Genomic DNA, 72,089 nt, shown 5'->3' on the forward strand with positions numbered 1-72,089 from the left:
AACAAATCTCTACATAAATATGTCACATAAATATTTTCAATGCCTATTCTAAAGTATATCAATTATAAATTCAACACATCTCGATGTCTATGTTTTGTCCTGTGTGTTCACTAGCGATTTGTTCCTCCTTTCGTATTTTCTTCTTTCTATACCACTTTCAAATACTCTCATCTTTCAGTACTATAAATAATATGCACTCCTGGCATTAAATGCACACATGTGTTTTGTCCATATTTATAACTGTGAAGAAAATACGGATAATGTGTAAAATGTAAAATTTGTATTACATATATGTGTTTATGAGTATTATATTCTTCCAGTAATAAAATTTACATCTTTCATCACAGAAAACGTGGAAATGAAAAAGTTAAAACATCCAAGGCCAGATTTCCAAACATTTATTTTCTTGGTTCATAAATATTCTCACAATTAGATGCCCCAGATGCACAAATATAAAAAAGGATTTAATGAAAGTAAATGATACTATGAAGGAAAGTCACGAAAAGGCAATAAATGCAATACTTAGCAAATATTGCTATGATATTAGTCATGGGCTGTGGAAAAGGTTTCCCTAAATTCCAAGGGCCAAAGCAGGGATAGAACTCCTCATCTGTCTTTAATATGCTGTCCATTTTGGAAGATAATCAAGTCATCCCAGAAATCCAAAGCAGTATTTTCTACCATTTCATTATGGTTTGGTGAAGAACTCTTCTCTAGGTTGCCAAAATTCAGGGCAGATAAGCATCCTAAGCCTCCTGCGGATAAGATCAGAATTTCTGGGAGAAAAATGTGAACTCCTTTAACCAGCATAGAAGAGTCAAATTCTAAATCAAACTTTCACACACTCAGCATCCTATGATATTTTTATATTCGCCTCATTTACCTCAACAGTTCTGACTTTTTATACTTTCTTATCAATATTTATGAGAAGGCCAGCATCAATGATTCACCCGTATCTTTTAATGATGCCTCTCCTTGGCACTCTGTTTACTTAATAAATTCCCCTGAGTCAACAGGAAAGACACAGATAAAATAAGTCCAGTTGCCTTTGCATGATATACATGGAGAAGAACATTCCTTACTTTCTACTTTTCAAAGCAACATTTGCAGGAAAATATAACAGTCTCTGAAGCCTAAGGAAAATATTACTTAGATTTTATAGATGTATAATTGTAGAATTGCAAAATAGTCATTTAAAACTTTTGCATAAATACAAAGAAAGCATTTTAATAAATGTGTTTAGTATTATATGAAAAGGGGCAAATGGAGGGGTGCTTCATTAGTCCAGCCAGGTGTCACTGAGTTTCTACATGGAGACTGGGTGAGACACAAGAAGCGGGAATCACTTTATAAAACACATTCCAAATATTTTACATCAGGAATGAAGGTTGTTGTGGGTCAAATGTTACTAGTCTAACAAAGAGAACTATAATCCTTGAGCGACATGAAAATGTTAAATCACCACACCTGTTTTGAGAGTACGATAGAAACCAAGTAAATTGCTAACTCAATTTACATGCTCTGAAATGATGTAGATATTTAAGCAAATCAGATGATAAAATTTGACACTAAATCATCAAGAAGAACCAGGAAGTAAGTAAATTTGTTATTCTACAATATAGTATGTATTATTCAATTTTCCTCAAATGTTTAAAAATCTTATTTGTGTATGTTTGTGAATTTACAACTCGTTCAATATTAAAAATTAAATAATTGTTTACTACCAAGACTATTAATAGAGTCCAAAGCAGGAACACAGGAAGAAGTCTTGGATCGATCATTTATTATTTTCTGAATTTAAATAGTATTCTGCTATGGAAATAGGATTATAAAAAAGACGTTTCCTATTGGAAAGAATATGTGCTTCCCAGTACGTGTTATTTTGACCATTTACTTGTTCGTTTGCTACAGTAGTATCATAAAAAAATGAATTGTGTATTGTATGAATTAGATTGTTTCTAAGCAATTATTCATTTCAGTAACAGAGGTTACTTTTCTTATCTTTCTGACCTTTTTATCAGAAAAACAAAAAAAATAATGTGGGAGAGTGATATCATCAATCAATCTCTTAAGACTAATTTAAGAGAGAATGCCAACAAAACATTCCCATGGATCAATGTGTTTGCTCTAAAGTGAGATGATTACCCTGTTTTCTAGTTGTTTAACTTTGTGAAAGTTTCCTAGACTATGTGGGCCTCAAAATATAAAAAGTGGGGGGAGGCCTCAATAACCTCTACAAGTTTTCAAACTCTGTATTTAGATTATCCATGATCCAGATTGATTATTATAATATTGAGGAAAGGAAAAAGTCATTTACAATATTTTCATATTTTTTATAAAAGGAGCCAAATATTTTAAAGAATAACTAGATGCTTAATTTAAAAAGAAACATTAGAAGAAATAGTTTCTGTTTAAATGTTAGCACAAGGTTTTTTATCCATGGCCTGTGATCATGTATTTTCAAAGAAAAGAGATCAATATTTAACTTCAGATAATATTCATTACTTGAATGTAAGGTTGAAAAGAAATTGGAGAGAGTTGCTGAAGGGAACATGTGTTTTTGCATTTCATGGATTATTCATTATCATGGATATTTTAAAAATTTTATACTATAATCTCAATCTTGTTTTAACATTTTTAGGTTCTATAGGGGGGACATACATTTTCTGTTATAAAGTGGGGGAAAGGATCAGCAATGAAAAACCACACGATACCCACAGAATTCATTCTTCTAGGGCTGTCAGATGACCCTGAGCTTCAGATTGTGATTTTTCTCTTTTTGCTTATCACATATATGTTAAATGTCACTGGAAATCTGACCATCATCACTCTCACCTTGGTGGACTCCCATCTACAGACCCCTATGTATTTCTTCCTCAGGAACTTCTCTCTATTAGAAATATCCTTTACAACTGTTTGTATTCCCAGATTTCTAATCACAATTATCACCAGAGACAAAACTATTTCATACAATAACTGTACAGCTCAGTTGTTTTTCTTCATCTTCATGGGTATAACTGAGTTTTATCTTCTAACTGCCATGTCCTACGATCGCTATGTAGCCATCTGCAAACCCCTGCATTACACAACCATCATGAACAAGAGAGTCTGCATATTGCTTGTTTTTTGTGCTTGGCTGGCAGGATTCTTAAACATCTTCCCACCAGTTATTCTTTTCCTCCAGTTAGATTACTGCAGCTCAAACGTCATTGATCACTTTGCTTGTGACTATTTCCCCCTGTTGCAATTATCCTGCTCAGACACATGGCTCCTAGAAGTGGTTGGTTTTTACTCTGCAATAGTGATTCTGCTTTTCACTCTGGCATTAATAATTCTATCCTACATGTTCATCATTAGGACAATTCTGAGACTGCCTTCCACCAGTCAGAGAAAAAAGGCATTTTCTACCTGCTCCTCTCACATGATTGTCATTTCCATCTCTTATGGGAGCTGCATATTCATGTACGCCAACCCTTCAGCCAAAGAAAATGCATCATTGACCAAAGGAGTAGCTATTCTGAATACTTCCATGTCGCTCCTATGATGAATCCATTCATATACACACTGCGGAACCAGCAAGTGAAGCAAGCCTTTAAGGACACTGTCAAAAAGGTTATGTTTTTCTCTGGTAAATGAAAATACTAACAGCGTTAAAAGAATAAAGATTTTTGTCAGTGCTTTCTATTATTTCTATTCTCTCAAAACTCTTTCCTTCACTAAAGTTATATATTTACCCTTTTTTTCCATTTCCATACTAAAATTTCCCCTACATTGAATTCAATAAATTTGATAAAGCTGAGTATTGCTTCAGAATTTTCTGGAAATTCAGATGTTTTATTCAAGTGTATTTGGATGAAGTAAAAAATGCAGGTTCATGGTTATAATTTTCATGAACTTAGGAAGTGGTTTATTTTTGAGGAGACGTAGGGCATTTAATTTAATGGAAACGGCATCAGGAAAGATGTGGATTGCTGAACTTTTCATTCTTACCAGCTAGTAGAAATGAATGTTATTAGGAAATTTTGGTTCTATTTGAATCAAATAACCACAATCACCAGGGGATTGGAAATAAAATATAACTATCTACTCAAATGTTATAAAAGGTTAGAAACTCATATATATTCAAATTCTTTATACTATTAATAATAATAATGATAATAATGGGTAGGAGGAGAAGGATGAGGAAGAGTGGTAGAAGATGAAATAATTTTTTTTCACCAATTAGTATATTCCAGACCATTCTAATTATTTCCTTTGCATTGAGTCCTTCTATCCAGCCAACAACTTTATGAGGTACCTACAATTGTTATTCTTTTTTAGTAACGGGTGTTTATCTTTTTTTTTTTCTTTTTGAGGAAGATTAGCCCTGAGCTAACATCTGCTGCCAATCCTCCTCTTTTTACTGAGGAAGAGTGGCCCTGAGCTAACATCCATGCCCATCTTCCTCTACTTTATATGTGGGACGCCTACCACAGCATGGCTTGCCAAGTGGTGCCGTGTCCGCACCCGGATCTGAACCAGCGAACTCCCAGCCGCCCAAACAGAATGTGCAAACTTAACTGCTGCGCCACCAGGCTGGCCCCAGGGGTGTTTATCTTTAGGTAGATTAAATACCTCGAAAAATTTAAAAACAGAGAGCAGACAATGCAAAATACATCAAGTAAGTGCATGAAAATATGATAAACTGGTGAGGATTCAATTTTCTGAAAACCTGAGTTTTAACCTGAGTCTAGAACTGACGTTAGGATTTTGGGGAGTAGAAAAGCGCGTCTATTGATAGTATTATTCACACTCTACTTTGTTTTAGATGAGTAATGTGCAATATTTATTTTACAAAATCTCTTAGAAAGTGAGCATTATTATTCCTAATTTATAGGTGAATGAACAGAATGAAATCGATTTTGAGAGTTCGATTTCACAGAGATTTAAGGTTTCAGAACTGGGATTAAATCATTCTTCTTTAACTTTAAAATCAGACTAGTAGGGTTACTTTCATTTTTACACTGACTTTCATTTGTAATAATTTATGAGCAGAAGTTCATCTTAAATATTAGAATTGTTAAAGTTCTCTCTAATGTGTAATTAACTCATTCAGGCTTTACATATGACAGGTGTTGGGGACATAGTGATGAAAAAGGATGATTCTTTCCTAATTTATCTTAAAATCTAATGAGGAGAAAAAATACCACATAAGTAAAATTTTAATTTGATGAATGCAGCAATTTGGGTCTAAGAAAACAATAGGCCAGATAACGTTATCATTGATGAGAAAAAAGGTCCGTTTTCCTGCCTTTTCTCCTAACAGAATTATAGCAACTTCACAATAATTGATAAATGTTGGTTAATTTTAATGATAAAGTCCCAACCCTGTCTGCTTTGGCTGTCATCTTAGTTTTAACTTTTATTTTCTTTCTTGGTTTTTATCTTGTGTATTAACAAAAAGTCACATTATTTCGTGAGTAAAAACGGGTTACCGGGAATAGGATTATGATGGTTTCTGAAACTCTCTCCCAGAGGGCTCCCTCTGGCCCCAACCTCTACCATGAATCACAGGTTGATTTTCTACTCATTTGACCTGTGCACCACTATGTACCTATTATTGTCTCAGGTGTATACGAAAGATGTTGCATCAATGACCACACCCTCAATTTCTAGGAGGTGTCCAACTCTTTCAAGTATTTATCATGTCACATCCAGGAAACACTCAAATGTCTCAAATTAAGTCCATGCCCAAAACAAAAAGAAAAAACAATCACAATGACATAGATTGAATATTCTAAGGTGATATCTTGTAAATAATAAAGTGATTATGAATACAATATTTTCCTTAATTAAATATCTATACATAGATATTAAAAACTTCCTATAAGCACAATAATAATATAATTTCTTCCTAATTGTTATATGATTGTAAACATTCATTCAGACATTATTTCTGAAAATATTTTTTAAACGACTAGGTTGCAGGCATGTCCTAGCCATTTGGTTGGTACATACACCATCTCCATCCTACAGAATTTCAGGCAGCAGATAAAAATGTAAACATTTACATGATAGAATTAATCTTTTATAAAAGCATACACCAAGTGCTACATCAATATAAATTATGGGATTGCTCACAACATTTGCAGTAATCCAGTAAGATTCTCAGTAAAATAATAAATATATTTAAATGAATATTGTGGGCAAATAGAATCAAAATTGAAAATAAAACAGTTGTGAAAGTGAGAGAAGTGTATGGTGAATCATGTGGACACAGAAAGCAATGAGTAACAATAACTTTCTTTTTATACTTTTGATGAAAGTGATAATTTTATTGATTTAACTTATTATACAAAGAAAAGTAAGAGAATAAAACCAATACTCATTTCCTCGTGTGAATATTGTTTTAAACTATGTTAAATTTTACCTATCTCTCTAAGATTTTGACAGTTCACTTACGTAGATATGATTTTCTCCTTTTAAAGAATGAGACAAATTCATAAGAAACAAATAACTTACTTGTGGCAGATAAACATCAGAACAGTGATTCAAATAAGTTTTCTGCTCCTAAAATAAGCCATTGTACCAATTCCTGGGGAGGGGAGAAGTCTTGCAAAATGAAAATATACAGAGCAATCTCAGAATTTCAGAATGAAATTCTATTTAGATAAGATATTCTTTCGCAAAAATACTAAAAGAACACATTCAAAATACCAGCCTTGGTTTATGACGATTTCTCCATAAAATAATGTGATAGAAAATGAAACAGAAGACAATTATTTCTTTGGAATTAAACTTAAATCTACTGGACAATACAGAAAATCACTTTAGCCAAAGAAACTCAGAATCCCCAACTCTTTTATCGACGATTGATGGGGCTGAGGGCGGGCGCCCCAAGGTGTGCCACTCTGGTATGCGGACTATTTCGAGCTGAAGACAACGAAGCCTCAAAAGACTCAGAAAGAGCATCTGACCTTCCCCCAAACTGTCTAAAGAAATTTAAAATAAAGGCTGTCTCCAGGACAGGCCATCACCATAGATAACTATCTAGTACACTTGGGGGGACCCTTGCGAAGTCCACTCTTATCTAAGTCCTGCTTATCAAACTTTTGCATTCCATCTCTGTGTAGATTGTCTTTCTCCCCTCTGAAGTCCCAGATCATTATGTCCTCCTTGTCTGTAGCTGAAGGTGCTTAAACGGGTGGACTCAGCCAGATGGCCGAGTTACTCAGTTTACCCTGGGTTTCTCCCATGTATACATGCTATTAAATTTTGTTTGATTTTCTCTTGCTAACCTGCCTCTTTGATTATTTGACCAGCCATAAGAACCTTAAGGAAAAGCGGTGGGGGGAATTCTCCCACTTCCCCGACAGTTTTGGCGTCGTCAGCAGGATCCCCACTGGCTGGCAAGTTTGCCTCCTTTGGCTGGAAGACTTGCTTCCTCCCGGGGGCCACTGCGGAGGAGGAGATCCCGGGTCGCCTGACGAAAGCCGGCAAAAGGTAAGATTTCTTACCAAGTCAGCCTCCCGGAATCTCTATCTGCGGGGTCCGGTGGAAGCAAGCGGTGAGAATTTTTTTCTCTTTCTACATTTAGGTTGGCAGGAGAAAATATTTGGGAAACTAGTTTCTTGTGTGACTCTGGTAATTTGATAGAGTACTCTTGGCTTTATTGATCCCTTTTTCCTCCCAGAGATAGCCACTGTGTTTTTTTCTTTTGTCTCTGTCTTTTGTGTTGTGTGTCATAAGAAGGAAATACCATAGGATAGGACACAGGCATAGGCCCTATAAGCCTGTTGTCCGGGCCGGCCCCACAGGCTGGTGAGTTTGCGGTCTCACCAGACCGGCGTCTAACTAGACAAACTTTGCTGTGGGTTAATGTGCGCATGAAGTGAAAGCTATTGCCAAGGGCATCTTGGAAGCCAAGAACGCTGCAACGTTGGTGGGCGCGGGTCGAGCAGTTAAGAGCCACTAGGGTGCTCGCCACCTCAAAAAAAAAAAGTCTCCCGTGAAAGGATAGGTTGGTCACGGAATGGGGTAGATGACTCAGGCCCCCCGCCAACTTCAAGAAAATGTTCGTGCAACAACCAGGTACTCTGTAAAGCACACACAATCCCCAACCCTGCGGCGCCTCCCTCCTAGGTGTTATTCTGGTTCCAAGAGACCCAAGGTTTAGCTAAAGCTGTCATTGTGCGCTTAAGAAAAAAAACGGATGAGGTTTTTCCTTCTGTCTTGTTTCATGTCCTGAGAATTTGGCTTCTTGAGTGAGAATATTCTCCTTGGTCTCCACCATATGGAAGGTGCACTTACCGGGGTGCACCTTGGTGGCCAGTCAAATAGACTGGGGTTCCGAGCTGTCTCTTTGTCCGGCTGTGCCAAGTTCTCAGGGGAGTTTGTCATAAAGGGCCCAGTCCATAAGGGCCTTTTGTCGTCTCAACCTTCGTTGCTTGATAGTGCTGGAAAAATCCAATTCCAGTAGTGCGTGCCCGGTGTCACAGATTAGCGGGTCTGTGACTGGAGGCGTCCCACACTTTCGTGGGAGACCGGAGACACCGTTTTCACTACACCATCCTTACCGCCTGTGCAACGAAGGTCTTTCCTTTCTCTGACTAGTTCTGGGAGTGAACTGTGAATCGTGGGGGCTACGTCATCTGCGCTCTCCCCAGGGACACCTCTTGCGTCCATGGTAAAGATTTATTCTGAGCCTGGAAAGTTACCTCCGGGTCTTTCCTTAAAAAGGCTTATTGGGTTGAGTCACTATTGGAATACATATACAAATGGAGATCCTACTCGTCATTGGCCAGACGACGGATCTTTCGAATTGGAAAAACTTCTATATTTAAAAACTGTTTTAGAGAGGTCTCATAACAAGCAGCTGCCTTATTGGTATTTATGGGAAGATCAAATTGAAAAGAAAACCCAAAAAAGTATAATGGCTAGCCTTAAGGAATCTCTTAATAAGTTGAAAGAACAGAAGTCAGACTTAGAGCAAAAATTGCAAAGCAAACTTAATGAAAATTCTCCTTCTCCTCCCTCCTACGCTCCCCTATATCCCCAGCTCCCTGTCCCTGATTCCCCAGGTTCAAACCCTCCCCCTCAGGACTTAGCTTCCCAGCCGGCTCCCCTGGATCTAGAATGCCAGCCTCTCCAAAGGGCATTCAATTGTTTGTTTTAACTTCTCTCTCTTTAGAAGATTTACAGGGGTCACTCAGGCCTGACCTCCAAGCGAGAGGCATACAGGTCGCTTGTGTAAATGCTGAAAGCCAGGAAGTGAATTTAGTAGAGGCGGCCAGGAAAAGCAGAAAGGTTCGCTTTGCTGTCCCTTACAACTCCTCCTACTTTCCAGGGCTCTGTAATCAGGCTCTGCCAGCTTCAGGGGTTTCTATGCAGTGTCCATTGCGGATGTATCCTGGACCTCCGCTGCAGAGAATTCATGTCCCCTGGACAGCAGCTGATTTATTGAGTTATAAAACTCTGCTGCCTCCATTGTCAGAAGATCCTACTCAGTTTAGAGAGGAATTAGAAAGATTAGTGGCTATTCGTAACCCCACCCACAGAGCCCTTGACTGGCTGCTAAAGGGCATTCTTCCAGCCCATGATTACACTGTAGGCCAGACGACCCCCTGGAGAAAACCCCCCTCACAGGGGAAATAGATGGCCAGACCCTCTCCCAGGCCCTCCTGCAAATGAACAGGAAGTGGCGCAACTAGAGGCTGGTATTCAAGGTTTAATAGGAGCGATTTTAGAGGCATTTCCTCCCAAAGTTAATTGGTCAGAAGTTGAATTATGCCCTCAGAATGAAGGGGAGCATCCAAAAGCCTTTGTGGAACGTTTTATAGAAACTTTTCGAAGGCACACTGCGTTAAACCCGGAAGCCCCAGAACATAGGAATCTCCTAATTTCTGCTTTAGTTGGAAACTTTCTTCCCGATATAAAAAAACAAATTCCAAATAGTGTGGTTGGTTGGTCAGGGCAACCATTAAGCATAATAATGGAGGCTGCTACACAATTCTTTGAAAATAGTCCGCAGGAAAGCAAAAGAAAAAGAGAACTAAAGACAACTCTTCTTGCTTTACAAGTTGAATGTTTTGAGAAGCAAAAAGGCAACTCTGAAAGTAAACTAGAGCCCACTCAGAGGCGTCCCTATTGGCCCCCAGACAATTGCAGGTATTGCAAGAAACCAGGGCATTGCAAAAGAGAATGTCCTGCTCTTAAGAGAAGGAAAAGTTTAAAAAATGTCCCCACTTGGCCCCAAAACCCCCAGAAGTCTCGTTTTTCTCCTCCTGAGGGGCATTTCTCCCTAAAATGATGGGGTCAGCCGATCCTCAGTCGCACCCCTGAACCTACCATTAAACTTAAAATAGAGGATAGGGAACTGGATCTTTCAGTTGATACTGGTGCCGCTTTCTCTACTATCCGTACGAAGGATTTATCTGCACCTGTCACCTCTGAGTCTATTCAAGCTGTGGGAGTCTCTGGGCAGCCTCTTTCACTGCCCATATCTCAGCCAATTCCAGTACCTTTAGGTCCCCTTAACACTCATCATGCCTTTCTGGTCTCTGACTGTTCACCAGCAAACCTCTTTGGCAGAGATTTGTTATGTAAATTTAATGCCACTATAAATTGTAATGAAAAAGGTGTTTTAATCTCCCTGCCCTCTGACAAAACTCCAAGTCTCCTACTTTCCTCGCTAGAAACTCGTCGTGATTTAAAATCCTCTGAAGAGGATGAGTCTTTAAAAGATGTCCCAATTAGTCTTTGGGCTACACATGCAAATGAAGTAGGATTGTTGCTTAGTGCAGAACCTGTGCACATTATTTGGAAGAAGAATAAACCATTTCCATCAGTAGCCCAATACCCGCTCTCTAGAGGTGCAGAGCAGGGAATTGAACCCATAATAGACTCTCTTTTGCAACAAGGTGCCCTAGTTTTTACTTCCTCACCCTGTAACACTCCAGAAGTTCTTTTGCCATTACTCCTCAGATATTAGTGGCTTCCTTGAGTTGCATCCTTCAAGTCTAAGCAACAGCTCCTCTTCTCCCTCATTCACTGTATGTAATCTCCAGAAGCCCAAGTCCATTTGCACAGCCTTGGGCAAATTAGCTAAACTCTCAATAAGTCAGTTTCCTAATCTGGAAATTAGGGAGAATAATAGAAATTTCCTCAGAGGATGGTTGTGAGTATTTTATTTTTAAGATAAAGCTTAAAAAGTGCTTACAAAAATGCCTGGTGTCTTCCAAGTGCTTAATAAATTATAGCTATCACTATTATCTTAAACAAGGCCAGCTTTAATTTAGCGACATACAGTCATCCAATACAATTTACTCAAAAATAATTCAGGTTTATGCATCACAACAGTGTCAGTCAGACAACCGTCCTTGTATAGCACATTATATGGTACTATCTCAACTGTAGATTAGAAATCACAATTACAATAATTTTTACTTAATTTATTGATGTGAATAATTTACACTTCTCTTTTGGATATCACTACTCTAAAAATTTTTTATTATGAACTTACTCATTTTGCATCTTTAAAATTCCTTCATATAAATCTACCTTTATGCAGAGACTACAAAGACCACATTTTCAGTTGTCCTTGAACCTAGGATTCTAAATGTGATTTCAGTTCTGCCAATCAGATATATCTATAAAAGATACGAGCTTTAAACTTAGCTATAGTTAAGCATCTATATTGCTGGTGTAGCTCATTGCAGATGCAGATTACCCTGAATCTTGTAGTGATAGTACCAGATTCCTGAGGAGCAGGTCTCATGGAGATTCAATTTTGTGTAGTGGCTTTGAGATTATTCCAGGAAGCTTATGCTAAAATCTGCTTTTAGCTCTCTTGATAATTCCTTAAGCCATTCATTACACTATATTAAATAAATTTATGTTTAACTAGCTTGGGTGAATTCTGTTCTCTGCAATTGCAATTGCCATCTAGAGAGCATATCTAGGTAGCAGGCTCTCAAAGCAGTGAGAATCTGGGACCAATTAATTCACCTGGTTTGGTCTGAAGTCAGCGGTGATTTCAATAGACAATGAATCACTTGCAGTCTACATTCACACATTACCAAGGCAGAGCTCACCTAGAATTAAATGCCTACTAAAAACAAGGTTGAATAAACTTGAATAATGAATACAAGGCTTATACAGTTGGCTGGCTGCTTCCAAATGCATTAGAGAACTTAAAGAAAGAAAATAGACCTTTATGATCTTTCAGTTATCTCATAACTGAAGAGATTACGTAGCCAATATTAAATCTTGTTCTCACAGTTTCCTTAATTTGAAAATTGATTTAATTCACAACCTCTCCAAATGTCTCATGTGAATGCTAGGCTATTGATTGGGAAAGGATGGGGACTGAGGATCAGAATGAAGGCATCTCTGTGGATTCAGATAACCAAGTACCTGAATTTGAAAGTATCACCTAGACTGCCTTGCCAACAGAGAGCTCCATCTCCTTCTGCTTCATGAGGCTGGCCATGCATTGGTCAGAAACTCTACAGTTATCTCACAAGAAGGAGCTAGTTTCAAATTTCTCTTTATGTGGTGATTCACAACTCCTAGTCTATTTTCAGACCTATAATGTGTATCAGAGTCTGGCCATATCCAGGAGATGGCAAGCGTGCCCAAACTAAGAAGGCAAAGCCTTACATATTAAAAGTTTTGCAAGTTTTTTGTTAATTAAATATATATATATTGTCAATGATGATGATGAAACAAAGCAAACAAAACAAAAAGCAAGAAAAACAAAGAAATATAAAGATTATCTTTGGTTTCTGAAATGCTGGGACTCAAAATTCTTCCCAATGCAAACAAATCCAGCTCCTAAGTCTCATTGGTTGGGCTGAATAGACAAATGGGAAATAAGTGGGCCAGTTTGGGGAGATTCAGTGAGCAGGGACACTGCTCAAAACGTTACAAAGCCTGCGTCTCCCTGGCAGGGGAAAGGTGAAGTCACAGGAAAGAACCAAACAGAAATAGGAATGTGATGGAGCTCTTGTCCTTCAATTCTCCTCCCATAGGCACTGGGGAAGAGAGACGGCACCCAGAGGCTTCCTCCTGTGGCTGCAGAAGGCCAAAGATTCAGGCATGGAGGGACACGGATGTTTCCAGCAAAGTTGGGAACCAGCAGAAGAAAGCGGAAAGCTTCAGGGCGGCTCATTGTGGATTTAAACTATGGTACAACCATCAAAGTCATAGAGCGCCTGTCTTTTCCAAAGCTGGAAAAATATTGATGTTTTGTTTCCTTTTTTAAAATTTTTTTTTATTTTTTTATTGAGATGTAATCAACATATAGCATTGTATTAGTTTCAGATTTGAAACATAATCATTAGATATTTGTGTATATTACAAAATGAATGTCACAATAACTCTAGTTAATGTCCATTACCATATAGTTACACAATTGTTTTTCATGTCATGAGAACTTATAAGATCTACTCTCTTAGCAACTTTCAAATATACAATACAGTATCATTAACTATAGTCACCATGCTGTACATGATGCTAGTTTATTTTAACACACTTGCTAATTTATTTTAACGCAAATATGGGAACTTAAGTTCAGATGGATTCTCATGGCACATGTCCAGGGAAGAAGAAACATAATTTTACGTTGTGCTAAATTTGTTGAAATGAGTGTATCTATCAGAAATTCTGGATATGCCATGCTACCTTGAGTAGAGGGAGAAATTCCACTGGATTTTCAGGTGGTTTATAAATAGATGATTCAAAGTTAACCTATAACAAAAGAAACTGAAGTGCCATAAACTCCTAAATACAGAGCTTTAAATCAATAGATTGGTGAGATCAAGAGTTTTAAAATCAGAGGCAGGCCTGGTTGCATAGTGGTTAAGTTCACGCACTCCATTTGGTCGGTGTGGGCTTTGTAGGTTTGGATCCAGGTGTAGATCTACGCACTGCTCATCAAGCTGTGCTGTGACAGTGTCCCACATACAAAATAGAGGAAGATTGGTGCAAATGTTAGCTCAGGGACAATCTTCTTCAAGCAAAAAGAGGAAGATTGGCAACAGATGTTAGCCCAGGGCCACTTTTCCTCAGCAAAAAAAAAAAAAAAAAGAGAGAGAGAGAGAGAGAAAGAGAGAGAGTTTTAAATCAATAGATTGGAATATATTCAGCATGTTCAAGCTACTCATTAATCTGAAAACTCTCTTCCCCGAGACATCCACCGCTGAAACATGTACAACTTCTTTGCAAGGTCATCTTTTTTTTTTTTTTTAAGATTGGCCCCTGAGCTAACAACTGTTGCCAATCTTCTTTTTATTTATTTATTTTTTCTGCTTTATCTCCCCAAATCTCCCCGGTACATAGTTATATACCTTAGTTGAAAGTCTTTCTAGTTGTGGCATGTGGGATGCCGCCTCAACGTGGCCTGATGAGCGGTGCCATGTCTGTGCCCAGGATCCAAACTGGTGAAATCCTGGACCGCCGCAGCAGAGCATGCAAACTTAACCACTCGGCCATGGGGCCAGCCCCTATCTTCTTCTTTTTTAACCAAGGAAAAGAAGTGGGGAGGATGATTAAAGTGGGAGATGCTGCTATTGAAGCATCCCTTAAGCATCCATGCTAATGTGTCCCTTAAGTCTTGGAATGGCGAAACCAAGTTATTGTACAATTTCCAGGAGCATGTCTAGAGTGGTAATAAAAATGATAATCCACAGAGATTTACCTCTGTTGTGGGAGACTAATCATGAAAGTCTAGAACACAAATGAATGGACAGTCTACTGAGGTAATTCTTATTTAATAATAATAATATCTTATTAATAGAAGTCTGACTTAAATTATCATGATGAATCACAAACTTTCACCCAATTCAGATTCAAATCAGTTTCCGGTGTGGGGACCTGTAATTGGCCACCCCAAGATGTGTCTCTTTGGCATCAGGATTATTTGAGGCTGATTGCTTTTGATAAACTGGGACAGGGAAGGAGGCTCTGAGGAATGGAACTCACTCTTTGTTAGGACATGTTTACATTTGTAAGGTAAATCTCTATCTGTAAAGGTGCCTCCCTCTCTGTACCAGGAAGAAGAAAGGCGATGACCTTCTCTCTAGAAACTCTTAATCAATACCAAAGGCAAGGACTTAAATCTGCATTTTATTGTGCCTGTCTGGTAACCTCCTGTAACTGACTTCCCCCCGCCCCCCCCACAACGTTGGCATTTCTTAAGGATTAAGCATCTTTCCTTAGGCTAGGAACTGATTGCTGCGCTCACCTGTGACCACCCAGCTCCAGACAATCGACTAGCCTCCTGCTATGCCCTCTGAGACAGCAGACCACTACCTTTCTGTGTCCATCAAGCACTGTGCTGACAGGGCAATCTTGTGACTATTGTGGGAGGGACATTTCAATCACATGTGAAACACCCTGTTTGGGGGTATATAACCACTATGTGCACCCCACTTCTTCGGTGCCCTTTCTTCCTTTGGGAAGAAAGGCCTTGGGCCATGGTTCCTCATAAAGCTTTGTTTAATTTTCTCTTGCTATTCTGTCTCATGTGAATTTAATTCGTTCTCCAGCCAGAAGAACCCACATTTGGGAAGAGGAAATGTCTTCCTCCCCTACAGTAGTATTGAATTATAACCCAAAGAAAAAACATTGATATTCATTAGTGCATATTGTTATAAATAAATGGTTGAATAAGTAATTAAAGTCAGAAAAGGGTTAACTCTTTCTTACAAAAGAATACCAATTAACAAATATAGAAGAAATGAAGGAAATAGAAAATTCCCACCTTAAAAACACAATAATAATTTCTGCAGCAACATAACTGTAAAATGTTAAAATTAGGGAAAATATTTTATAAGACATTTTATCTGATTGGAGAGAAGCCTTTAGGGTGAGCTGAGGAGTGTTGCTTTGTTTACTATAGAAGACAAAATGAAAAAACAGAAAGGAGTTTATTAATATGCTATACATAAATTTTATTCATCACTTTTTCAGTTCTCTTTTGTTTCTTTATAGTTTTAAACTTATCCATTTATTAGTTTTTATTCTTATTTCTCTATTTTGTAAAATGAAGGTAAATACTAAATAATCATATATTCCTTTTTTGCTCTGCATACTGGATAGCTAACTGATAATTTGTACCACTTAGATCACTGGGGGAAAAATATGGATCAGGTGTGAATTTCAAAGTAAACTAAAGCTAAAATATTATTATATGGATCTCATCATCAGTAAACTGGTATACCATAGGTTTAAGACAATCTTCAGTCTTTGATGGATTTGTTCTTAAAAGGTGTATTAAAAGATTAAATCACTTGTTAACATGTTTATTTAGTTATTCTTAATTTAACATATTTAATTACTTAATTCTGTCAATCTTTATGCATGCTCCTATAATCCAGTGTTGAAAATATTGATATAAGAGCAGATTCTGCAAAAATTTTTCAAAGCACATAAATTGCTATGATGAGTGGAGATATATGTTATTGTTTAAAATTGTTACTAGAAGCATTTGTTTTGGGTAATGTACTAGTTTACATAGTGCCCTTCAAAAATCCATGTCCACCTGGAATCTGTAGATATGACTTTATTTATAAATAGAGTCTTTGCAGATGTAATCAAGTTAAGATGAGTTCATATACATTAATGCAATTTTCCATGTATCTTTATTTAATAATAAGTTCTCCATAATGTATAATATTAAATAAGATTTTGGCCTACAGATAGACATCATGTAAACACTAATGTGACAATGTTTGTAATTAAATATGAGCATGATTATGGCACATTGTTCAAGTTCTTTACTTTGATCTTTAATAATATAATATACTTTGAGTTCAAAATGGCCACTGTGCTTTAATAACCCCCTTTTCAGTATGTACGCTGCACTGCTTAATCAACATACCTTGAATAACTTCACTTATCTCTCACAGAAACAGTAAAAATAATCTTAAAATTTTTGTTACGGAAGTGCCTAGCATTTTAAGATCATTAAATAATCCCAATTTCCATTCAATGTAAACTATTTATATGTCTATGGAACTCCTAAATTAAATAGCAACTAACTATAAGTCTCAAATAATGAATGTGAGTGGGATATTGTAGATGTCTTTTCAGATCAAGGCAGTAAGTAATTAGATGATGCCAGGGAGAATTTCGCTTATATTGAACATGAGAAAAGGAATCTGAGATTTCAAAAATAATGTAAAATTCTCACACTTTTCTGTTAAAAAGGGAAAACTGTGCAGAGCTGTCTTTATCATCTTTGTATTCTCAGAACCTAAGGTAATTATTGAATGAATAAATGGCAGTTATTCTAGTCACAATGAGGTTTCCACGTCATCGTTCAGTGGAAAGATGTAAAACCTTAAAGACAAGCCTGACATCTCTTATGGTGTAGAATAATGGAGACCTCAGCCCTAGTCTAAAATATGACAATGAATTCTTAATATTTGCCTTGAGATTAGAGAAAAACCTACTTGTTCACAATTTAGTCTGTTGCCATTTTAGAAACTGCTAATCTCTATTGCTTTGTTATTAACTTTCTTCTCCTCACGAAGTTATAGATTCTTAGGAAAATGTAAATCCTTCAATAAATTTTTCTGCTCTGATTTCAGGCCACAATCACCTACATGTTCCATTTTAAATTGTGTACTAATTCAGACTATTGTTTAATGCTTGATATCTTGAGAACGCCAATCTTCATGGTGCCTTTTGTTTCCTCATCAATGAATCCCCCTGAGTCCATTGTAAATGGAGCAGATGAAATTATGGCTAGCCTGGATAACATTATCTCTGTACAAAAGATCATATCATCCTGACCACCAAGCTTGGAAAAACAGAGCATTAGCATCCATTTCAACTATAACTTGTTTTGTTTCAAGTACCAAGATGCTAGTTCTTAAGTGGCAATAGATAGGATTATCCTTAGAGAAATCTGAGTTAATGTATAGAAATGTGTTGATGTATGCACTTTTTATAAATGTAGCCGCCCCTGATGCAGGAAGGGTTAATAATCACTGGAAAAGGCTTCCCAACAAGCTGTGACCAGGAGGTGAGAAGGCCGGTTAGCCAATGACAGGTAAGACCTCCAGGGGGAGGCAACCTAAGACAGGCATCGGTCACCCAGGGGCACAGATGGAGACAAGATATCAGGAGCAGGAGGAGCCATTGCCTAGGAGGCCTTGCCTGCTCCGAGATAAAAATATACGAGCACAGCAAAAACATGATAATATCAAAACAGAGGCTGAGGGTGGGCTCCTTGAGAAATCACTAAGAATTCTTGGCATTCGCGAATTACTTCATCCAGAACACCTGTGTATGTTTAACAGATGTAAGCTATGTATATATTGAAACGCTGGTTATAATAAACTCAGAGTGGCCATCAGCCCTCTCCGCATCTATCCTGATGTGTACGTTGGATTGTGACACCGACAATAAACATGGTAGAGGAGCTCTTGGAATTCCTCTTTATTATCAATATTTCGGATATTTGGTTAGAAATATAAGATGGCAGAGGAGAAATAGATTGCAAAGGCTTTTGAAAAATCTCAAAGCACTCTGAACAAATTAAAGAAGCCATTAAAAAAGACATTGACTAAACCAGTGATATTTACCATAAAAACAAGTATTTTTCTGGTAATTTCTCTCAGGAATATATTTTCTGCTTTAATAGTGCTTTACGAAAGGAATCTCAATTATGCACAGCACTATGAAAAATAGAATTAAACTACACAATTTATATGAAATATATAAATGAAGAAAATTTTAAAACTACAAAAATATGTTTCATGCAATATTTTTGTTCATTAAAATATAAATGTTTCTTTTTTTTAAAGATTGACACCTGAGCTAAGAACTGTTGCCAATCTTTTTTTTTTTTTCCTGCTTTATCTCCCCAAACCCCGCCCCGTACATAGTTGTATATCTTAGTTGTGGCATGTGGGACACCACCTTAACGTGGCCTGACAAGCAGTGCCATGTCAGCGCCCAGGATCCGAACCCTGGGCCGCCGCAGCGAAGCACGCGAACTTAACCACTCCGCCATGGGGCCGGCCCCATAAACATAAATATTTTGTAATTGATAGGACTTCATGATTTTTTGTGTTCTTAACTAGATATCTTTTAATAAGCATTTTTAATATAATAAATATCAGGACATCATGTAATAATTTTTTAACAAAATTGAAACCAATTTATTTGATGTGTTTTAACACTGAGGAGATATATTTTGTTTTAGTTTTGCACATTGTGAATTTTATACATAGTGAAGGTTAGCACCCATTACGTAAAGACAAAAGACAAAAACATGCCTATGTTATGATCACAAAGAGACCAGATGATGGAAATTGGAAACATATCTCTCCCAGAATTTTCTAGGTAAAAATTTTGAGTAAGTTCATTCACATATTAAACTAATTGGCTAATCTTGAGAAAGTGCTATTTCTTTTGAAAGCTCCGAAACCTCTGAAGAATATAGAAAACAAATGAGACATTACAGACTTAGGCAGACTGTCAGGACATTTAAGTATTAAAAAAAATGATTTTAGATGCCAGCACATCTCAAGCTTTTATGGAAAATAAAGACTTTAAACAGGATCAAACAATTAAACAAATCCCGTATAAATTCAAGAATACTACAAGCCAAAAATGGAACAAAAAGAAAAAAGAAATAATCTTTGCCTCCCCAAGACTTACCTTGAATGTTGAGCTGTTTGCTTTCATCATCTCTCAGGAAAAGAACAGGCAATATTGTGAAGTGCCAAATGATTGTGGAAATAGGTAAGAAATCTTGCAGTTTACAAAAATAAAATTAGGACTCAAGTAAAAGTGCTGCTTTATATATCAGAGAATAACTCATGATAGGAAGTTAATAAAAATATATGCAAGAAGAATATATTTGCAATCTTAAAAGTTTCTAAATACAACATTATAACAAATTACTGATTAATACTAGAACGTCTTGCTGTGCAGACATTGGCATTAGATAGAGGACACCCTCCCATCGATTAAATACCTCTGTATGCTGTTATCAGGAACACGTTACTTGACAGAGGGACAGCTGAATCAACTCTGTAGATTTAAAAGTTTGAATGGGGAAGGAGACAGACATGCTTATACAAAATAGAAAAATCAAAAATGTATATGAAGAAGAAAGTGACAACAAAAAGTATCTTCAAGAGTACTGTGGGATGCTGGCAGTAAGCTCCCAGAATTTTATTTGAGAAGGTTTCAATCTCAGAAATTTTAATCTTTTTTTCCTCTTGTTTTCAGAAATATATAGAAACATTCAGAAGCAGAGAGTTAGACTTAAATAGGTAAGAATACAATGAAGGAAACATAGGAATAATGAATTAATATATGTCAATAAATAACAGAGTTTTAAAAAATATTTTGTTTCTATTCGCTACAAAATAATTTTTCTCTAAAAGTAAAAGGCAGCAGTGATCTTTTAAAAAGTGTCTGTCCTGGGACAATCCCCTTGGTGTAGTGGTTGAGTTTGACGTGCTCTGCTTCTGCAGCCCGGGTATGTGGGTTAGGATCCTGAGCCTGCACCTACACCACTTGACAGCCAGGGTGTGGTGGCGACACATATAAAATAGAGGAGGATTCGCACAGATGTTATCTCAAGGTGAATCGTCCTCAAACAAACAAACAAAAAAGAAGCATCTGAATGAGTGTATGCATGTATTTTTTTGCTGGTGTCATGGCTTTCTTATTTTTTCATGTATTTCAAGCTTAAAAAAGAATATCATTAAAAAGAAGGAAAATAATGAGAAATTACATGGAAGTAACAGAGTTTATTCTTCTTGAATTGACAAATGACCCACAGGATAAGGTTGTACTTTTCCTGTTTCTGCTTGTTACCTATATGCTAAGTGTGACTGGGAACCTGATTGTTATCATTCTCACCCTTTCAGATAACTATCTGCATATTCCAATGCTTTTCTTCCTTTGAAACTTCTCATTCCTAGAAATATCATTCACATCTCTCTGCATTCTTAGATTCCTTGTCATCATTGTGACAGGGGACAGGAACATTTCCTATAATGGTTGTGTGGCTCAGTAATTTTTCTTTTCATCTTTTTGGGGGGAACAGAATTTTACCTTCTGGCCGCCATGTCCTATGACCACTATGCAGTCATCTGCAAACCTCTACATTACACAACCACCATGAGCAGCAGAGTGTATCCTTCTTGTCCTTAGCTCATGGCTTGCAGGATTCCTGATCATCTTTCCACCTATACCCTGCTGCTGCAGTTGGATTTCTGTGCCTCCAATATGATTGACCATTTTATCTGTGACTCTTCTCCAGTTCTGCAGCTTTCTTGCACGAACACTCGCTTTCTAGAACTCATGGCATTTTTTTTCAGCGGTGTTAACGCTCATGGTCACCTTAACACTAGTTGTTCTCTCCTACACATATATCATCCGGACAATTCTGAGAACTCCTTCCGTGAGTCAAAGGCAAAAGGCCTTTTCCACATGTTCCGCCTACATGGTAGTTGTCTCCCTCTCTTACCGTAGCTGCATCTTCATGTCCATTAAGCCTTCTGCAAGGGAAAGACTGACTTTAAGCAAAGGAGTAGCTGTGCTCAATACCTCAGTGGCTCCTCTCTTGAATCCTTTCATATACACACTAAGAAATGAACAAGTGAAGCAAGCCTTCAAGTCCCTGGTCCAGAGAGTGATCTTTTCTTCAAGTAAATGAATGTGATTATGTGAAAAATGTGCCCTTGAAAGCAAAGCTGAAGGAAAAACTCTCTGCATTTCTCTACATAAATTTTTTAAACTCCTCATTTCATTTTTACAGCTAGGCATATTTATAGGTCATCAATGACTCTTTTTCTTATTAGCCTAGTAACCAGGTTCTAACTATCAAGTTGTATAGAAAATGGTCAATCTCTCACCTGTATAACTAAATATTGTGTAAATCAATAATTTCCATTGTTTCTCATATAAAAGTGAAGTTTTATATGAGATTATGAATTTATCCAGAAAATACAGATTGCTATAATATTAGAAGCTTACTAAAAACCACACACAAGTATGAAATTTGTTTTATGTGAAATAAATAAAAATATGTATCTTAATGTCTCTAAAATTTCTTCTGTCATTGGGGCTGGCCCCGTGGCCGAGTGGTTAAGTTCACGCGCTCCGCTGCAGACGGCCCAGTGTTTCGTTGGTTCAAATCCTGGGCGCGGACATGGCACTGCTCATCAAACCACGCTGAGGCAGCATCCCACATGCCACAACTAGGTGGACCCACAACGAAGAATATACAATTATGTAACGGCGGGGGGCTTTGGGGAGAAAAAGGAAAAAAATAAAATCTTTAAAAGAAAAAAAATTTCTTCTGTCACCAAGAAAACATGCTATAAAATTAAAGGCATTATTAAAATGTCCCCTTGATTTATCAATAAAATGTGTTGAAAAATTAAATAGAAATTTAGATAAAGTGTACTGTCAAAACCGTTATCTTTGCTATTGGAAATAAGGTTGCATTTATTTTTGTATTACTTTTCCTAGAAAAAAATAGCAAAGTTTAAGTGTAACATACGAGATAAAATTTGCCTTATTTTTTTTCCATTCATTGCATTTCCTAAAAAAATAGAATATTTAACTGAATATTTCTCTGTTTCTGCCAATCATATTTGAAAATGAAACAGTGGTCTGGAAAGGTAAGTTAAGCTATTCCCAATAAAATTCATATTGTATTTGGACTCTCACAATTGATACAAAAATGGTCTTTCCTACCAACATGAAGAAAATGACAAACATAGAATCTTGAATGGTATGAGATATTGACTTTCAAGAGAGTATCTCAGAAATGATGATACATGAATTACTCATGCCTTAGTTTTCCTTTATTAGCAAAAACTCTATCTTTCCATTGTTCTTCCTTCCTTACCCATATTCAAGAAAATGTCCTTCTAAGGTATTTGAAAACTGTAAAAAATGTGCTCAACCCTAGTTTCTATGGTTAATAAGACCCTCAATTTCAATGTGTCACTGAGAAAATTGGTTGTCTTGGGAGAGTAGTAATGAGTCTAAATAGAGGGTAAGTGAATTTGGCTTTAGTTTCTTGACTTCCAGCTTACTCTGATACACAGATTAATTTAAAGTATTGTACATATTTTATAAAGCAGTGACAGAAATACTTTTTCTTATTGCTCATAGACAGATGAGAGTGTCTTTAAGCACTCATGTATTTCTAACTATTGTGCTTTCATGAAATGGGTTACAATTTTTTCCAAACAGATTCCAACAATACTATCACAAAATAAAAATCATTAGGGTATTTTCTTGTTTTCTTTGTTTTAGATTCCATATAAGCGAGATCGTACTATATTTGTCTTTCTTCATATGACTTATTTCACTTAACATAGTGCCCTCAAGGTCCATCCATGTTGTCACAAATGGCAAGATTTCCTTCTTTTTTAATGGCTGGATAATATTTCATTGCATATATATATCTAATTTTCTTCATTCATTCATCAATGGATGCTTAGGTTGTTACTGTGTCTTGGCTATTGTAAACAATACTGAAATGAACATGAGAGTGCACATATCTTTTTGAGTTAATATTTTCATTTCCTCCTGATTAATACCCAGAAGTGGAATTGCTAGACCATATGGTAGTTCTATTTTAGGTTTTGAAGAAGCTCCATACTGTTTTCCATAGTAGCTGCATCAACTTGCTTTCCCATCAACAGTGCGCAAGGGTTCCCTTTTCCATATATCCTTGTCAATACTTGCTATTTCTAGTCTTTTTGATGATAGTTGTAACAAGTAGGAGATGATATCTCATTGTGTGTTTTTTTTTTGTAAGATTGGCACCTGAGCTAACCTATGTTGCCAATCTCTTTTTTTCTTCTTCTTTCCAAAGCCCCCCAGTACATAGTTGTGTATTCTAATTGTAGGTCCTTCTGGCTCTGCCGCGTGGGACACTGCCTCAGCATGGACTGATGGGCAATGCTGGGTCTGTGCCCAGGATCCAAACTGGGAAACCCTGGGCTGCCAAAGCAGAGGGTGTGAACTTAACCACTTGGTCACAGGGCCGGACTGCTCATTGTGGTTTTGATTTGCATTTTCCAGGTGACTAGCCATGCTGAACACCTTTTCATGTACCTGCTGTCTGTCTGTGGATCTTCTTTGGAAAAATAACTATTCAATTTCTCTGCCTGATTTTTAATTGGATTCCTTTTTGCTATTGAGTTGTATGAATTCTTTACATATTTTGGATGTCAGCCCCTTATCAGATATATGTTTTGCAAATATTTTCTCCCATTCTGTAGGTTAACTTTAATTTTGTTTATTTTTCTTTTGCTGTGTAGAAACTTTTTAGTTTGATCTAGTCCCAGTTGATTTTTGCTGTTGTTGCTTGTGCTTTTGCTATCATATTAAAAAAATCCTTGCCAAGACCAGTCTCAAGGAGCTTTTTTTCTATGCTTTTTTTCTTTTTCTTTTATGAATCATTCATGAAACATGACTCTGAAACAATGAGCAAAAGTACTCTTCCCAAGTGAACTGTTTTTCAGAGGTTCATTTCTGTACATTTTCTTTAACGGGACTCAAAAGAAAAAAGAAAGAGGGAAAGCCAAGAGAAGGAAAGAAAGCAAAATAATCAAATTCAGTTGAATATCACTGAGTATATCCACTGTTCAAACGTCAGGAATTTCTTGGCTGATATTGGTATAAGAATGAGATAACTTCTCCATTTAGACTTATATAGTTAGGTTTTATCTTGTCTTTAGCACTGCCTGATAATGTGAGAGCACTGTTTACCATAGTTATTACTTCAGCCCTACAAATGCTTCCTACTATGCAAAGTAACAGGGATTGTTTTAGCTTTGATTCTCTTGGTAGAGCATAGACCATACGGTCTGGCATTTCTATGATATCATCATTCGAGGCACCTGGAATCCATTGTGCTAATGATCTAATACAAATTAAACTATAAAATACCCAATCTTGGATCACACATTTTATCTAGTCCCTCTAAATCCAAGTATACAAGTATTTATTTTAAGAAAGTTCTAATACTATATGAAAGTACTCTACCACAAATGCATGACCTTTGCCAACGAGAACCTTAGCTGTACTCAAAAAAATACTTCATCCATGTTTTTACTGTAGAACAAACCTACGTAGGGAATTCTTCTAGGTCGCAATTAAATTCCGACCTCATCATTCATGTTTTCTCATTGAAATTTATGAGACTCAAAGTGACTGTCTCTTCTTTTAAAATAATCAGAAGGAAAATTTAAAAAATAATCAAGGAAGAAATAATTTTTTCATCAGTCTTTCTCTTTGCTTCACACAAAGCCTAATATTATAGGTAGAATTCTATATTCCTCCAATACCTAATGGCTCCCAAGGGGACCCAATTAAAAAGTGTTGCCAAATTTAATTATATTGCAGATATATCATTTTTTTTGTCTCCAGAGAGTTTTCTATTATGTTTCCCTCAAAAACAAGCTCTTCTACAACGTTATATTCAAAACTACATAAAATGTGTCTGTTTCTTTTGGAGAAAAGCTTTTGGGAAAGGCTGTGTCATTGAGCAATATCAGAATAATCATGAAACATATGACATTTAACTTCCAAAACAAACTATTTTTGGAAGTATGCTCCTTAGATTTTCTGATCCTCACAGAGTAAGTTTTTGATTGAGAAATGGATGGTTTATGACAAGGGGAAATCTGAACAAAATCTTTAAATTTTAAATAATAAGTGTAGAAAAGTGAAGTCGTTTTATAACATGTGTTTTAAAAAACTTCTTCTATCTAAAACATTATGTTTCCCTTATTGCAGGTAATCAAACAAATATCTAGGTTTAAACTCTGATTTGGATCCATCAAGGACTAAAATGAAAGTGAGTATATTCCCTCTCTATCCACATCGTTAATTTATCTTTCTGAATCATAAAACTCTAACAATTACTCTCTTTGAAATGCATCATAAGGGCATTTTGTCAAATCTTCTATTATTTTCTCTGCCTATAGCTTCCTAAATTTGTCACAACTCAGCTCATAAATGTATCACACTTGTCTCAGGAGGGAGTCAGGTAACACTTTTTAGCCAGATCTCTCTTGTATGACCAAGTATAGTCGTATCAGCCACAGGATGCATTACCCCACACCACTGTCATGTGCACATGCTAACATTTCACACTTTGATTCATTCTGTTATTAAATCAGCTTACACTCATAGTTCATTTAATTATCACAATCTAGTTTCTCTCTTTCTAGAGAGAAAGGACACCATGCTGAACTACACAAGTAAATATCTTTCAGTATATTGAGTGTCTACCTCACTGGCATTCTGTGATTCTCTTTACCTAAAATTCCCATTATGTTAACACACACCACTACTGGTACATTCACCTGTTAGGATTGACTAGTTAAGAATAATTGATGTATGAGCACAGAGCTAACCCACAGAGGTAAAGAAATCTCTGGATTTTGAGGCCAAGTCTAATCTGAGTTGCATGTACATCATTCAATCATTAATTTCTTCTTCAATTCATCAGTAAAAATTGAATCGGAAGCTGTGTTAAGAACCAGGAATGGTGCGGTAGAAGACAGACATGGATGCTAACCTATCTACATATACTGATTATGTGACCTTGGGCAAGTTACATAACCCCTGTGGACCTCAATTTCCTCAGCTGAAAAATAATTATCTTAATAGGACCTACTGAAGGCATTTTTGGGTACCGGGTAAAAGCTGTTTAGATCTTTGCTATAATATTAATAATAGTGATAATAATAATAAATACCAGTAAAACTCATCATATTTTATTATAAGATTAATTATTGCTACTATTGCCGTCGTTATTGTCTTCCTTCCGCTGTATTTCTTTTTCTATCACATCCCCAAAAACTAGAGTTTGATAAACATGAAAGTTATCAGACTATTATTTTTGAAAGCAGAGTTTGATAAAAGCTGTCATGAAACAACTTTATGAAATTATATATTTAATCTTACAGGGAGCAACCTGATTTCTTTCATTTTTTTACATTATTGACTATATTTAAGGAGTCCAATCACAACTTTTATACTATAACCTTGTTTATTAATAAAGGCTGACATTATCTTTGTGCCAACGTTAGTCAAAGAGGACCTAATAGGATTAATTTTGCCTAAATGCAAAAGGGAATGGACTTCAATCAATTGCCTATAGACACAATATTTTTGTTTAATTTTTTACTTTGAATTGAAACTAAGACTTTTTTTTATAAAAAGAGTGCATTATGACTCAAAAATAAGTATTCCAACTCCAAAATTAGCATTTAGAATTTTATGGGCATTAAGTTTTCAAAATAGTGTGTATTTCAATAATTTACTTAATCTTACCAAATGAACTGCTTCCACAGTGAAGTAAGCTAAGGATTTATCATTATTACGTATTTTTATGACTGTAAAAACCAGTTTTAAGTGTATTAAATAAGTAACCAAAAATATATAGCAGGGAATTATCAAAGCTGAGATTAAAATCTAAGATTTTTAAAATAATAAAACACCATTAATTTTTCCCTACTAAACAAATTCTGAGATGTTTGCCATTTTGAGGGATGACTGTTTTGCCACTTCTTGTTAATGCATGTTTTATTTTCTCTGCGCAGAATAAGAGCACTGCAACTGTGTTTAAAATTATATCAGGAGTTCACATTCACTCTTATTTTTCCCTACAGACCTACAGAATTCCAAGTTTAGTCATGCCAAATAAGACATCAGTTAGAGAATTCATTCTTCTGGGACTTACAGATGACCCAGAGTTGCAAGCTGTGACATGCTTCTTTATGTTGTTCACCTACTTATTGAGTGTAAGTGGAAACATGACCATCATCATGTTAACACTATCTAATGTTTGTTTGAAGACTCCTATGTATTTCTTTCTAAGGAATTTCTCTTTCTTAGAAATTTCATTCACAACAGTCTGTATCCCCAGGTTTCTGATCAGCATTGCTGTAGGAGACAAAACCATTTCCTATAATGCTTGCATGACACAAGTATTTTTTTTAATCCTTCTGGGCTCCACAGAATTTTTTCTTCTGGCTGTAATGTCTTATGATCGCTATGTGGCTATCTGCAAACCTCTACATTATACAACCATTATGAGTAACAAGGTCTGCATCCGGCTTGTAATCAGCTCCTGGCTGGCTGGTTTTCTCATTATCTTTCCCCCTGTGATTATGGGCCTCCAACTGGATTTCTGTGATTCCAACATTATTGACCACTTCACCTGTGACTCTTCTCCTATGCTGCTGATTGCCTGCACAGACACAGCGTTCCTAGAGCTCATGGCGTTTTTCTTAGCAGTATTCACACTCATGGTAACTCTGGCCTTGGTGATTCTCTCTTACACACTCATCCTTAGAACAATTCTGAAGTTCCCCTCTGCCCAGCAAAGGAAAAAGGCCTTTTCCACTTGTTCTTCCCATATGATTGTGGTTTACATTTCTTACGGGAGTTGTATTTTCATGTATGTAAAAACATCTGCAAAGGAAGGTGTGGCTTTGAGCAAAGGTGTAGCTGTACTTAATACCTCTGTTGCTCCCATGCTGAATCCCTTTATTTATACCTTAAGGAACCAGCAGGTGAAACAGGCCCTTAGGGAGTTCGTCAAAAAAGTGTTATTGTCAAACAAGAACTAATCAGTATGAAATCTGTAGCTGAAACCGCAAATAAATCATACCATGAATACAAATACCAATCATTGTTCTAGGTGGTATCCACAAGGGAATAAAGCATACAAACATTCCCGCCACTGTAGATCTTACTTCTAGTGAGGGGACATACACATTAGACAGCCAGCATAACAGAAAAGTAATGTACCTAGTACTTTAAAGTGATAAATGCTATGAAAAACATAACATATTTTAAGAAAAGGAGGGTAGAATTCAAATTTCACAATTTATAGCTTTTTTTAAATTTCATTTTTCTACATTTAACTGCAGGTCTCTGTATTCTTTTTCCTTTTTCTTTTCCTAATTTTCCCAGATCCATATAGCCATTCCACACATGTCTATATAGAGAGATTTCACACATAGGGAGATTGTGACATGTGACTTCAAATACATATTGTCCTTTAACTTCAGAAGCAGCAAGCTCGAGATAGCCTATTCAAATCTTACGTGAAAATAAATGATGCAAAATAAAATTTACAGCCACCTTCAGTTAGTGAATGGAGTGGAACCTAACTTCAAATCTGAGAAAACTGTGCTTTATGATTATTCTAGCAATGGGCTCTGTCTCCTCCCTACTCTTACTCCGTTAATCTATTGAATCAGATATTCTGAATCTGTGTAGGGAAAAAATAGTTGATGAACAATTATCTTCTACTGTGAAAATGGGTTATTTCAAGCTATCAGGTTACTTTTCCACCAACTCTGCTCCATCAGAAATATTTATCTATATCATTTCAGATTACACACCTCCTGTTAAACAATAAACTGGAATTGTGAGAGGCTGCAGCCCTTAGGCAGGGTGAGCTCCTCCCTTGAGTCCTATAAACAGGGTTATTAGGAGTGACTGCTTTTACACTACATTCAGTGACTTTTTGTTTCTGCTATAGCATATTATCAGAAAATAAACATGGGAAATCATAAAAACTCAGTCCGTGAAGTTACTGAAAATCAGTGCAGGATTTTTATGCAATGCAGGGTTTTAACATGCACATGAGGATCAGAGAACACAATTGCATTAGTACTCAAATAAATAAGCGGGGATCAAAGAGAAATCACTCACCTTTGCTATTTTCGATCACTCTAAGTAGCTCACACTACTTAACTTGTAAGAATTAAAATATTGGAGTTAAATGTAAAATTCAGGAGTCTGAAGATTAAAAAAATGAAAAATTCAATACTATGTGGAAAAACAAAAACATAAAGATAATACGGAATTTAATAAAAATAAAGAAAGGAGTACAGTTGTTACAAAAGCTGGTAATTAAAAAAACTTATGCAATTCTAATATCATAAAAATGTGAGACAAACGTGAATATTATACAGTTATAATATTCAAAATACCAAGAAAACAGTAAAATTGTATAATTATATGATACTAATGTAGTTATGATAGTCTGTGCAATTATATAAAAACACTCATTTTTAGGATACAGTATTAATTAGCAAATATTCATAAAGTAACAGATAATCTGAATGTGTGTTTTAACTATGAAAGGAATTACTGAAAAAAATATACAAAATTCTAAGACCGGTGCCTTCAAAACATTCCCAAGATTTTATTAGTATGTTATTAGATGCATAAGCTTTAGATCCATAAACCATTCATTTAAAGTATTTGTGTGTGTGTGATTAGCACACTGTAGTTTGTTAATGAACAACAGAGCCTACTTACCAGAACACATCATGGAAGGAACCGAAACCTGAGTAAATTGATTGACTATGCCCTGTACTTTATTTATGTTTTGAGTTTTGATGCCTAAAAACAGAGTCTGTAATTTTATGTTTTTTTTAGAAGATTGGTGTGTGATATTATTTTAAATGATTGGAAGGGGTTAAAAATACTTTTCCAGTCTCAAACATCAAGGAAACTATTGAAGTGTTTAGAATAGCAGAATTTTCCATCTAGAGGAGATTATAGATATATTCTCATCCAGGGATAGCAAATAAAAGAGACATGCAACTAATCTCCCTTTCCCAAGGCTCTGGTAAATAATTGCAGATAAGTTGCATAATTATTTCTTGAAGAGTGAGGAAATGACCTCAGAATCCTTTTCAACACAGTACCAACATCATTAGACTTGACCTGTGAGATGAGATTTATTTTATCCCAGATATAGTTAAACTTTCTCACTTGTGAGATGAAGAAAGTGAAACCCAGAGAGGGAAAAGGAATTGTCCCTGGAGACTCAGTGAATCGGCACAAATTTAGATCTACACCCCAATTCAGTTAACCTTCCGTACACCACCCTGCCTACCTCTTTGTTCCTTTCCTGGTCATGGCTCCTACAATAATTTATGCATTCGAAACAAAGCATGCATGCCAAAAACTAGGAGCACTTTATATTAGCACATATAACATCTAACCCAGCATGAAGATTCATGGTATGTATTTTCCCCCAAGTAGAGAAAACAGCATCCCTCTCACAGTCACCATAAAATGTTTTCTGACAGCCAATGCTTATGTTAAGCAATTCAAAAGAGGTTTTTTTGAAAATCAACCATTTTCTCAATCCCCTGATATGGCTCTGCAGGGCACTTCCTAGCAGGCATCCAACCAGAACTGAGCTTTGCTGAAAATCTTCAGGCACCTGACATCAGTTTGCTGCTTACTTATGCCTCAAGTTTGCCCCGATAAAGCCCTGGGCTGCTAGAGCACACACAGCCTAGCTTCCAAATGCTTTAGAGCTTCCTCCCTCTTCCTTTAGTGCAACTGTGTGTGGAACTTCCCAGGGGAGAATGTGAAAGTGCCCCTTTTTGTATTTTGGTAAGAACACTTAACATGAGATCCACCTTCTTAACAAAATTTTAAATGCAAACTGCCATATTGTCAACTACAGGCACAATGTTGTACAGCATATCTCCTCCCCCAGCCTGTAGCAGCCACCATTCTACTTTCTATTTCTATGATTTTGACCAGTCTAGGTACCTCATATAAGTGAAATTATACAATATTTGTCCTTTTCTGATTGGCTTATTAAAATTAGCATAATGTCATTAAGGTTCATTGATATTGCAGCATGTGTCAAAATTTCCTTCCTTTTTAAGGCTAAATACTATTACATTGTATATGTGCACCACATTTTCTTTATCCATTCATGTATCAATGGACATTTAGGTTGTTGCCATATCTTGGCTATTGTGAATAAGGCTGCAAAGAACGTGGGAGTGCAGATATCTGTTTGAGATTCTGATTTCAATTCTTCTGGGTATACATCCAGAAGTAGAGCTGCTGGATTATATGGCAATGCTATGTTTAATTATGTGAGGAAACAATATACTGTTTTCCATAGCAATTGCACCATGTCGCATTCCCAAAAGCAGCACACAAGGATTTGAATTTTAGCACATTCTCCTAACCACTTATTGCCTGGTTTTGTTTTTTATATATGTAGATATAGATATAGACATATGTATAGATATATAATCTCCATCCCTAAAGAGGAGAGTGATATTTTATTCTCTCTATCAATTGATAAAGGTTAAAAATATTCATCTTTTGTATGCTGAGTTTTTGTTAAAATAGCCATGCTTATACAGGTAAGAAATAAAAACAACCATTTCTCTAGAGAAATATGAAAATAAACATGAACATTTTAACCATCCAAAGTTATGACCCAGTAAGTCCTAACTTAAAGATAATAGGTACCTCTCAAAAAGCAATAAGACAATAATGCTAATCTGTATATGTGTGTCTATGCATTCTAATATTACTTATAATGAGGGAATTCTAAACACTCCAAAAAGAGAGATTTATGGCATATCCATAAAATGTAACCATATTTAGACATTAAAACTGATACTGGAAGTGACATCAGCATCATGGTGGAATGAGTTATTCCCTTTGTCTCTCCGCTCTAAGTTACAACCAATCAGACATCCATTGACGAACAAAAGACTCCCTACACCACACAATGGTATGCCTAAGATATGTATGCATCTATACACCTGAAGGTGGGTAGGCTGGGTCTCTGGGAGGCAGTGAAAGTAGGGAAATAGCTCCCTCCCTCTTCCCTGGCAGCAGCAATCCAAAACGCAGATCCAATACGTGCTCCTGCAAACAAAGGTACCAGGGACAGACAACACTCAGAGTTTAGCCCTTGTCCTCCCATCAGTTGTGGCAGGTGGAACACATGTCCAAAAGATTCAGGACACAGAGCAAAGCTAGTGACCTAACCACTAACCCCTCCCCCAACTGTGGCCCAGTGTTTCCAACAGTGGAGACAGTATACAAAACACAGATTTCTCAGCCGGAGTGGAGCGCCCTTAGCTGAGTTTTCAAAACACACTGGCTGAAGCCAGCAACCAAAGGCTGCATGAGGGGGCAGCAATGACACTCACTCCCTGCTTAGCTCCTGGCTCCACCAGTGGTGGCAGGTGGAATCTGTGACATGCAGCTTCAAAAACCACAGCAGAACCCATGAATGCAGCCCCAGTGGTGGCACCACTGACATTGTCTCCACCAGTAGTGGATGCTGAATACAAATCCCTGGGTCCCTGGGCCCCTGGCAGTGACAACAAGACCCATGAACTAAGCACCCCTAGCAATGGTGGCACCAGGAGCTCTAGACAACCTGGGAGCAGCAGCACAGGTGGTGCCCAGGGCTTCAGCTTATGAGCCCATGAAGAGCCCATGCAGAGCCAGTGAGGAAATATGAGACCCAGGTGAGTCTGGAAGCAGCAGAAGTGCCTGCAGCCTGGTGACCCTGGTGGCAATACCTGAGACTGCAGCAACATTGTAACAGTAAGGCACTAGCAACCTCAGAAGCACAAGTAGCACAAGGAGAGCACTGAGGATGCCTCTAGCAGAGGAGGGAGGAAAGTTCAGGCTCTGAAATACAACCAGAAGCAGCTCAGAAGCAAAGTAACCAAAGCCTTACCCAAATAATAAAGGTGGTTACTACTACAAATGCACTGGCAGAAGATCAACTCATCAAATACCATGAAGAACTACAGTGACATGGCAGAACAGAAAGAACATCACAACTCTCCAGGAACCAAACTTGAAACCACAGAAGACTACAATCTAACCAGCAGATAATTCTAAATAGCTGTCATGAAGGAACTCAACGAATGACAAGAAGATTCAGACAGACAGTTCAGTGGACTCAACAATAAAATTAATAAACAGAAGGAATACTTCACCAAAGAGATTGAAACTCTAAAAAACCAAACAGAATTCTGGAGATGAACACAAATAATGAGATGAAAAATAAAGTTGAAAGCATTACAAATAGAGCAGACCATATGGAAGAGAAAATCAGTGAGCTCAAAGATAGAAATCTAGAAATGATTGAGGTGGAACAGGAGAGAGAACTAAGATTTTTTTAAAAATGAAGAAATTCTATGAGAAATAGCTCACTCAATTAGGAAAAGCACTCTATGGATAATAGCTATCCCAGATGGAGAGGAGAAAGAGAATGGATCAGAGCACTTATTCAAAGTAATAATAGCTGAGATCTTCCAAAATCTGCAGGAAAAACTAGATATACAAGTACATGAAGCTAGTAGAACTCCTAATTTTCTCAATGCAAAAAGACCTTCTCCAAAGCATATAGTATCAAAACTTTAAAAAGTCAATGATAAAGTACGAATATTAAGGCCAGAAAGAGAGAGGAAAATAACTTACAAATGGACCCCCATCAGACTTTCGGCAGATTTCTCAGCAGAAACTCTATAGCTAGGAGAAAGTGGAATGATATACTCAAAATATCGAACAAAAACTATCGGCCAAGGATACTCTGTCCAGAAACGTTATCTTTCAGATATGAAGGAGAAATGAATGCTTTTCCAGACAAACAAAAGCTGAAGGTGTTCATCATCACTAGAACTGCCTTACCAGAACATGGAAAAGAGCCTTCCTACCCAAAACAAAAAGGCAAAGATTTACAAAGCTTTGAGCAAGGTGATGAGTAGACAGAAAAATCATAAAACTGAAACTCTATATCAAAATAGGTTAGTAAACTCTTAATTATAACAAAAAAGATAAAGGGAAAGAAAACATCAGAAATAACTATACACACTTCAATTTGCTCACCCACTCACAACACAAAAAAGAATAATTTGCAACAACAAAAACATAGAAGGGGAAGAGGAAAAGGAGGGAACCTGCATAGACTAAAGGAGATAAGATGTTATCAGCAGAAAATGGACTATCTCATCTATGAGATCTTTTATACAAACCTCATGGTAACAACAAAACAAAAAATCAGGGCAGAGTCACAAATCACAAACAAGGAGAATACTGAGGAAAACATCATAGAAAATGACCAAACTGAAATGGCAAACAGAAATACAAGGAAAAAACAATGAAAATATAGAACAACCAGGAAACAAAAGAGAAAATAATCATATTAAGCCATCATATGCCAATAAGGACTCTAAATGTAAATGGATTGACACACAGTAGCTGGATGGATTAAAAAACAAGACACCCAGGAGACACATCTCAGCTCTAAAGACAAACATCGAAGATGATACTCCAATAAATGGCAAGCAAAAGAAGGTGTGTGTAGTCATACTTTTATAAGACAAGACAAATTCCAAGACAAAGAAGATAAGAGACAAAGATAGACATTATATAGTGATAAAAGGGACATTCCACCAAGAAGATATAACACTTATTAATATATATGAACCTAACACAGGATCACCAAAGTATATAAAGCAACTGTTAACAGATCTATAGGAAGAAATTGACAGCAATACCATAATAGTAGGGGACTTGAAAACTCTACTTACATCAATGGATAGATTATCCAAACAGAAAGCCAACAAGGAAACAGTGACCTTAAATGGAACCCTACACCAGATGGACTTAATAGCTGTATAGAGAACATGACATCCAAAAACAACAGAATACATATTCTTCTCCAGTGCACATGGGACATTCTCAAAGATAGACCACATGTTGGGAAACAAGACAAGTCTCAATAAATTTACAAATATTGAAAAAAGGCCTTCTCAACTTGCTCCTCCCATGTGATTGTTTTCTCTATCTCTTATGGGAGCTGCATCTTCATGTATGTGAAAACATCAGCAAAGGAAGGGCTTGCTTTGACAAAAGTGGTAGCTATGCTCAATACCTCTGTCGCTTCTGTGCTGAATCCATTTATTTACACCTTAAGGAACCAGCAGGTGAAACAAGCATTTAAGAATGCTGTGAGAAACATACTCTCCTCAAAAGCAATGATCTAACGATAATTTATGACTGAAACATACACAATTTTAAACAGAGAACCAATGAATAGTTCATTTTTTAATATCTTCTTTCTTATATTTCTTCTCAGAAATACAACTGTTTATGAAATTTGAATTTAATATTCTTACATTGCAAATCTTTCTTATATGAACTTCAGCACAAAATCACTATGTAATGATCTTATGCATTTTCATATGATACAGCTCATATGCTGTATCATAAGAAAAGTTAGGACTAAAGCTATTTCATATATTAACCAATGTACTTCAAATTATATACATGGTGATGACATTAGCCACTGCCTAAAATATTTAAGCAGAACAAGGTTTATTTAGTGATTAATTCATGAATGTCTAGATTCAAATGTGCATACGTATCTATGTACAAACATATGTGTATATATATGTATATGTGTGTTTGTGTGTATATATGTATATATTTATGCATATATGTATATATATGTATTTATGTATACACACACACACACATGTCCTGTATTTTGGTTTTGGGTTTTTGTTTGTGAGGAAGATTGACCGTGAGCCAACATCTGTGCCAGTTCTCCTATATTTTGTATGTAGATGCTGCTACAGCATGGCTTGATGACTGGTGTGCAGGTCCGCGCCCATGATCTGAACCCTGAAACCCTGGGCCACTGAGGTGGAACACACGAACCTAACCACTATGCAAGCAGGCCGGCCCCCACATACTCTGTTTTTAATTCTGTTTTTGAAATGAAACACTGAGGAAACTCAGCCATATGGGTATTGAAATAACTTACATAAAATAAAAAGTAAAATAAGAGTTAAACAATGCAAAGAAAGAGTATGGTAATTTTTTTGTATTGAGCGTGAAATTTACCTAACTTATTTATAGTCTACATAGAAATTTAAAAAATATACTAAATATTTGTCATCATGACAGAAAATCAGCAAAGGAAAAGAAAACTTTATGCTAGGTTCTTCATTTTACTTTTAGTGCATTTTATTAATTAAAAAATAATACAATGAACTGACTTTAAGAACAATTTCATGAATGTAAAATTTTTATAATTAGAGTTATTACTCCAAGAAAAGGCAACAACACATACGCACATTTCTACAAAATATTTTTAGAAGGAGCTACCAACATCTGGCTTGGTAATAATAATACTCTCCTCTCTGGGGACCTCAGTTCACTTAAGGTTGTGATTTAGGACTCTTTATCCATATGCATACTAACGAATAGTATTGCTTTCTTCTTATCCATGTCTCAGACTAACATTGATAAGACTTGACCATCATATTATGTGATTATGTTGCTTGCCAAATAAACATTAAAAATAAAAATAGGTTAAGAAAAAAAGATGCAATAGATTGAAAATTTTAGAAAGTCTTGTAAGATCCAGAAAAATTCTACTTTGCTCAAGAGCTGGGTAGATAGATTGATTTATACCATGACTACTTATGGCTAATAATTTCTCCCATTTGCTTCCCTCTCTGTATTTTCAATATATATCTTTACCTAGTTCAATTTTGCTTCCTTCTTCCATAACATATAGTCTTCTGTCACATGATACGTAGTACAGTTCCTTGTAGACTTCAATTTACTCTTTTTAGTTCATGGTAAAAAGCAGGAGACTGCCTGCCATCAAGTTCAATAAAAGTGTCAGTTGGAAGATGTTGATTGATACACCTTTCCATAGGTGTCAATTATTGGTCCATCTCTTTAATTCCTGAGCATCAATTATATGTTCCATAGCTACACTGTGTTGCTTAACTGTATGTGTGCTGGAGTAAGCTGTCTAGATTTGTCCTCTGGCTCTGTCATTCACAAGCTTGAGATTTTGAGGAAATTTTAAACTCCTCTGGGATTCCATTTTTCACATGTAAAGGAGGTTCAATAATTGTACTTAATCATAGATTTGTTGTTATTATTACATATAGGTTAAATGTCTAAAACACTGCTAGCAATCCAGTAAGTGCTCAATAACGTTAGCAATTATTATTGTTATTGTTATAATAAGTACTCTTATTCACATAGTCTGGGTCATATTATCAACTGACAGGTAGAGTTGGGGGTTGCAGCTAATCTTGCTTGACACGAGGGGAAAATTGTTCTTGAGTATAGATGTAAGATTCAAATGTATTTCAGCCCACTCCGTTTAACTAACTTGGTTGTATGAAAAGCAAGGCACTTCCCAAGGTAAAGGCCCCCTAGGGATACTCTCTAAATGGTAGCATAGACTTGACAAATTTATGAGAGCAAAAATTGGCCCTTTGCCTTGTGCAAGTGGCCTGTTTTATCCAATTTGAATTCTTATCAATCATAGTCAAAAGATAGTCAAATGTATAAGACATAATGTAAATTAATCACTTAAAAAAACGGTTTCAGTGGCTGGAATTTTCACTCAGGGGGCCACATTCCTGGCATCAGTATACTAGGGAAGCTGAGTATATTTGATAACAGATTGAGAGAAAAGGAATATCATTGTGGTTTTTTGTTGCTGTTGTTGTTATCGTTGCTTCTTCTTTTTAACTAGACAAGCAGATATATGAAGAAGCATCCTTTCCCTTAAAACCATCTCTGACAAATCTGACAAGTCTACCTGCTGCAGACTTCATGTATTTCTTCACTAGATTGTACTAAATCAATACTACTAAACTCTGACTTCTATTTTATTTGTGCAACTTGTTTTATTTGTGATATAAGCTAACCATCCCTAAGCAATCTGTACACATTTATCTAATCTCTCAGTGCCTTGATTTTAAAGAACACATTCGTTTCCTCTCTCTTCCCTTGTGTAGGGCTTTCCTTCCCAGTTTACGCATGAAATATTTGTCATCTGTAACTAACTGTTGACAGTAATTCTGCACTCTTATTTTGTATACTCCCTTTTAAAATATTCTCTCAGATTTTCATATTGCATTCTGTGATAAGGACTTGTAAATCTATGAATAAGCCACTTTTGTCACGTGCCCAAGGCCTAAATATCTTTTTAATTTTCAAAATGAAGATATGGTTTGGGTAGTAGACAGCAAGCCAAATTCTACTTTGACTCTTAACTCAAAAAAGAACTTCAAATAAGCATGTATTTTAAGCAAGAATGGCATCCTCTATCAAAGCACCTAAGAGGTAATTAAACTAGTCATAGCCCCAGATATGAGAGTTCCCCTGACAAGCCATCCTTTTACAGCATGCCTGAGACTGCAACTGCAATTATCCCGTTTACACTCTGTGTAGATATCTGGTTACTCATCAAAATCAGGATTGAAAAACTGAAAATATCATCTTCACCCTCCTCCCAAAATTTCTTAGTATCTGTTATCTTGTTTGCTGAATTTCATCTTACTTACTTAACGGAAATCTGGAATTCATCTGTTACTGCTTTTTTGCCTATTCTTACATCAAAGTTTTCATCAAATCTTGTTAGTTCTGCTTCCAAATATTTCTCACATTTTCTTACTGATCTCTGAATCAAATGGGATTATGTGGGCAAATAAAAAATACCTGACATTTCAGATAGACAGGGAGTTAAAGGATAATAGAGGCTACCTAACCAATGGAGAATCGGGGAAGCGAAGATGAGGAAGTAAATGATAGAATTGCATAAAATGCTTGAGTAAGAGAAAATATCCATCATTGATCTTGGGTATCTTCAGCAAGGAAGCTGCTAATTCTCAGGATGCACAGAAGTCACTGGCAAACTCTCCTGTGGGCTGACTGCTGACTCCTTCCTGCTGCTGACAGCTGCAGCCAAACTATATTAGCTTCTTATTTTTCATATTCCAAATACCATATGCATGTTTCTCAGATGGAATCTTATGAAAGAACACTGTTGCTAAGACAAAATGTTAAGAGAAATTTTCGGTTTTGTGTTTTTGTTTTCCACAAAACAATTGCGAAGCGTGATGATGCACATTTCCCTCAGGGCGCGTTACTGCGGTGCCCTCCAGTCCTCTAGGACGCCGTGTCTGTTGCTTTGTCCCGTTGTCAACGTTAACTGTATGTCGAATTAGTTAATAGCTTTGAACCAGGGTCACCAAAGACAGCTTCATTTGTTTACTTTGGTTGATCCCAGTACACCTGTTGCAGATTAAGTAGATACAAATCCCTTTAGTCTTCTTAATATGAAACTTGTGCTACAACAAAACTGGCCTCCCTTAAGAATGTAGGGTCAGATCAATTCTTCAAGAACCAAAGAGACTTTCTGGCTTTCCTCTATTTGATTGCTAGCCTTTCTTCCCATTTAGCTTTTTGGAAATCTATATTTTCACTTTTTAGTTGAACATATTCTATAATGAAAAATAATATCTGACTTGATGAGAGACAAGAACATCAGGATAGCTCTACACCTTTATTCCCAGAGCTGCTTGTAAGTGCGAGCGGCTTCAGGAGAAACACGAACTTCAACTACATCCGTGCTGTGCTTAGCACGTTCTTGTTTAATTTTGAGTCCCTCTCAGCAATTTTGTGGTCAAAACTACAACTCAAGCCTGAATGGTTGTTATAAGAGTAAGTATTTTGATGTCGCTCGTGTCACTTAGTTTGCTTTCTCTGGAACGTACTAGTAATAATACTCTCTTCTAAAATATGAGGTATATTTGCATAGCCAATGGAGATATTAAGTAGCAACTTGGGGGATGAAAATTTAAAAAGTGAAGTAAAATGCTAGATTTACAGAAATATTATCAAAGAAAACGCTTACTTTTTTCCATTAAAGAAAATAACATATGATTTCTATAAGATACTCTTTCCTAGCAGCATGAAACTGTCTTTAAAATGACTGCTTCTATGAAAAACAAGTACTGCTGGCACCATCAAATTCTCACACCAATGAAATACTTATCAGAGTCAAGATTTAACACAGGGTATGTCAATAATATTAAAGCTACGATTGGGCTATGTTTTAGAGGTACTTCTGAACAGAACCAGGTTTTTTTTTTTAAGTTTATATGTTCTACAGAGAATGACTGCTACTTAAACAATGCAAAGCTTTTTCTTGAGATTAATGAAGAATATAACAAGAAATAAATTTAAGGGATAGCATATGGTTTAGAGAGAATAGGTCCAAACTATAGGTGAGAAAAGTATATGCTAACCTGGCATTGAACACATGCCCTTTTTTGAGAAATATAATAATCATATTCTGGTATTGTCAAGGATTGTGTTCTGTACAATTTCCTCACAATTGAGAGAGACGCCTGTGAGTCATTTTTGTGCCTTTTAAATTTCTTATGTTTAAGGAAAACAATATTTTATAAATATAAAGCATAAAATTATATTTATTAACACAGCATTTCATAATACACAACACATCTAAATTCTTGTTATTCTTAAGTGAATGTTTCCTATCACCTTCAAGACACCCTTAATCTGGTTAATAGGATATGATAAAGTTAATTGTCCCCCTTAGTATTCCATACTAAACAAGAAAACTCTGATCTGAATAATCTCATATCTGGAGACACAGATCCACAAATAATCAATAATCCCAAGGCTCTCTATACTAATATCAAGGCAAATGGCATATTGCAGATGTACCTGAACTAGTCTAGAACTTGGGGTGGTGTATCAAAGCTTACTCTAGATGCAGTGTGGAAAATAGTCTGAAATGTACCATGGAAAGTAATAGACATCAATTTGAGACAGATTTTTTAACCTAGCTGAGAGATTATTTTGTAGGATGAAAAAGATGGACTGGTTCATAAACTGATATTGAGGTAGAATCAACAAGAAATGGTAAATGACTGAAAAACGCAATTGAAAAAGAAAAGGGTTCTGGATAAGATCCAAATTTTCTGGTTTAACAGTTGAGAGGATTACAGTGTCATTCACTGAAATGCGTAATATGAAGGAGTAATAAGTTTTCCATAGTTATATGAGCAAGTACGAGGGGGGCAACGAAGGAGGAAAACAGTTCTCTGTTGAGTAGCCAGTGATGACATTCAATTACCATATTATTTTTAACTGCCTATTGGATATTCAAATTAAAATACTTGTTTTTCCTTGATATAATGTGCTGCAATTCCAAGGAAATCTAATCATCTAGATATTATGATATAGAAGCCCATTGGCACCAGGAGAGTCAGTGAAAAGGATGGGACCACAGAGTGAAGAGATAACATAGAACAAAATCGGAGTTGTACCAATATTAATGAAGTACATATAAAAAGAATGCATGAAGAATTCTAAGAGAAGTTGTCATAAATGAAGAGGGAAGCAGAAAATATTGCATCAAAGAAAAGCAATAAAATTATATGGTTTAAAAAATTTCAGGGACAGTCCCAGCTGCATAGCGGTTCAGTTCAGTGCATTCCAATTCAGTGGCCCAGGTTCGGTTCCTGGGTGTGGACCTACACCACTTGTCTGTTAGTGTCCATGCTGTGGCCATGGCTCACATGAGAGGAAAAACAGAGGAAGATTGGTGACAGATGTTAGCTCAGGATGAGTCTTCTCCAGCAAAACAAAACAAAACGAAAAGTTCAGCATTGAGAAATGCAACAAAGGAATCAAGACAAGAAACCCATATGTATACTAATTATATACATAATAATTATATAATAATGTAATAATGTTTATATATGATATTTAATCATATATAAATGCATATATATGATAGGAGATGTATCTAATCTTCTATCATAAGAGATTATGTACATATATATATATATGTATATCACAGGAAGTAAAGTCATATAATCTCCTGTCATATACATCTCCTCCATTGATATGTATATAATCTCCTTTGTCTTTGACAGTGAAGGTCACATTGGTTACTTGGGCAATGATCCTGTTGATTATTAATGGAAATAGAAGTCAGAATTCAGTAACCTGTGCAATCAATAATAGGTAAATATGTAGAGAAGATAGCTATGGACGTCATGAAAAATGGAGGGGAGTAAAACAGGTAGTTACAGGAATAAAATACTTTGTCTTTTGAAATTTTATTTAAATTTGACTGTAAAAACCAACTAGTTAGATTGATTTATATATAAGCTAAGTTGAATGAAACTAGAAAAGTAGTTGATGTCTTAGTCCATAAATTGTAGAAAACTGGTTGTAGAACAAAATTGTATGTGTGTGTGTGTATGTTAAACACTAGAGAAGGGTTTGAAGATAAGATGGTTCTAATAAAAAATGAGATACAGATAAAATAGCAAGGGTCATGTTCTGAATTTTTGAAATGTAATTTTTTCTTAACTTTTTAAGGATGTTAGTGCAGAATGAAGAACACAAATTTTCAAGGAGATTATTGGGATTCCTGCAGGAAAATTACAAGGAAGTACCTGGAGCTTAGAGACCTTTTCAGGGGAGATCTTTGTATCTGAGATTTAAAAAGTTCTGGAATCCATAATAAAAAGCAGAAGGGAGCAATTTGGAATAATCTGGTGTTTGCTCTTTCTGGAGTGTTATGATCCTTTTGATGACTGAAAAGAGCTCAGATTCTTTCTCCCTGACTGAATGCAGATTGCATAAAACATCAAAGGTAATAATGAAAAATCACACAGCAATAACAACATTCATCTTGTTGGGACTTACAGAGGATCCACAGCTGCAAGTTCTGGTTTTTATCTTTTTATTTCTGACATACGTTATGAGCATAACTGGAAACCTGACCATTATCGCTCTTACCTTGATGGATTCTCATCTTAAAACTCCTATGTATTTTTTCCTTAGAAATTTCTCCATCTTAGAAATCTCCTTCACAACAGTATATATTCCCAGATTCTTGTACAGCTTATCAACTGGGGACAATACTATTACTTATAATGCCTGTGGCAGTCAAATATTTTTTATTGGACTCTTTGGGGCTACAGAGTTTTTTCTCCTGGCAGCCATGTCCTATGACCGCTATGTGGCCATCTGTAAACCCCTGCATTACATGGCCATCATGAGCAACAGAGTCTGTGCCATCCTTGTCCTCTGCTGCTGGGTCTCTGGGTTGGTGATCATCATCACACCACTTGGTATGGGTTTCCAACTGGAATTCTGTGACTCCAATGCCATTGACCATTTTGGCTGTGATGCAGCTCCCCTTCTTAAGATTTCATGTTCAGATACATGGTTTATAGAGCAGACCATTATTATTTGTGCAGTGTTGACATTCGTTATCACACTAATAGGTGTGATTCTTTCCTATGTATTTATCATCAGGACAATTCTAAGATTCCCCTCTGCTCAGCAAAGAAAAAAAGCTTTTTTCACTTGTTCTTCTCACATGACTGTTGTTTCCATCACTTATGGCAGCTGTATTTTCATCTACATCAAACCTTCTGCCAAAGAGGGTGTGGACGTTAACAAAGGGGTATCTGTGCTCACTACCTCTGTTGCCCCTTTACTGAACCCCTTCATTTATACCTTGAGGAACAAGCAAGTGAAACAAGCTTTCAGTGACACAATCGAAAGGATTGCATGTCTTGCACACCAGTAAGCTTGAGGTGAATTTGGTCAGTCTCTGAGCAGAAAAAAATTACTTTAAAATTCTTCTGAAAATCCTAAACTTATTTTATTCTTATTAATCTATAGCCCAGTCAGGTTAACCTTCTTATAGCCCTTTGAATCTTACTTTGGGAACCCACAATATACAAGTCACGCCGCTTCTTTCTTTTCAAATGAACCTTTCTTCTCAGGGCAACTTCTCTCATTAAAAGGACATGAGAACATATTTCTAGAAAATAAAAATAAAAATTTTTCCTCACTTATTTCTAATTTTCCACAAGCTAAAAAGAAATTAAATAAAGCACTGATGTCAGCAAGGTGGTGGAATAGGAAACCCCAGGCCCTTGTTTCTCCCATGGAGTCACCACTGAACAACATTATACAAACCAAATTCTCAATGTAAGAACTCCAAAAATGAGATAAATTAGCAGCACTCCAGAAATTGCAAAGCCAAGAAGAGTAGCATTAAAGTGGGAAGAGAAATTCACGGCATTTTTCATCCCATCCCATAGCCCCTCCCCATACTTGGCACTGAGTCCTGCAATCAGGAGAAACTCTCAATTCACAGCTTCTGTCTTGGGAGGTAAACAGATAAGTGGAATGTGCATCCAATATTTGGGCATTTTTAGGGTTACTCAATGAACTGGTCTCTATCTCACTTGTCCTGGAGTGGTAATGAGAAGAGTGGAATATTTTGGATGCCAGGTTAGGGGCTGCTAAGAACAAGGGGAGGTTCTGTGGCTTGTTATAGCACCAGAGAGACTATAGTAACAATGACAGACATCAGCTAGAGCAAGAGATTATGGGCTCCTGAGGAGAAAATGGGCCAAATCTCTTTAGGTAATTACAATCCCAGAGAAGACAAATTCACAGAAAAGATTTGAGAGGTCCTCTGAATCAATAGCCTGGATGATTGGTGAAGTTCATCCTCTGTGCAAAGCCAATTCATAAAGATTGAAAGAGGTGGCTGTTTTTTCAAATGTCCAAATTTTAAGAAAGATCATAAGGCATACTAAGGAACAGTGACCCATGGCCCAAAAACCAAATTAACTCTCCAACTAGTGACCCTAGGGAAACAATGTATGAATTATCTAACAAAGAATTCAAAATAGCAGTTTTAAAGATGCTTAATGAGAACAAAGAGGCAGAACTAAATGAAATCAGCAAAAGGATTCATGAACAATATGAGAATATCAACAGAAAGATAGAAACTATTAAAAAAAAGAGACCAACAGATATTCTGGAGCTGAATAATATAATGCCTTTGAGAAATTTATCTAGAGGAGTTAAATAGTAGTCTTGCTCAAGCAGAAGAAAGAATCAGTGAACTTGAAGACAGTTCATTTGAAATTACTAAGTCAAGGAGCAAAAAGAGAAAAAAAGTGAAGAAAAGTGAAGAGAGCATAAAGGACTTAGGAGACGCCATCAAATGGACCAATACACACATTATGAGATTCCCAGAAGAAGAGAGAGATAAAAGAGCAGAGACCCGATTTGAAGAAATAATGACTAAAAACGTTCCAGATCTGAGGAAAGAAACGAATACACAAATTCTAGAAGTTCAAAGAAGTCCCCGTTCAGTGAATCCAAAGAAACCCACAGACATTATAAACCAACTGTCTAAAGTTACAGATAAAGAGAGAATCTTGAAAGCAGCAAGAGAAAAACAATTTCTCAGATTTAAGGGAAATCCTATTAGATTATCAGGGGATTTCTCAGCAGAAACCTTGCAGGCCAGAAAGCATTGGGGTAATATATCCAAAGTGCTTAAAGAAAAAGCTGGCAACCAAGATACTGTATCAAGCAAAACTCTTCTTCAAAAATGAAGGGGAAATTAAGAATTCCTCAGACAAGCATAAGCTGAAGCAATTCATGACCACTTGATGTGCCCTACAAGAAATACTAGTGGGAATCCTTAAAGTAGGAGTGGAAGAATTCTAGACAGTAACATGTAACTGTACAAAATTATAAAGTTCTCTGGTAAAGTTAAGTATATAGACAAATATGGAATCCTGTAGTATTGTAATCTTGGTGCATAATTTAGTTTTAATTTTGATTTAGAATTTAAAATGCAAAAGAATAAAAATATAAATATATGTAAATAAATATACAATATAGAAAGATATGTTGATGTCTTCTTACTTCTGTAACATAAAGTGGGGGATGGAGATATAAAGGACTAGAGTTTTTGAACGCAATTGAAGTTAGGTTGTTATCAGTTTAAAATTGATTGATAACTGTAAGATGTTTTATATAATCTTCATGGTGACCATAAAGAAGATAGTTATGGAACGTTCACAAAAGGAAATAAGATAGGAATCAAAGCATGTCATTACAAAAAAATCAATGAAACTCCAAGAAAGTAAGTGATAAAGATAAGAGGGCCAAACAGCTTCAAAATATACCAAAAATAATGGCCAAAATGGCAATAGTATGTCTTTCTTCAGAGGAATTACATAGAGTAAGTGGACTAAACTCCCAAGTCAAGACATAGAATAATATAGTAACATAAAAGAGAAAAGATACTACTCATTAATTACTTGAAATTGACAATTTAAGTAATTACAAGTTGTACAGATGCTAACAATAATAGGAATCATTAGGAATCACTTTATTGAAGTAGAAGAGTAATTACCTAGTTATTTGTTGATGCCATCATTACCCTGACATAAAAACAAGCAAAAATTAGAAGAAAAAAATCTGCATATCAATAGTTTCTCTAAGTATAAATGAAAAAATTCTTAACAAAATTTTATAAATGTGATTTCAAAATACATAAACAGGATAATATGACATGATCATGTATGATTTATCCCAGGAATGCAAGATTGGTTTAACATTAGAAAATCAATGTAATTCTCCATATTAAATGACTAAAACATTTAAAAAACTTTTGATAATCTGAATATATGCAGAAAAATCATTCATTAAAGTCCAACATATATTTCTGATAAAAACTATCAGAAAACTAGGGACAGAAGAGAATTTCCTCAACTTGAAAAGGGGGATCAACGAATCACATAGTTTACGTAATATTCGGTGGTGGAATACTGAATTTTTTCCAAGATCAGTACAAAGCATCAGATGTCTAATTTCACCACTTCTATTCAACATTGTACTGGGGGTTCTAGCTGATGTCATAAGAGAAGAAAAACGTATCCAAGCTGGAAAGGAAGAAATAAAACTGTCTTTATTCATATTTCATTCCAGAGAGCATGACTACCCATATAGAAAATTCTAAAAAAAAATAGCTATAGTAGCTATCCAAAAAAGCTACTACAACTATTTTAACAAATTCACAAGATACAAGGTCAATAAAAAATAAGTATTCAGAAAATTAAATAAATAGTATATATAGCATCAAATAATATTAAATACTTAAGGAAAAACCCACCAAAATGTGTACAATACCTTTATAATGCAACCTACTAAACATTGTTAAAAAACTTTTAGGGGCTGGTTCCATGTGGTTCATTTCGGTGGGCTCCACTTTGGCAGCCCAGATTTTGTGGGTTCAGATCCTGGGTGCAGGCTTACACCACTTGTAAGTCATGCTGTGGCAGTGACCCAAATACAACAAAAGAGGGTTGGTACAGATGTTAGCTCAGGGCTAATCTTCCTCAAGCAAAAAAAAAAAAACAAAACAAAAAACCTTTTGAAAGATCTAAGTAAATTGATAGATATACTATGTTTATGGAACAAAGATTCAGTTCTATAAGTAAAAGAAAAGGAATTCTGACAACAACCTGAGTGAACTTGGAAGCAAATCCTTTCCCAGTCAATCCTCCAGATGAAAACGCAACACAGCTCACACCCTGACTGAAGACCCTAAGCAGAAGACTCAGCAAAGACGTGCCAGACCTCCTGACCTACACAAACTGTGAGATAATGTGTGTGTTGTTTCATGCCACTAACTTTGTGGCAATTTGTTTTGCACGAATAGAAAACTAACACAAGCTTTTAGGAAATGTCTACTGCTTTCATTAAAATGCCTCTCTTGATTATGTTATCAGATTCCTATTTCACGTGGTTATTTCTCAGGATATAAAGAAACGGCTTCAACATGGATTTACTAGAAGACACTAATATTGAAATCTTTATCTGTATACACATCTTCATTGTCTGAAAGTCGATACAAATAAAGGCTCAACTGATTAAGTCCTGGAAAATACAATTATGTGGCAAAACAAGATAAAACACTCCTTAAGATTACATTGTCTTAATCATGTGCAAATAAGATAGACATACCTATATAAGGTAATAATGAATGCTATAACAGCAACCTCTATAAATACGTGCTTTATTAATCATAATTCTGATCATGTAAATTTTATTATATAATATGCGTTACAGAAAAAGTGATCAATAAGATGAGATTCATAGCATTCCAAGAAGAAATCTAAAGTAATTGGGGTAAGGGTGATCATCACTGCTGCCATCAGACAACAGACAAATAGTCTTCTACAGACATTGTTGTTAATTACGGTCATACAACGCAGGCATTTGCAGAAGGCCACGTAAAAATCATAAGACAGGTTTTTTTCCCTATTTTTTACCTAGGCAATCATTGTGACACATTCATCTGCTTAGCGTTTCTGAGAATGAAAAATTAATGTTAGAGAAGAGGGGCACTGTTATTTCATATACAACTGTGATTCCACAGGTTGTTTGTGACTATCACTTCTACAATAAATGTACATGGTTCTTATTTTTCTTTCATTACTAGTGGAAACAGATATAACCTTAGAGAGCCCAATTAGTTTGTTGTATGAATGGTATCCAATATGTTGTAAAATATTACCCACAAAAATCCTTGAAAGAGTATCCCTGAGGCTGGGAATATATAGTATTTAGATTGATGTGGCAGTGACAGCATCGACTGGGGGTCATTTTACACAGATTGCTTGTGAGCACCCGCAAAAGAAAGGATCGCTGTTACTTACAGATTCAGGGAGAAGTGAGTAACTGGAAAGCTTGAACTATCTTAGACAGTGCCGCATCATATAGGAATTGAATGTGTCCTAGACAAAATGAGGGTTTAATCATAAAAGCCTCCAAAGTTGAACATATATACTGTGCAACAAAATTTGATAAAATAAAAGACACACAAAGCAGTTGTCGGGTCAGCATTCTAAAAGACAAGAAGATGTAATAACAGCACCAGACACAGGGGAGGCTCAAAACGATAAGGGTCACATTATATATCTGACTGCTTTCCATTTTTAAGGCATTTTGGAGAATATAAAAACCCCTTAGTTTCCTTTATTATTTCTTCATAATGTAAATCCCTGTTGTTATCAAAATAAAAACATTTTTTTAAAAGTCAAAAATATCACAACACAGAGACAACCAAATAAACAGCTAAAACCTTTTGATATACATTTCTGCGAGGGGTACACATATGCGTGTATGACTGTGTGTATATACATATATACACACTTTGCATTATAATCTAATCGATTTTAAATGAACAGTATTTCATTCACATTTTTAATGTGAATATAAATATATCTGTGATGGATAATTTTATATATTAACTTGGTTACACCGCACTACTCAGTTATTTGGTCAAAAATTAGTCTAGCTATTACTGTGGAGGTATTTTTTAGACAAGATTAACATTTAAGTCAGTAAACTGTGAATACAGCAGATTATTCTCCACAATGTGGGTGGGCCTTGGCCAATCAGTTGTAGACCTCAAGAGAATAAAAACTGATGGCCTCTGAAAAAGAATGTCTCTCTCTCTCTCTCTCTTTCTCTTTCTCTCTCCCTCTCTCTTTCTCTCTCTCTCTATACATATATATATATACCCATATATATTATTATATATAATTACTATATATTGTATAAAATATATGTATAAGACCTGCAGTGATTTTTGTCTGCTTTGTTCACTCCTGTAACATTACCACCTTGAACAGTGCACAGAATATGAAGTTCTCAACTATCGACAGAATAAATTAATGGTTGTATTTTAGAAAATGGGGATAAAATGATAGTAGCTCGAATATACAAAAAAAGAAAGTGAATTGAATGAGGTGTGGGCGTGTTTATTTGGAATTGTATCTAAACGTCTAATTGCACATTCCTAGCTTTTTTCTCAGGGTCTTGCTCACCTTCTCAATAATCTGTTGCTATAGTGAGGTGGGATTTTCAGGCATTATTCTGTGACAGTTGTAATAATTATTGGAAACAGTTCTTTCCAGGGCCCTCTACAGATGTATCTTTAGACTAAGAAGAACAAAATTATGAACTGAACTGTCTACTGATCTTCTGTTTTACTCTAGTTGCAGAGAACTCTGTAGTACAAAGATGCTGAGTCTTTTTCTAAGACCGTGTGTTAAGATTATCTGCCCAATCACATTCATTCTCATGATTTCTTTTTCCATATTGTAACCATATATACTTTTTAATACATTTGGTGGGAAATATATATCGAAAACCACATAAATGTAAAAATTTTCTACCTACAATTAAAAATGTCTCCTCTGAGAATGGTTCAGTGTATAGGCAGTCATGTGTGCAAAGATATTCATATAAAAACTTTAGAGCAGCATAAAAAAGAAATGTAAACAACTGGAGTTTCCAAAGTGGTGGCACTTATCATCCAAACAAGGTTAAAATTATTTAAATTCAGTCATTAAAATTTCTATAAATCTCTATGTGCTCATAATTACAGACAACCATAACAGATAGGTTGGATGTGAATTGTAGATTACAAGAGTTTTTGCAGGTTTACTTGCATGCTTATGCTTGAGTGGGAAAATCTCTGGCATTACTTATACAAAATAACTTACATCAGTTATCTCTGTGTCATTTTTTCCTGTTTACCTGCATACATTTCATAATATCCGTGAGTTACTTAATTTTAAGGAAGTAGCAAAAAGATTCGTATGCCTGTTTCATTACTTTAGACAATATAGGGGAAAAAAAACAAACATTTTATCATTTGACTTATGTTGTCTGGCACCATCATGGTGTGCCTAATGTTATTATTGCATTTTCTTGTCCCTAAGAGCACTGTCCCCATTGTTACCTGTGTAAGGTTGATTGCCCAAGCCTTATATTAATATTCCTTAACGACTTTTAAACACGGGTCTCCAAGGATGCTTTTGTTTGCTGACTTCATCGACTCTTGTTATGGGTAGAACACATAAACTAACTAGCCATGATATTAATGCCAAATATTTTTCTTGCCCAATAAATTCAGAGGATCTACTCTCTTTAATCACTCATTAGCCCATGGTATCCCTAATCCTTTAGATTAGGCATTCCTTTATTTTAGCTGGCAAGAGAACAAGAACATATCTTCTTGGTTTAAAATGGCAGAGACCTGCTCACAAAAGCTCTGTAAGGTGTGGGAGGGCTCTGGTCATTTCCAGGGACTTTGTAGCTGAGTGTGGTTCCCTGAGAAAAAGCATTCTGATATCTCCACTGCCATATTCCTGGTCAACCTGTGTCTCATGAAGAGTATCTACAAGTAAACTGTCAATAGATGCTGTGAAATATCTTACTACTTAAAGGGTAAGTATGATAATATTTGCTACTTCAGTTATGTTCACTGTATGTAGGCATGTGAGGAAACGTTATGATATACTTCTCTCCTTGAGTAAACTGACAGACATAAATAACTGATATGGTGGAGACTAATATTATCATTTGTTAGGAATATCCTACAGATATGATATATATCTGATATATATATATATATATATATATATATATGAGAGATTATTTTTTTTCTAGAATGATGGCTCTAGAAAATATTACCAGGCCTGGTTGGGGAAGATTCAGAAATAAAATCTCCCACAAACGTACATATATGTAAACAAATAAAACCCAAGTACACACACACACACATCAATAGCCGACTGATGTATTAACTGAGATTTTATTACTTGTTTCTAATCTTTTGCAAAATTAAAATATTTTATGAAAGTTAAACTTAGTAGGATTAAAGTGGGATTTATTCAACATGAATATGTTGGCATTATTAAATGTTTAATATTTACGTAAGACTGGATTCAGGTAAAAGCAAGACACTGATTATGGAAAATGAGATCTGAGCAAAGCTGAATCTAGTGTCTAGAGAACTACTGGGTGGTGAATGGAGATGGTGAAAAAGAGGAAAACAGGACAGAGTTTCTCAGTGTGAGCTAGAGACACTTTCTGATGATAAAGTTCTGCTCAAGAGAGTACTAACTTTCTATCAAAATTTACCCATCTGAGCCTCAATTAGTCTCCCTGCCCTATGATGATGTCTGCCTACCACGGAGACTTCACTCAATGTACTGGGCCTGTAGTAGCAGAAGACAGGGCTCACTTGATTAGACAAAAGAGAGAAAAACATTGTTCAAAGCTCTGATAGTAAACATATCAAATCTTTCCAAGGGCAATATTCTAAAACCACAAGAAAATGGCTTATTCTTAGAAGATCTCTTTTGCATTTAGTTAAAGTGAGACAATTTGGAACTGTGAAGACATTGTTTACAAGTCAGAAAAATGTGATTATCTATCAATACAACTGGAATACACGCAAAATAATTCTCATTTAGCTATTGCTCTTAACCCAGAATAATATGGTCCCTAGTCTTCAGTCTTAATATCTCACTGAAAAAAATATTGCGTAAACATGGTGGAATCAATATACCAACAGCGATAAACAATAAAATGGAAAATCAGTCAGCTGCACCTTGGCAATTTTTAATCTTCATCAACTATGATATTACACACGAATTGAGTGATTGCTTGAATGGCAAACATTTATTTTTTGCCCTCAACAGTCACCAGTTGTATCAACATAATTACTAATTACTGCCCCTCTTTGCTTCTCAAGTGTCTTGGTTTGACAATAAATTATACAATAACGCTACCTTTGTTTTAATTACCAATGGAAACACTTTGTTTTCATAAAACCAAAACATTCAGGTAAATGGGTTTATAAGTGTATATTATTTTTATGGTGATATTGAGGTAAGTCATATGGAGATACATAATGGAGTGCTTTAAAAAGGCCATGGAGGTTGAAAGCCAGACAGTAACAGATCGAGAAATGAATGCAAAATGTAAAAATAGAAGCAAAGAATGTGGACTTGAAAGAAATGAGAAAGGAGGAAATACAGAGTCATGGTGAGGATATTCAGCAACTTTTGTCTTGACTTTTTCTCCATAACACGTTGTATAAATGTGTTTCAATCTGAATGGCTAAATGAAAGCAAGAAAGTATAGATTTTATGCTCTTCAGAAGTTCATTCATTATAAGCAACATTACCTCACAATGTGATAAAAGAGTACAACAAAATAATCAGATTATACTACACAGTATTATCCAAAGAGTCAATATAACATATAGACGATGAAGCTTAGCAGAGACTTGTAAACTTACACATTTGGATGTTATAGAGTCAAAACATGTTTGCACCTTATAGTGAATAATCAATAATTAAAAACAAGATAAATATAAAATTTCACAGGCAATTTGAAATGCCTTACTTAAAGCCTTGTCTGAAACTTTATTTTGGAGTTTTAATAGTCACCAAACTTTAAAGCGAAGGAATGAAACTATAGTGAATATTTTTAAAATTTAACTTATGGGTTGAAGGAAAACATTTGGCAGTATAACAACTAGCTGTAATAGGTAAAGTGAGAAATAAACATAATATAATTTTAAAATGCATAACCCAGGGTAGGAATTAAAATGCTTAATTCATTATAAATTAATTACAGGAGATTAATAAAGGGAAAGTTACACTATAATTCAATAACAAACATCTATAAAATAATTTAATTTGGTCATTATGTATAAATTTATTGGGGAGCTCAGCTCACTCTAAAATAGGATCTGTGTTCCTCAGATAGACAAGTGATACTCATAGACGTTAGACGAGTTGAATATCCAAAAAAAGTGTTCATCGGGGCTGGCCCCGTGGCCGAGTGGTTAAGTTCGAGCGCTCCGCTGCAGGCGGCCCAGTGTTTCGTTGGTTCGAATACTGGGAGCGGACATGGCACTGCTCATCAAACCACGCTGAGGCAGCGTCCCACATGCCACAACTAGCAGGACCCACAACGAAGAAGATACAACTATGTACCGGGGGGCTTTGGGGAGAAAAAGGAAAAAATAAAATCTTTAAAAAAAAAAAAGTGTTCATCAAGCGATTTTGTCATTGAATTCTGCAGTTCAAATCTCTTTGACATTTAATGTAGATTTGGCAAAATCCAGAAATCAATAAGAAATGAGGAACTACACAGCACTAACAGCATTCATCCTTCAAGGACTGACGGAAGATCCTCAGCTGCAGGTTTTTCTTTTTCTTTTTCTATTTATCACCTACATTTTCAGCGTAACTGGAAATCTGACCATCATTACTCTAACCTTGGCAGATCCCCACCTTAAAACTCCCATGTATTATTTCCTCCAAAATTTCTCGATCTTAGAAGTCTCATTTACAACCTTCTGTATTCCAAGATTCCTATACAGTATGTCAACTGGGGACAAAACGATTACTTATAGTGCATGTTTCATTCAACTGTTTTTTATAGATCTCTTTGGGGTAACTGAATTTTTTCTTTTGGCTACTATGTCATATGATCGCTATGTGGCCATCTGCAAACCCTTGCATTATATGACAATCATGAACAACAAAGTGTGCAAAACAATGATTATCTGCTGTTGGATGGTAGCACTTATGATCATCTTACCTCCACTTAGCTTGGATTTTCATCTGGAATTCTGTGATTCGAATGTCATTGATCATTTTGCCTGTGATGCATCTCCTATCCTGAAGATCTCATGCTCAGACACACGGTTACTTGAGCGGGTAGTTATAGCCTGTGCTGTGCTGACCTTCATCAGCACTCTTGTATGTGTGATTCTCTCCTACTTATATATCATCAGGACAATTCTAAAATTCCCTTCTGTTCAACAAAGGAAAAAAGCTTTTTCTACCTGTTCTTCCCACATGATTGTAGTTTCCATCACCTATGGCAGCTGCATCTTCATCTACATCAAACCATCCGCAAAAGAAGAGGTAAACATTAACAAAGGGGTGTCATTGCTTATTTCTTCTGTATCACCAATGCTGAATCCTTTTATATATACTCTGCGAAATAAGCAAGTTAAACAAGCTTTTAATGACTCACTCAAAAAAAGTTGCGTGCCTCTTGAAACGGTAATATGTACTTAACTTCATAAACCAACTCAAAAGATGCACATCTACTTTATATTTTACATAAAGCTAACAACCGATATTGCAATTTTTGACCTCATAGCCATTTAATCATAGTTTTTCATTAAATCCATTTACTAAAGAACGAATTATTGAGCATTGCATTGTGATAGACAAAATACATCACTTTTAATCCTTTAACCAGAAACTACCATGAGTAAGTCACTCCTTTTCCTTGTTTTCAGATGATTTTCCCAAATAGTTTTATAGTATTGATGTTGAGAAGTCATTCTTAAGCAAGACAAAACTTCCTTCCTCCATTAAAAGATTGACAGTTTTAACTAACAAAGTTTAAAATATCTATAGCAAAATAAGAAAATTTAGAGACAATTATTAAAAAAGAAATATAAGTAAAAGAATAGTTTTATGGCACAATTAACACGAAAGACCTAATACCATAAACATATAGGAAGCTCCTTTGAATTAATAAAATTATAATTTAAGTATGAGGATAATAATTAGATATTTAATTCATTTAAAAATAAATGAAATTACCTACAACAATAGGTAAGGATGCACCACTACATTATAGTCACAGATTTGCAAATTAAAAGCATGCATATCTCACCATTTCATGTGCACAAACTAAAATTTTTTACTATCTTCAGTGTTTCCTAGTATGCAGTAAAACAGGCACCTTAATGCACACTTTGTTTGAAAACACTGTAATTATTTATCAAAAGTATATATATTGTTTCACCTAGAAAATCTATGTCTAGGAATTTATACCAAAATTGCCAGTAAGCCTAAAAATATATTTATAACCCTGTTCATTGCAGTCTTTTGGTAATAATAAAAGACTGGAAACAATCAAATGGGCATTACTTGGCAATATGTAAGTCAATTAGGGAATTATGGCATAAGATGTAGTATTTAGCAAATGATATAGACCTTGATATTATAATGGAAATATTTTCAAATATGCATATTTTAAAATCAATTTTCCTGATACTGTATGTCATTATGCCACTTATGAAAAAGAAAATTTTATTTTCATCATAAGTATATGAAGGAGGATGATACATATTTTAGCCACCCCCTTCCCACACCTGAGCTCCAAGTATAATAGTCATGGCACACAGTGGAAACTAAGTACATATTTAGTTAGCGAATTAATGAATGATGAATAGATAATTGCCTATACGAAAAGTTGGGTAGGTGAATGGATTATTACCATTTAAGCAGATATGAAATGTAAAGATAAACACCACATGATGTATACCAGTCATCTTGGGAGAAGAATGAGCAATGTAAAAGTCAACAGGAACAGTCACCTTTTCCCTAAGCCCATGTTTGTTTGTTTCTATAGGGGATATTTGATGAACATCTCGTTTTGTCGTCCAGCCTTCATTCACCTTTGGGAATGGAGGTAAAACACCCAGTAAACCACTTTGTTGAACTGATGGTTTTCACGAAAATTGTCTCCATCCCAAATTTCATTGGTGAGCTCCGTATCCCAAACTAAGTTATTATTGCACCCATGGTGATTAATTCAGGACTGTGATCTAAATTAAGTCAAACAGACTTAATCAAGACATTTTCTGGAAGTCTGATACACCGAATGTACATTCTGCCTCTGATATGGTGTGAAAAAATAATATCTGAAACTGCTATATTTATAGTTGCTACCAGAAAACGAACTACCCTGGTTATCAAACCAGCACACAGATAAGTAAGTCACAGAGCGATGGAGACATGCCCTCATTCCATCATGGACCTCTCCATCAAACCATGAGAGAGGTTAATTCCACTAGTTATGGAAACTAAGCCAACAATTTCTGTGGTATGTGTGTATATTTATTCGTTTATTATACCAATTTAGATTGCTGTTAATTTCAAGCAAACGATTCTTATTCACAAACGTTTGCTACCAAGAATGGAAGAAAGAAGCAACCGATCTGAAATTTGTAAGTGTCCAAAACAAGGTAAGAAAGGAGAAATTTAGAAATTCGTGTTATACAGTAGTGAATGAATTAGTTAACTGCAACCAGGTTTATGGTGAGAATTCAGGACTTGTTTCTAGCACAACCTGACCAAATTGACAATTCACAGAATTATGAACAAACAAATGGTTTTTAGTTTAAAGCCTAAGTTTTAGGGTGATTTGTTATGTAGCAAAAGCTAAGTAATCCAGAGACTGACACTAAATAATGTAAGCAGAGAAGAGATTTACCAGAAAATATGAATATTCTGACAACTTTGATGAGTCAGGCCTGGAATGTGATTACTAGCAGAGAGAGGCTAAGCAGTGGGAAGTCTATCCAGAAGACTACAGATACTGGCCAATGTCCTCTTGTGCTAAAAACAACTTTCATTTTATGCCACTGCCATTGAAACCAGGCACTGCTATTACATGTTGCCAGTACTGATAGGCATATCTAATCTCACCATCTCTTCATTTTTGAATCACCCATTTAAGACGCAAGGTACCAGTTTTAAGAATTCAATGCGCTGATTTAAGATCATGTATCCATGACCTGAATTTTTGATGGACTGTAAAGATGGTGTATCCCCTCCTTTGGTTTCTGCACAGGGGACATGACCTTGGAACTTATCAAAACTCACATAATAGAGTATTAAAAGTGAATAAAATAGACAGGAAAAATTATTTAAACACAACTCATGGCAGAGAATCCATTTTATGTTCTAAAATCTTTATAAATCACATAAATAGACCTCCAAAATTATGTTCTCACCCACAATAATGCAATTATGCTTTACCAGAGCTGTACTTGCTTAAGGCAGGAATTTAGGAATCGACTGTAAAGGAGCATAGGGAAATTTCTGCAGTGCTGGAAATGTTTTATATCTTGCTTGGTATGAAGGCTTCTCAAGTGTATAAGTTTGTCAAAACTCATGAAAAATGTATATTTAAAATGTGTGCTTTTTATTAACGTAAATTAAACCTTATAAAGTTGATGAAAGCAATAAAAATATATGCTTTTATACATTTATTTGTGTTTGTATATAATGCTTCACAAATGAGTATTTCTGGTGTGTAAACAGGCTTAAGAATCCACTCATCTTTACCCCAAGGGATAAAATCTAATTATCAAACTTAGTGTACCCATCCCATTCAAATTTCAGATCTTTAGATGATCCACGTTCTTTCTCTGATTCTTTCATAATCCTAACTCAATGTTATGCAAATTTGGGATGAAATTATGAAGTAATTACCAAAAGCAACCCCTTAATAAATATAAATTTTCATGAAACAGAGAGAAAGAGAAAAGAAGATCAAGGTACCTAATCACAATTCTACATGTTACATTCATATTTTCTCCATACTGCTACCTATGCACATTCCCATTTCCTTCATCTAGCATCTTCTCAGTTTTTTATAGTTGGTTAGGTAACCAAGTCCCTCATTACTGAGGAATCTCATCCTTTGTTGATCTTGCTTGTGCTGAATTTAAGCTGCTCTCCATTACGCGTTTTTCAATCCATATATCATCCTGCTCTACTGTAGCAGCAAATGAATATATTTTCACTTCATAGTCAAATTGAGCAGCCCCAGTCAGCATGTTAACCCATTTCCTTTCTCATGTTTATCTAGTAGCATTCAACATGCAAAACAGTCATTGTACAATACAATTAACGGATGTTATAGTCTCTATTTAAGATAATCCTCCTCTACATGTAAAAATATTTGCTCAGGTGAGCAGAGTAGTGCAAGATGTAAATGTCACAGAAAGACTCTTAAATGTCCCCCAAGGGTCCCTGCCTTTTGGAATACCCAGCCTTGTGCAATCCCCTCTTCTTGAATGAAGAATGAAATAGAAATTTGCATTTAACTAACAGAGCAAGGCAAAGGTGATGCAGTGTTACCTCTGGAATTAGATTACAAGAGATTGCAAACTCCATCTTGCTATCAGATGTTCTCTATTGCCTTCTTATATTTCACCCTTTGATAAACCAAGTGGCCATGATGGAGAGGCCCATGTAACAAGGAACTCATGGTGACCTCCAGCCAATAGTCAGCAAGGAATTGAAGCCCTCAACCCAACAACCAGCACAGAAGTGAATCATGCTAACAATCATGTGAGACTGAAAGAGAATTCTTTCCCAGTGGATCCCTCAGATGAGACTTCACCTGTGAGGATCTAGCTCAGCCGTGTCTGGATGGCTGACACAAAGAAACTCTGACATAATAAATGTGTGTTGTTTTGAGCCCCTAGGTTTGTGGTAATTTTACACAGAAATAGATAACTAATATGTTAACCCTAAAACTTGTTAGAGGGTAATTGTGTACAAAAATGAAATACACAATCACCTTCTAATTTTTCATTCTCTAATCCATATTAATCAATGAAAAATTTAGGACATCAGTGGCTATTTGTTCAGAACATAAAGTACATCCTGAAAGGCATTACTGAAGCTCACAATGTACAACTACCATTTAAAGATTGACAGACCAATCCATCATTCTGCATGGCCCAATATTTCTATATGTTATGGAACATAATAACACTCATGAACATCTGTGACATTAACCTATTTATTGCCTTACTTCTTTTGCTAAAATATACATAACTATAAGTGTGTAAATATACACACTTATCTGCCGTTCTCATAACTCTTATCAAGCTGGATTTCCTGTTTACTCATACTTATTCTACTCTAGATCGTAAATGTAATGGAGATCATCTTTTGTATGCCCAATTCTTGAATGTTTTATGCCTGGCACCTAGACAAGTATTAGTTACACAATAGATAATTTTCCATCATGGTGATTTGATACTTTGGACAATGCAAAATGAGAATTTTTTTGTGAAGATAAAAAATACAAAAGTAACATTTGACATTAATCTGTGAACAAAATATAAAAGAAAGGTGTGGCTAACAGTAACTGTCCTGTTAAAATATTTATTTTTAAATTTCTGAATGAAATAGTCAGAATTAAAGCTGAAACTTATTGAAAATTTTTAATACTGATAAACCTGACAATAACCCTACAAGTTATATTTATAGTCATAATTTATATGTGGAGAAATCAAAGTTTACACAAGAGAACTATTATTAGAAAATGGTAGTACTAGGATTCAAAACCAGTTTATTGAATTTGAAAGGGTCTGTATATTTCAGTATTTGCAAATGCTTCTCCAGAGAAATTCAGATGATTTCAAGGAACATCCCTGAAAATACCTACCAGTACAAAAATCGAGCAAGATTTTTATCATAAACAATGTACAAAGATAAACATAAAATATTATGCATTTACACACATTTACATTATTAATACGATGTTGGTAAAAATGATATTAATTATTATAATTGTATAATATACTATAAAACTATAAGATTAAATTTTTTAAAATTTGATTACCAATATATGATATTAAATAACAAATATAAATGGCAAAAAGAAGTAAAAGCAAGATAAGAGGATATGAGAAAAAAAGGCTATATAATCTGAGATCTTAAGACTCATTGAGAAAAGTTCAACTCCAAGAGTTGTATTTATGTTACTCTTCTATTCTCCTATGCCAGAGCCTCCTTATGCGAGTCCATTAAGACACTAGAGGTGCATCCACAGTGTTGCAAATAGCAAGATTTCTTTCTTTTTCACGGCTAAATAATATTCCATTATAATATATTGATATGTATGTTCCATACATATATAACATTTTCTTTATCCATTCACCCATCAATGGACACTTAGGATGTTTCCATATCTTAACTATTGGAAATAATACTGCTAGGAACATGGGGATGCATATATCTTTTTGAGTTAGTGTTTTTGTTTTCTTCGGATATATACCAACAAGTAGGATTGCTGTATCATATGGTAGTTCTCTTTCAAATTTTTTGAGGAATCTCCATAGTTTTCCATAGTAACTGTAACAATTTACATTCCCACTAACAGTGTACAAGAGTTCCCTTTTCTCCACATCCTTGCCAGCACTCATTATCGCTTATCATTTTGATGATAGTCATTCTAACAAGAGTGAGATGGCATCTCATTATGGCCTTGATTTGTATTTTCCTGATGATTAGTGATGTTGAACACTTTTTTTGTATCTATTGGCCACTTGAAATATATATATATATACACACACAGACACAGACACACACACACACATCTATCTATCTATCTATATGTTTATGCTCATCTAACAACAGCTGAATACACATTCTTATCAAGCACACATGGAATATTCACCAAGATAGATCACATTCTGGGCCACAAAATACTTCTTGAAAAATTTAAGAGAATAGAAATCATACAATGTCTGCTCAGGAGTTAAACTAGAAATTATATAGAAAGATAACTGGAAAATTCAAAATCTCAAAATCTTAGACAACACACTTCTAATTAACAGATGGGCCAAAAAGGAATCTTAAAATATTACGAACTAGGGCCGGTCCAGTGGCACAGCAGTTAAGTTTGCACGTTCCGCTTCAGCGGCCCAGGGTTTGCTGATTCGGATCCCAGGTGTGCACATGGCACCACTTGGCAATCCATGCTGTGGCAGGCATCCCACACATAAAAAATGGAGGGAGTTGGGCACGGATGTTAGCTCAGGGCCAGTCTTCCTCAGCAAAAAAGAGTAGGATTGGCAGCAGATGCTATCTCGAGGCTAATCATCCTCAAAAAATATATATATTATGAATTAAATGAAAATAAAAACACAACTCATCACAATTTATGGGATGCATAAAAAGCAGTGCTTGGAGGGAAATTTATAGCATTTAATGCATATATTACAAAAGAAGGAAGATCAAAAGTCAATATCTAAGATTCCACTTTAGGAAAAATATAAAAATAAGAGTAAATTAAATCTAAATTAAGCAGAAGAAAAGAAATAATAAGAATTAGAGGATAAATCAATGAAATTGTAAACAGGAAATCAATTGAGAAGATTAATGAAAGCAAAAGCTGTTTCTCTGAAAAGATCAATAAAGTCAATTAGTCTCTAGCCAGGCTAACTATGAAAAAAAAGAGAGACATAAGTTACCAATATCAGAAATGAAAGAGAGGGTATCACTAAAGATCCCATGGAAATCAAAAGCATAATAAAGGAATACTACACACAATTATATGCCCACAGATTTGATAACCTGGATGCAATGGACCAATTCCTTGACAAACACAATCTCGCAAAACTTACATAAGAAACAACAGATGATCTGAATAGGCCTATAACCAAAAAAGAAGTTGAATAATAATTAATAACCTTCCAAAACTGAAAGCTCCTTGCCAAAATAGATTCACTGGTAAATTAAACCAAATATTTAAGAATGAAATTCTGCCTATTCTCTACAATCTCTTTCAGAAGATAGAAGTAGAATGAATACTTCCTAAGTCATCCCATGAGGACAGTATCACCTTAATACCAAAATAAGACGAAGATATTACAAGAAAAGCAAACTACAGACCAACATTTCTCATGAACATAGATGCAAAAATCCTCAAAAACAAATCAAAACAAATCAAATTCAAAAATGTATACATCGAGGGGCTGGCCCCGTGGCCGAGGGGTTAAGTTCGCTCACTCCCCTGCAGGCGGCCCAATGTTTCGTTGGTTCGAATCCTGGGCGCCGACATGGCACTGCTCATCAAACCACGCTGAGGCAGCGTCCCACATGCCACAACTAGAAGGACCCACAACGAAGAATATACAACTATGTACCGTGGGGCTTTGGGGAGAAAAAGGAAAAAATAAAATCTTTAAAAAAAAAATGTATACATACATTCCTTTTGGGAATACAAAATGGCTTTTCGTACAGCCACTTTGGAGGACAGTTTGGCAGTTTCTTTTATGGCACAATCCAGCAATTGCACTCCTTTGTATTTGCCCAAAGGAGTTGAAAACGTTTACACGAAAACCTGCACACAGATCTTTATGGTGGTGTGGGGACCTGGAATTGGCCACCGCAAGATATGTCTCTTTGGCATGAGGATTATTTGAGGCTGATTGCTTTTGATAAACTGAGACACGGAAGGAGGCTCTGAGGAATGGAACTTGCCCTTTGTTAGGACACGTTTACATTTGTAAGGTAAATCTCTATCTGTAAAGGTGCCTCCCTCTCTGTACCAGGAAGAAGAAAGGAGATGACCTTCTCTCTAGAAACTCTTAATCAATACCAAAGGCAAGGACTTAAATCTGCATTTTATTGTGCTTCTCTGGTAACCTCCTGTAACTGACTTCCCTCCCCCTCCCAACGTTGGCATTTCTTTAAGGATTAAGTATCTTTCCTTAGGCTAGGGAACTGATTGCTGCGCTCACCTGTGACCACCAAGCTCCAGACAATAGACTTGCCTCCTGCTACGCCCTCTGAGACAGCAGACCACTACCTGCTGTGTCTATCAAGCACTGTGCTGACAGGGCAATCTTGTGACTATTGTGGGAGGGACATTTCAATCACATGTGAAACACCCTGTTTGGGGGTATATAACCACTCTGTGCACCCTACTTCTTTGGTGCCCTTTCTTCCTTCAGGAAGAAAGGCCCCGGGCCATGGTTCCTCATAAAGTTTTGTTTAATTTTCTCTTGCTATTCTGTCTCATGTGAATTTAATTTGTTCTCCGGCCAGACGAACCCTCATTTGGGAAGAGGAAATGTCTTCCTCCCCTACAGTGGCTTTGTTCATAATTGAAAAAACTTGAATGCAACCAAGATGTCCTTCAGTAGGTGAATGGATAAACTGTGATACATCTAGACAATAAAATACTATTCAGTGCAAAAAAGAGAATAAACAAACTACAATTATATGCCACAACATGGATGAATGTCACCAATGTAATGTTGAAAAAAAGAAGCTAAACACTGTTTGTTGTTTACAGACACTGTATGTGAAGGAGTGTACAGCTAAACACTGTGCACTAAACATAAACTGTATGTTTAAACAAAGTATAAACGTTATATTTACACAATGATTTACATTATCCACTTATAAAATGAATACATATAATGTTCAAAAACATTTAAAGTAGATTAATGCAACCATCAAAGTCAAGATTATTGCCACCGTTAGACACGTTTTCCTGGGTGTTAATGCAGATCCTGTGGTAACATTCTGTCTCTTGATCTAGTTTTAGTAACACAGATGTGCCTAGTGTGTAAAAATTCATTAAGCTGTACATTCAGGATTAGGTATTATTCATTAAATATACTATCCCTCAAAACTGTTCATTAAAAATGACAATAATGACCTTTCCTCAATTCAGTGAGAAGAGTGTTATGTCACTGATTTTATCCAAAATTTAAGGATGCAAAAACAGAAATCTTACATAGATTCTTCTAGATAATAAAAAATGAAATTATTTGTACAACATTCACCTAATGTCATGAAAGCAGTTTAAGGTTGATATTGAAACCTGTCTAGTATAATACAATGAAGAAATAATGTGGGAAATCTCACACGTGGTCACATATGAGCAGCAGAAGGGAAATTGTTCAAAAATGGCAGCAGAAATAGTAAAACAAAAAATTTATTGAAGGTCTTTGAGCAGTCACAAATCCTAGCAAAACAGAAAAATTTCCTGGACCAGGCAATTTTAGTACAGTGCTTAGAATGCAAAACTCTTTTTTTTTTTTTTTTTAAGGAAGATTAGCCCTGAGCTAACATCTGCTGCCAATCCTCCTCTTTTTGCTGAGGAAGACTGGCCCTGAGCTAACATCCGTGCCCATCTTCCTCTACTTTTTATATATGGGATGCCTAGCACAGCATGGCTTGCCAAGCGATGCCATGTCCTCACCTGGGATCCAAACTGGCGAACCCCAGGCCACCGAGCGGAATGTGCGAAATTAACTGCTGCACCACCAGGATAACCCGACAAGACTCTTAATGTAACCAAAAGTAGTTCATAGTCTACCTGAAAAAGGATAAGTGGGAAGGAAAAGGATGAAAACTTACACCAGGCTGCACCAGGAGAGCATCAAGTCTGGAGGGACAAGGCTGACTCTGGTCTCATCTTATCAAGAGTGATGAAAACCTAAGCTAGAATTGTCCCTTGTCAGACTTGCCTGTGAAAGAGTGTGTGTATGTGTCTGAGTGTGTGTGTCTCTGAGTGTGTGGATGGGAGTAGGGTGAAGATCGGTGACATGTGAGAGTAAGGACAGAAATATATACACCTCCTCACCAGTTTAATGTTTTCAAATTGCAATTTCCTCAAGGGTCTATCATAAAGAAATATCAGAAAAGGAAGTGTGTAATTGTCATGACATATTTTTCCATCTTCTCTAACTATAGGCAGAGGGTGAGTGCAGTCAGTTTTAAAATCTGGATCTCAGGTCATTATAATTGATATGTAGGAAGGTAACCAACAATCATTTCTAATATGTGGTTATTCTGAAGGAACATGAAGTTAGAATTTTCCTGCCGTGGTCACTTTATCCTTTCTAAGACCAGCCATAAACATCAATTGAGGAGACAGTTACTGCTTAAGAGACAAAATATGAAGGATAGTGGAAAAGATACTTCTACCTAAAAATGTCCACTAGTGACATGGAAATAACATAATACTCATATGAGAAATTATCTTACAGTGAATGTGACCTTACTATCTACTTGTTTTGTAAATCCTTTCTGCCACGTTCAGGTAGGGTGGGGGGGCTTGGCTGGCAGAGTGCCATGCATTTAGAGTCTTTTTTGAACCTCAACTACTCCTGTCCATGGGCTGCCTCTGTCCTAAATGAAGACTGAATGTGGTTTGTTCCAAATATAACCAAGGTCAAAGTGTCTGAAATATATAAAAGAATGCACTAAATAGGGAGTCAAATGAAGGAAAAGAACTGAATCTCAATGATTCTTAGCGCTCTCAGAGTGACAGTGACAGTATGTAGCTTTGCGTAGGTCAAGTAGTCAAGGACTGCCTGTTAATGTTAATTGAAAATACTATCTGTGAGCTGAGGGTTGTAAAATTTATAATTTATTTAACTAAATTGTTTCAAATTTTAATTGATCCAAACCAATGCCATTTAAAAAGTAACTTTTACAATATCAGGGCAACCAAAAAAAGCAGGTGACATGGTTGCAGGGTGACAAATATCAAAACAAAGGAACATTATATCCAAAAGACTGCCACCCCAGGTTTAGCTGCAATATTGAAAGTAATGTTGATGTAACAAATTTTATGAATTAAGATTATATTATATTAATTAATGATCTCATTAAATTAATGAACATTCAAGTGCTAATGTGATTTATTTCACAAGTCATTCCTATTAATATTGGAGATTAAGAGTCTTTCTAAGAAGAAGCAGACAATAATTTCAGAGCCAAGGAACTTGTTAGGAGACAGCGAGCAGGAGTGAGAATGACAATGGCAAGTATGAAGATAGAATGTATTCTAAAATAATGGGAAGAAAGAGAGAAAGGAAGAAAAGGAACGGGGGTAGGGAGGGAGAAGGGAAAATTAGGAGTGCAGAAATAAATCTGACCTATCACTTAATTTGTGCTATCAAAGTCTCCCTTGTGTGCTCTCACAGTACTTAGCAAGATACTTTCTCTCCAGTAAACCATTTCTCCTGTAGGCAGAGGAGAATTTGCCTGTTCCATAATCTTGACGGTCAACCCTGTATAATGAGTGCACTTTGCTCACTTGGCTTATGCTGGCAGGTGACACTGCCAACGTTAGTAGAAAGAAAAGAGCCTAGAGAAACTGAGTGAATTTAGGAAAACATGAATATCAACCAACATAACCAAGAGTGATTGTCAAGGAATAAACAAGGAATAATCATTGCCCCCAACCTGAAGTTACATTTTCTCTGTTGTCTCATATTACTGTGTCACTGAGCATGCGAGAAAATGAAATACCATTTCCCACTAGTAGCCTGAAATTCCTTGAGGGAAATTCATGGTTGGATCTCCAGTCTCTGATATTATGCTCTGAAAACAACAGGTGCTCATTAAATATTTATTTGAATGAAGGAATGTTGACTATTTGCTGGAGTGATAGGGAAGAACAGAATTAGTAACCTAATTCATTTTTGATTCTCAACTGGAAATACACACGTTGGATACAATTGGGGGTGGTAAGGTTTTCCCACAAACCTCTGGTTATGCCTAAATTGCTCATTGAATGATTATTTCCCCCTAATAAAATACAAAGACTCATTTATGGGGCAATATATTCCATTATTAACTACTGGTATCCCCAGTGAGAATGCATTTACCAGATCTCTTTTACAGGATGGTGAGTAGCTGCTTACAATATGAATCCAACTGAATGCAAGTTCTCATATGAAGGAGGGGTGATCTCCGTGAGTGATCTCCACCAATCTACCTCATGGGAATCTTGAGAAAGCATGAAGTATTGGAGTGCAGGGAGGCATAAAACTGATGGCAGTTGCTAAAGTTGGCAATGATAAACGCCAAAGAGGAAGTAGGCTTCTTCAGCATTTATTCACAAAGCAACTTGACTCACATGGGTCTGTTTCTTCCAGGATGTTGCTTGGGCAAGCTATATATATCGAGAACTCAGGAATATGAGCAGGAGAGTTAGGGAACGGGCTGAAAACCTAGTGAGAGAAGGTGATTTCAGGAGGAGAACAGCAGACATTGTTGAAAGGAGAGGTCACTAAGGATGCTCTGAGACAAATTCTGGAAAGACTGAGTGCTGGCGGGAAAGGCATGGAGATTGCTCAGGCTGGCAAAGAGCAATTAACACGCTTAATACTTTCTGGGCTCTCTCCATGACCCAAGCACCCTGACAAGACTAAATCAGCTTTATACTCAGTTTCCAGGAAGATTTTCCTGTACCATTTCAGGAAACCCTCTGCTTAGCAAGGCATTTACTAGCTCAGAAATGCTTTGATTGACTTACATACAGGAAACACAAAGACATACCTTTGCATTTTAAACTTTTTATACCCAGTTTGAGATATTTAAATAGCAAAGAACTGAACTAATCCTTTGAAATGATTTCACTTCTGTTAAAATACAATCAGAGATAAGCATAAAACACTAGTTGACAGATCCTACTCGGCTATGAAAGTGGAGCATTTCAGTACCTTGGGAAAAAGCAAAGAAAGAAGCAGCTGGGGAAAAAGTCTACAATAATATAATAATATACAGATTTGAGACAAACAAGAGCCATTTACTAAAGCGATAATATTGACAATATGCATATGAAACCAAACACGTGATTAAAGTTTATCTGTTGACATCTTTATAAATATGATTTCTAATTCTACAATTCAAATGACAAGCACTATATTAATATTGCTTGTATCTATCATTCAGGTTCCAGCACTAGCTTCTTAGGACACTTCTCTCTTCAGGTTGAATTGCTCTTGACTTGGCGCAAGGCAGTGATGAGAAATCATAGAGCAATAACAACATTCATCCCGCTAGGATTGACAGATTACCTAAAACTATAAGTTCTACAAGTATTTTTGTTTCTCACCTACATGTTAAGTGTGGCTGGGAACCTCATTATCACCTTCACACTTTTGGATTTCCATCTTAAAACGCCCATGTCTTTTTCCTCCAAAATTTCTCTTCCTTAGGAATCTCATTCACTACTGTCTGTATTCCCAGATTCCTATATATTATGATGTCTGATGATAATAACGTTACCTATAATGTTTGTGCCTCCCAATTATTTCTTATTGTCCTCTTTAGAGCTACAGATTTTTTCTTCTCATTGCAAACATGTCCTAGGATCTCTACGTGGCAGTTTTTAAACCCCTGCACTACACAACCATCATGAACAACAGGGTCTGCACTGCTCTTGTTGTCTGTTGTTGGTTTGCTTTCCTGTTAATCATCCTCCCACTTCTTGGCCTGGGCCTCCAGCTGCAATTCTGTGACTCTAATGTGACTGAGCATTTTGGCTGTGATGCACCCTCGAATTTACAGATAACCTGCTCAGACAGTGTTATAGAAAAAATTGGAGCAGTGCTGTGCTAATATTGATTGTCACTGTACTGAGTGTGGCTCTCTCCTACACAAACATCATCAAGGCCTTTCTAAAATTCTTTTCTGTCTAACAAGAGAAAAAGGCTTTTTCTACCTGTTCTCACATTGTTGTGGTTTCCATCACCTATGGCAGCTGCATCTTCATCTACATCAAATCTTCAGGGAAAGAAGGAGTGGCCGTTAATAAGGTCATGTTCTTGCTCACTACTTCAGTTGCTCCTTTGCTTTACCCATTTTTTTGTCCCCTTTGAAACAAACAAGGGATAGAAGCCTTCAAAGGTCCAATAAAATGGATTGCATTTCTCACAAAGAAGCAAGATGCTATTGATGTTGGAGGTTAAGTTAAATTTAAATCCGAATAACTCATGAAAAACTTTCACGAATTTGCCAAATATATGATTTCTTCCTATTCTGTACACTCCTTGAGTTAACCTTCCTTCAAGAACACATTTGTCTTATAGTCAGAAAACCAAAATCAAATCATTTAGTTCTCCTTTTTGCTTATTTTACATAAAAAGTTTCCTTCAATTAATTCACGCACCTGAGACTAGATTCACAAAATATCTAATGTCAACAATAGAAATGAAAATAAATGAAATTACATCTCTAGCCATATGGTCTTCTCATTATGTGTATTCTAAATTCCACAAACCATTTCTTACTTATTGGGAATACTTTAATATCTAGACTTTAAAAATTCAACAGTAATTAGAAGTAGTGTACTGTAGCTTTAAAAGTTATCAAAACAAAATTACGCACTCTAGAGCTCTCAATATTAAAAGTCGAAGGGAGTAACACCAACAGCATGGTGACATAGATCATTCCTGACTCAGTCTGTCTCACATGAAGCCCAAATATCAACTCTCTATAGACTAGAAACCGTTGTGAAAATCCCAGGACCTGGGATTGTGGCTGAAGAACCCCCCCAGACCACAGAGACCCTGAATGACAGCATTAGAAGGGTAGAAGAGTAATTAGACTTTGAACACATTGCTCCTCCAATATGCTGGCATAGCACTGCACCAAGAGGGTCCCCCTGGGAGACTTCAGTGGGAAAAAGAGAGTCCCAGGTTGACATTAAGCTTCACCAACATTGCAGAATGCTTCCTGGAAGCCCAAATGAGTCTCATCTCATGAGGATTACTATGGGAATCTGTGGGACTAGATCATCAGGGATGTACCAGCCATGGAGGCCCTTTTACAGCCATTCCTTATAGCAGCCATGGCACACATTCTGTGACTCACCAGCAAGGAAGCAAATTCATAGCCCTGCCCAATGACTGAGTATAGCCTTTAGTCTTGCTCCATTGGGAAGCCTGGTTGCAGAAGCTTGACAGCCATGGAATATGTCCTACAACCATGCTGAGGCAGGCACCCGAGTCAGCAGCCTTGCCCAAATATTAAGTATAACCTCTGGCCCAGATAACCAGGGAGACTGAATAGAGACCCTGGGTAGCCTCAGAGCTCAACCTACAGTACTTCCCAGCCATAGAGATGAGCCCACAACCCACTCAGCAGCAGAGCATAGCCTTTGGTCTTGCTTTATTACTGAACACAGCCTGCAGACACGCCCTGGCAGAGAGCATAGCCAGTGACCTCTTCTAGTCACAGAGCACAATCTTTAGCCCCACCAAACTGTATGGCACAGCTGGAAGCCCTTTCCAACCAGAGAGCTCAGTCAATCCCCTCCCCAAACAGCAGAGCAGAGCCAATAACTTACCCAATGGGGAATCCAAGCCTGTAACTCTGCCCAAATTCAAGCACAGCATATGGCCCTACTCAATCACAGAGCACAACCTGAGTCTCCAGCTTGCAGCAAAACCCTGCCTTGGGCTCAGTCTATACATGGAGTCCAGCCAGCAGCATCAACCAGTTGGGGAGAACAGCCTGAAGTCCCACCTGTCTGGGAGCATTTACTGAGCCAAACCCACAGCTCTGCCAATCATGGAGTATAACCAGCAGCACTGCCCTGTCAAGGAACATAACCTGCAACATTGCTCACCATAGGCGATTATAGAACCCGACTAGTGGCCCCACCTGACTTTGAAGTACAGCCAGCAACCCCAACCAACAGGGAGTCCACCCAGTGGTGTCACCTGACCATGCAGCGAAGCCAGCAGACCCACCAAACCACAGAACCCAATTAGAGACATAACCCCACCCCCATCCTCAGAGCATAAGCTGTGGTCTCACCCACTAGAGGGCCTCAAAGCAAGCCCTGCATGCACACACCATGACCAGCTGACCTGTCCACAGGCCCATGGTGGGCTGACTGTTGAAAGCCTTTCCCTACCAAACTGAACCAGTAAAGGATGGAAGATGAGACATCTTTCTCAAATGAGAAGCTACCAATGCAAGGATACAAGGATCACAGAGAATCAGGGAAACATGACATTACCACAGGAAACTGAAAACTCGCCAATAATTGACCTTAAAGAAATAGAGATCTATGACCTTAAAGACAAATAACTCAGAATAATTCTTGTAATGAATTTCAGTGAACTACAAAAACACACAGATGACTTATAAAATTAGGAAAATAAGTGACATCAGCAACACGGTGGAGTGAGCTGTTCCCTTTATCTCTCTGCCTTTGAACTACAACTAAATAGACAATCATTGACCAATGGAGGAAACTCACACAGCACAACAGGATGCCTGAGAGACCCATGCAGCTATATATCTGAAGGTGGATGGATGGGCCCTCTAGGAAGTGGTGGAGTTAGG

General features: G+C 36.2%; 4 protein-coding genes across 4 annotated transcripts; all 4 read left to right on the forward strand.

The window, feature by feature from the left end:
- Window positions 1–2,695: 2,695 nt before the first annotated feature.
- Window positions 2,696–3,630, forward strand: LOC103551508 (olfactory receptor 6C3-like). The gene has a single exon (XM_008521034.2). The coding sequence runs from the start codon at window positions 2,696–2,698 to the stop codon at window positions 3,542–3,544; it is 849 nt and encodes a 282-aa protein (XP_008519256.2). The 3' UTR covers window positions 3,545–3,630.
- Window positions 3,631–27,680: 24,050 nt separating this feature from the next.
- On the forward strand, window positions 27,681–35,846 carry LOC103551478 (olfactory receptor 6C65). Its single transcript, XM_008521013.2, has 2 exons — window positions 27,681–28,562; window positions 35,787–35,846. Exons 1-2 carry the CDS (start codon window positions 27,681–27,683, stop codon window positions 35,844–35,846), a joined length of 942 nt encoding a protein of 313 aa, XP_008519235.2.
- Window positions 35,847–43,321: 7,475 nt separating this feature from the next.
- On the forward strand, window positions 43,322–44,260 carry LOC103551509 (olfactory receptor 6C2-like). Its single transcript, XM_008521035.1, has one exon. The coding sequence runs from the start codon at window positions 43,322–43,324 to the stop codon at window positions 44,258–44,260; it is 939 nt and encodes a 312-aa protein (XP_008519257.1).
- A 10,240-nt stretch (window positions 44,261–54,500) lies between these two features.
- LOC103551510 (olfactory receptor 6C68-like) lies at window positions 54,501–55,451 on the forward strand. The gene has a single exon (XM_008521036.1). It carries the CDS (start codon window positions 54,501–54,503, stop codon window positions 55,449–55,451), a length of 951 nt encoding a protein of 316 aa, XP_008519258.1.
- The last annotated feature ends 16,638 nt before the right edge of the window (window positions 55,452–72,089 follow it).

The sequence above is a fragment of the Equus przewalskii genome, chromosome 5, assembly GCF_037783145.1.
Source record: "Equus przewalskii isolate Varuska chromosome 5, EquPr2, whole genome shotgun sequence".
In the NCBI taxonomy this organism is placed as follows: Eukaryota; Metazoa; Chordata; class Mammalia; order Perissodactyla; family Equidae; genus Equus; species Equus przewalskii.

Bases quoted from the DNA above. Each gene is read 5' to 3' on its own strand.
- LOC103551508 (XM_008521034.2), top strand. From the start codon at position 2,696: ATGAAAAACCACACGATACCCACAGAATTCATTCTTCTAGGGCTGTCA.
- LOC103551478 (XM_008521013.2), top strand. From the start codon at position 27,681: ATGCCAAATAAGACATCAGTTAGAGAATTCATTCTTCTGGGACTTACA. The intron at 28,563-35,786 runs GTGAAACAGGCC...AGGAACCAGCAG, and splicing joins ATACCTTAAGGAACCAGCAG to GTGAAACAAGCATTTAAGAA.
- LOC103551509 (XM_008521035.1), top strand. From the start codon at position 43,322: ATGAAAAATCACACAGCAATAACAACATTCATCTTGTTGGGACTTACA.
- LOC103551510 (XM_008521036.1), top strand. From the start codon at position 54,501: ATGAGGAACTACACAGCACTAACAGCATTCATCCTTCAAGGACTGACG.